The sequence below is a fragment of the Solanum dulcamara genome, chromosome 1 (genome assembly GCF_947179165.1).
Source record: "Solanum dulcamara chromosome 1, daSolDulc1.2, whole genome shotgun sequence".
Taxonomy (NCBI): Eukaryota; Viridiplantae; Streptophyta; class Magnoliopsida; order Solanales; family Solanaceae; genus Solanum; species Solanum dulcamara.
Genome location: NC_077237.1, coordinates 68409436 through 68481524, shown reverse-complemented (window position 1 = coordinate 68481524; position 72089 = coordinate 68409436). Strand labels below are relative to the sequence as shown.

Genomic DNA, 72089 nt, shown 5'->3' with positions numbered 1-72089 from the left:
ATGTTGCCCGCGTAGGTTTACATTTGCCAATATGGCAAAGATAGTGGATCCATATTGCACAGTTGAGATGAGTTACTATAGTATGCCTTGACAAGGTAGCCTCTCTTTTCTTGATGTAGGAGTCATCAGATTCTATGTATTATAGCCCGCATGGTCTTATATGTCGGTTAAAGGTCCTATCCCATACCAATTTTAGTTGAGTTTTGATTTTTTATGATCGTTATGAGATTTGATACATTAAACAATGAGATAAATGTTTTAATGTTTTCATGACTCTATTCATATTTTAAAGATATTTGTATTGCATCTCATGAATCAATGTGGTTAGCCTGAAATGTTAAGTTTGGTCTAGAATGACCTTTCATGCGCTTCTCGAGGCTTTTGGTCGAATCTCGAGGCCCTTGTGGAAATATCTAAAAAAGACACTTGAGTATGGGACCCAGTTTTAATTGAAATGACCTCGATTTGAAATTTTGACTGATCACTTGAGTTCGAAACATCGAATTTCATGGGGTAGTATATTTCATTTGTGCACAGGGTTCTTAACAAATCCCTAGCTCCTCAGCGGATAATTTTGGGACTTCGGTAAAAGTTTTGGTGCTTGGTGCTAGTACCTATTGTTTTAGTACTCATACTACACTCTACACTTAATTTCATGATGCAAGTCTGAGCACCAGGTACCAGTGTTGATTCGAGCCAGTCACAGTCTACATTGGAGGCGAGGGTAAGCACAAGGCGTCCAAGATTTACCTGTCTCCATCTTCTTTTTTTAACAAAATTGTTTGTGGACGCATAGGTATTTTTATTAATAAATGTCAAGAATTCAACCTTTTCAGTCCAACCAAAATAAGCCCAATAACATTAAGCCAAACCTATCTATCCTTCTATCTCTATTTAGGAATCTTGACCTAAACAATTCTGCATCTTCCTCAGTTTCCATTTCCAGCTCTTGCTTCCTAAGGCTTCCTACCTGTAGCCGCCAGAACTTGACCTTCCACCACTTCCTCCTCTAGGTTTGTTTCCATCTAGCTCCTTTTTTTCTTGTTGAGATACATCTCACACAAGTGCATTCACTACTGAAAGGTATTTCTTTGTCCTCTATCTCTTTCTTTTTATTTTTTATATGTTAAACTCACATATAGTATGATTATGAGGTAATGTGTTGTCCACCAATATGTGGAGTTCATGGTGGTATCCATTCGCATTTCAACCCCTAGTTCCTTTCTTTCTTTCTTGTCTTCTCCATTCCTTCTATTTTATTCTAACCATCTTATTATTTTCATCAGTTGGTTTTGTGCATATTTCTTATTTCTATCTTGGTTCCAAGATGACCTCCATGACTAAAAGCTAAAGATGACATTGTACCCCTAACTTTTTGGTGAAAGTTTTTGTGTGCTAACGTCTATTAGCAAAAACTTTATTAGAGCAGTTGCAATGATCCCTATATGAGGGCATAGTCTTTTGTAAATATGTTTGATGCTAATCCCCTCCCCTTCAAGTTTATATATCTAAATCTGAATTTGCATAGTGCTAAATCTGCTTAGTCTTTATTCTGATGGTAGGGATTTATGCTTTGTCTATATTAATGATGTGTTTCCCAGCTGTTGGTTGCTCTACAAAACTTTCATATTCATGTACCTCGTCCTGATTGATAGCTAGATTTGCTAGGTAATATGCCATTTAATTGTCTTCCCTGTATATGTGTTTGATTGTGACTTGTTGTTGCTGCACCTCTCTAATAATATCTTCTAATATCTCTGCTATCTCCTAAGTTATCCTCCATGTTCTTAAGATAATCTTTTGTAGGCTCGTTGAATCTGTTTCTATCACTAGATTTTGAAACCCTTTTTTAGCAGTCATAGTTAAAGCTGTTTGTATTGGTCTATCCTCTACTTCAATATTTGTAGGAATCCAAATTCCTTTAGCTTGTGAATAAATGGGATTCTCATATCTACCTCTGATGCAAAAATCATATGCACTTTTCCCTAGATTTCCTTTACTAGCACCATTAGTATTGCATTTCAATTAGCCGTCACTTGGGAAGTTTCACTGAACAATGTGATGATATAATCTAGTTTTATGATTATCTAGTTTCTTTACAATGTCAGGCCATGAATTTCCAATTGATATGCCAAAAAACCTTACTATTATTGGCATTTGAATATTCTATGTCACCTATTGGACTAGGACTTCAAAAGTGATTTGTGCTCCAAGCTTTATATGATTTCTTATTTTCCATAAACTCCATAGTATCAAGGCAGGAACTACATTGTATATTTTTTGAAGTTCATTAGGTGCATCATCGTACCACCACCTTTTTATCATCTGCATTATATTTCTACTATCAGCATTTAGACCTGCATATGAAGTAAAGAACTTCCATAACTTTGGGCTATGGAAGAGGTTAGAAAGAAATGTGCCATAGTTTGAATTTGTTGTCTATCACAACACCAACATCTGGAAACTATATTAATTCTCATCTTTTTCAAATTGTCATCAGTGGTAATTGTTTCTTTCCAATCCCTCCAAAAGAATAAGTTAATTTTTGAAAGGTAGTACTTTTTCCCCACATCAACTCATACTTATCCTCCTTCCTTTTTTTCTTCCTCATCAATTCCTAGGCTGATTTAATTGAGAAGGGTCCATTAGAACTGCCCATCCACCATGGCCTATCCAGTGAGCCAGAGCTTATTTTGGGGATTTAGTACTCATAATATGATAAGTCATCTCCTCATAGATGTACGAGAGTAGTTTATCTCTATCCCATTATTCTCCCACTACAAAACTTTTAACCTCTATCTCATGTTCCCTTATTTTGTCTTCTTTAATGTGATATAGAGATCCTTGTTTAGTCTAATTATCAAACCAGAAACTTACTTCTCCAAACTTTATTTGCTACCATTTATTATGCTCCACCTCTTCCCAAATTTTAATTATTTTCCTCCACACATGAGATATACTATAGCCTTGAATTATGAATGGATTTAGCTTTTTACAGTACTTATTCTACATAAACTAACTCCATAAAGAATTTGTAGAGGTCCTAAAGTTTTACCAAAGTTTTTCAAATAAGGCATCTGATACATCATGTCATCATCTAAAACCTATGCCACCCTCTGATTTGGGTAAGCACAGAGTATCCCAAGCAATCCAGTGTTTTCCTGTAACTCCTTCTATGTGTCCCAGAAAAACTTAGCAAGAATTCTATGAATCTGATCTATAACCCCTTTAGGTGGATTCATAGTAAACATAAGATATACTAGCATTGATTTCAACACATATGCTACTAGAACATACCTCCCTCAATATGTCAGCATCTTGTTTTTCTATCGCATCACTCTTTTTGCCACTTTCTTTATCAATTCTTTAAAATATAGCTTCTTTTTTCTCCTATAGAAAATAGGGCATCCCAGGTAAGTGAAAGGAAAAGTACCTTGTATGATTCCTGTGATTCTTTTAACTCTTTGACATTCAATATTAGGAACTTTATCATGAATATACACATAGCTTTTAGAGAGATTAATAAGATAACCTAACACAAATTCATACCTCCTTAATGCATTCATCATACTATTCATAGACCTCTTATATCCTGAGAAAAACAATATTGTATCATCAGCATATGCTAGATGGTTGATCACTTTGTTCCATTTTAGCATCCAAAAACTTTTAAAATCAGGGTCTTCATTTAACTTATTGAGACTTTTGGATAAGACCTCTGCAGCAATATTGAATAGAGTGGGGGATAAGGTATCCCCTTGTTTTTATCCTCTTGAAGACTCAAAGAAGACAAACGACTAGCCATTAACTAGTATTGAACACCAATTATTTGTAATTAGTCTCCATACCATGTGAATCACTCATTCTATAAAATCCTAAAGTTCTCTTACATTTGTCAAAAAAATATCCAGGAGACTATATCATAGGCTTTATTCATATATAACATCACCACCACATTATGAAAATTATTCCTTTTGTTGATGTCCCTGACTATCTCTTGCACTAATAAGACATTCTCCGCAATATTTTAATTCTTCATGAAGCCTGACTGATTTTGGAAATTATACCAGGTAAAACTTGAACAATTCTTTCATGCAAAACCTTTGACAAGATCTTATTAGCAAAAGAACTAAGATTGATGGGTCTTACATTTGAGAACTTGCTAACTTTCTCCTTTTTTGGAATTAGAACTACATTTGTGTGAGAAACATATTTTGGAATTTCACTGCCATAAAATAAAGCAATCACCATTTTACAAATATCTTACTTTATGATATCCCAACATGCTTGAAAGAATTCCCCTGATAAACCATCTGGGCCACACATACTATCTTTGTTCAAACTAAACTCAAATTCCTTTACCTCCTCCACTGTGGGTGGTCTTGTCATTTCTTTGCTCTGATCTAAAGTTATGATTCTATGAATAACTTCAATTAATCAATAATTTTATTTCCTCTAGCCTTCTTCAAATTGCTCCTTAAAACATTAACTGCCTCTTCCCCGATGTTTTGTATGGTGCAACTAGTGTTACCTTGCTCCATTTGAATCTCATATATCATCAATTTTCTCCATTTGACTTTTACATAAGAGTTAAAAAAATTATTTCTATCCCCTTCTTTAAACCATCGCATCCTAGCCTTTTTCTTCCAATATTCCTCCTCTATTTGATAATATTTTCTCAAAGACTTCACAGCTTTAGCTAATTCTTCCTGGTTGTTCTCTATTGAATTTACCCCTATTTGTTCTTACTTTATTATAGCAATATCTTTCAATGTGGCAACCTTAACAAATATATTCCCATTGGCTTTTTTGCTCTTAGTGGATAATGCCCTTTTTAATATTTTTCATTTCTGCTGAAGTGGCTCTGTTGTTTTGCACGCCTACAGAGAGAGACTCCCATATAAAAATGACTTTCTATCACCTTTTCTTACCTCTGATGCTGTACCACCTCTTTAAACTGTGTTTTGTCTAAAAAATTAAAAATCTAAAAGGCTTTACAATTTCCTCCTGATCTGTTTTACACATCACATGCAAAGGGGTATGGTCAGACCCTTGTCTGATGAAGTGGTGAACTTCACTTGTTGGAAATTCTTGCATAAATTCTTAATTACCAAATACCCTATCTAATCTCTTGAAAATGCATTCCCCTTCAATTTTTCCATTCTACCATGTGTATAGACTCCCCTTAAAACTGATTTCTATCAAACTACATAAATTGATACACTGTGCAAAATTTGTAGTTTCATAAGTAGTGACTGGTAGACCTCCCCATTTTTCTAATTCATCAAGAATTAAATTTAAATCTCCCCCCACTATCCATGGATGGTTGATCTCCTCAATAATATATTCTAAGTTCTTCCATAATTCTAATCTCTCCAACGCACAGCACCTAGCATATACTGATGAGATAACAATGTCTCTCTATAATCTTTCATGCTTGAATTTGATTAATAGTTGTTGATACGTATCACTAATCACTTCTTCCTCCCGATCAGCATTCTAGAATACCCATATTTTTAATGATTAATAAGCCACTACTTTATCCATCCCAGTTTCCTCCTGTATTTGTCTAATTCTTGAGGCCCTTGAAAAGGCTCCATAAGGGCTATGTATGAATAATGATGTATGCTCCTAAGATACATAAGATGCTCAAAATATTCTTGAGTGTTTACATATCTTATATTCCAAAAAGAATTTTTTCAATCATTTGGAAGGTGAGGATCTTGCTGAACTACATCTTGTAGTAATCTGACTTGTCTTTGATTTTAATGCTTTTTCTTTCTTTGTTGTGTTCTTCACATCTTTGGTATGTCTTAGGGATAAATCACCTTTAAATCTTACCTCCTGAACTGATATTTTTAAGTCTTCATCCTCCTCCTCCGGTCTTCCATCTTATGATGCATTAATAATAAAGAATCCCTTTCATCTTGTTGCTTCAAATCAGTCTCCCTGTTAAGGTCTAGACTTATTGATTCTGAGATCTCTTTCTCAGTCTCCTGTGGATGTTGTTCCTTTGTTTCATTTGTGGCTTCCATTTACTTAGGATCAATTTCTTCTTAATCCCCCTCCCCCTCTTTTTCTTAACTTTTCTTTTCTATAACACTCAAAGCTTCATCCCATTCTCTCAATATTTCTTCATGGTTGCAATTACTCTCTGTCTCTTTGGAACTATATCCTTCATACACTTGATCCTTCTAATCATTAACTTTTTCAATTTCCATCACCTTAGCTTTGCTACCACTTTCTTTGTTGTTTGGTGATTTATGTGCACCAAAAGAACCCTCGATCCATTTCTTTATTGATTTTCTTGGAATATCTTTCATCCAAGCATCTTCTTTATTATTTGTTGTTGCTTCCTTCACTTCCTCATTGTTCTCCAAAGCACTGTATATTTTCTCATTAATAACGTCCTCCACCTCTTTCCTTTCCTCCTTTTGACTCTATCTCTGTATTATACCTCCTTTATTATAGAATCTACCTCTTCCTCCTCCTCATTTCTTCCTTTGCTCCTAGAAATTCTCAGTTTTCTCCTTGACCTTGGCATGTGTCTCAATTTGTTTTCCTATCCCCTCTATCATTGTTCTATCTTTCTCCTCCTTCTATTTTTTTGTTGTTTCATCCTCATCATCATCATTTGGATACAATTCTAGATGCAACACATAGCACTCCTTCTCGTTATGACCCTGAAACTTACAATTCTTGTAGTATTTTGGCATATAATCATAATTAATTTTGATCCACCTCTCCTTAATTTCCCTAGTGTTCTTGTTTCTCACCCCAATATTAATTTGCTTAGGAAAATCTCCTAATAAATCTACTTCCACATTTACCCTTGCATAGTGGACCTAGTTTTATTTCAGGTAGCCATGTCCACTTGTAAAGGTTTTCCAACTGTAGCAGCTACGAAGAATATAGTTTCTTTTCCGAAATAATATTGGAGGTAATGATGGAAAAGAGATCCAAGCGATAGCAATTGTTGTTTCTTCTTCTGGATAAAACAACAGAACCTACTTCAATGCACGCATTGGAGTATACCAATTCTTATGACCAATGTAGAAAATTGGTTTCGATAACAAATGCACATAACCCTCCATACTTGATGCCCTAATTAATACATATATGTTGCTTAGATACCCAATCTTACATTCATTCTTGAGTTTGCATTGTTTTTGTAATATCTTTCTCAGATCTTGTAGGTCCGTCCACCGATATTAGAACTTCCTAATAACAACATATTGTAAATCCTCATTCACAACCATCTGTGACACTTTTTCTTCTTCCCAAATTGCCTGTGGTTCCCCATGTAAACATGTTAAAGGTTTTCAGGCAAAGGTTGTTTTTTAGAGGTAGGGGGTTCTAAAACATCAATGTAGTTTGTTCTTCCTATAGATGGTATTGTGGTAAGGTCATATGTACCCTGAACAACCCCCACAAAAGGCTGCCTAGTGGTAGGTGTAGCCATGGATGATGGCGGTAGTGATAGGTTCGGGGTATAGGGTTTTTAGGTTTAGAGAGAAAAAATAACTAATTATTCACAATCTTACCCGTCTCCATCTGTGTATACTTTACTAGTCTTTTTTTATACAATTCTTTGTTTTCGTGGTCCATTTTTGGACTATTGTCTATTTTGCAATAGCTCTGTACTTATGACTTATATATATATATATATATGACTATTTTTGCTTATTCTCCTATGTTGCGTGTTTTCAGTTTAGTTTCTACCCTTAATCCTATTAGTTACAGTTCAGGCATATAAGTTGGCCAACCTACTTGTGGGTTATAGTAGATATCATCATAATTCAAAAAATTGGGTCATGACAAGTTGGTATCATAACTCAAGTTCACCGATCTCACTTGTATAGATATTGCATCTATTAAAGTCCTACAGATCGGTATCGGGATGTTCATAACCATCTTCGGGAGGCTATAACATGTCATTAGGAAGATTTTTTCTATTGTATCACTTTCATGTTATTTGTTTCTTATCAGTTTCATGGAATCTCACTTTCTTCACTATTTTATAGGATGGATCGCATGTATGGTACTCTTGTCATGGGTGAGGTACCTAGGCCCGCAGATAAAGCCTATCTAGGGGTAAAGATTGACCTTGAGGTCATGCGACGGATGCAACATCAACCTATATAGAAAGAGGACTCTTGAGCCAATGGAGAAGCCTTAGGTAGCTCCATATAATCCTTATTTGGTTGGGTCAAGGCCAACTCTGACCCCACTTATACCAGTTATGGCTCTTGAGCTACAAATAGCTATTACGCTACTTTTGATAGTGCTAAGGGGTATCCATTAAACACCAACTCTAGCACTAGCCAGGCCAGTTCTGCAAGGTCAGCTTACATCAAAGGCTCTAGAGGTTCAGTTGCCACCAGTCCCCATTGTCAATCAACCATATATAAAAATGAGGTCATGTCTTTACGGGAGAAGAAGATGCTCAAGGTGTTTCAGAGATTGTTACGGCTGATATTTTTTGGTCTAATCGGAGAGGACTTCTATGAGTTTCTTATGACATGATGAGAGAAGTTATAGTCCTTGGGTCTTATGGAGTTGAGAGGATGTGACTTCACTACTGATCAATTTAGCAAGCCAGCCAGAAAGTTGTGGCGCTCTTATCTATAGACTAGTCCAGTCAGGTCACCTTTGATATCTAGAGATGAGTTTTTAGAGGCTTTATTGTCCAGGTATATTCCATGTAGTGTGAGGTATAGACTCTATAACTAGTTTTTGAGGTTTGAGTAGGGCTCTATGACTATTTTAAAGCATGAGGAGAGTTCCATGAGCTCTCCTGCCATGCCACCATGATATTACCTACTAAAGAGGAGAGAGTTTATTATTTCATGCGTGGGTTGAGATTCTTATTGAGTATTAAGATGGAGACCATAGCTTCTACAAGCTACTCTTTTCTAGATATAGTTGATCATGACTAGACTATGGAGCATATTGTTATGAGGCCCAAGAAGGCAGCAAAAAAACGGCACAACATCAGGGCAGGCGGATCATATTCTAGAGGTAGGGACTCTTATGATAGGTTACACTCGCTATTTCAGTAGGGTCATTCCAATTGGCCTTTTTATGTGGCATTACATGCTTCAAAGTGTGGCTAGTAGTTTCAAGATGGTCCTAGCATGGGCCAGGGTTTGAGGGGATTAGATTCGGGTCCTATAAGCTATGGTGGATAATTTCAAGTGGGTTATTCCTCTCAAGGTTGTTATGATTATGGTGATTTAGATCACTGGTCTAGGGATTAGCCACTTTGTGGGATAGTCGCACTAGCACCTACTGTAGTTAGGCTAGTATCAGCGATACCCCCTCTAGTCAAAGGTAGTGGTTAGGATCAAGATCATTGGGGTGCCCGATAAGATGCTTGAGGTGGTTCTTGTAGAGGAAGGTCAGGCAGTAGATCATATGCACTAGGAAGAGGGACCAAGGTCCATTTCTATACAACTCAAGCGAGGGCGAAGGCTGAGTCATCAGATGATGTTATCACAATTCTCCTTTTATGCTATCAGTCTGCCAAAACTTTATTTGATATGGGATCTATATTTTCATAATTTTGGTTTATTATGATTTCCAGTTGGATATGAGTTTGGAGACTTTGGAAAAGCCTTTGCATGTTTTGACCTCAATGAGTGAGTCTTTAGAAGTGGATTAGCTATTTTAATCTTTCTTAGTGACTATCCAAGGGTGTGACACTCAAGATGATCTTATCTTCCTTGACATGTTAGACTTTGATATTATTTTAGGCATGGGCTGGTTATCCCCCTACCATGCATTCTTAGATTGTTATGCTAAGATCATAACCTTAGCCATGCCTGGCATTTCTCCAGTGTTTTGGCAGGGTGCTTATAGTCACACATCAATGGGGATTATCTCTTTTAGTTGGGCCCAGCGATTAGTTTCTACCTATGTGAGAGACGAGAGTAAGAAGATCCCTTCAGTTGCTTGAGTTCCTGTAGTTCAGGTTTGTGGATGTGTTTCCTACTAACCTACTTGACCTACCTCTAGAGCATACTATTGAGTATTCCATAGACTTAGAGCCGGGTACCTCATTTTATTTCTATTGTACCTTATTTGATGGCCTTTATAGAGCTCAGTGTTCAGCTTGAGAACCTTTTCGGTAATGGGTTCATTCGACCATATGTTTTTCCTTGGGGTGCCCCAATATTGTTTGTGAAGAAGAAGGACAGTTCTATATAGATGTACGTTGAGTGCATCCAGCTGAACAAGGTGATGATGAAGAACCATTACCCCATGCCTCTTATTATTGACCTATTTTATAAGCTTCATGGTGCAGCAGTGTTTTCTAAGATTGAATTAAATTCCGGTTACTATCACCAGAAGATTAGGGCAGCGGATATCTCTAGTACTGCATTTAGGACTATTACAACCTTTATGAGTTCCTAGTGATGTATTTTGGGTTGATTAATGCCCTTTCCACTTTCACAAACTTGATGACTTATATGTTTAGGCCATATCTTAATTCCTTCATTATTGTTTGCATTGATGACATATCGGTATACTTACAATGCCAAAATGAGAATGAGCAACATTTGAGGATAGTACTCCAGACTTTGAGAGATCAACGGTTGTATGCCAAGTTCTCAAAGTGTGAGTTTTGGCTTAATTATATAGCATTATTGGGGCGCGTTGTGTCAAGGCTGGTATCATCGTAGATCTGGTAAAGATTGAGGATATTCGATATTAGGCGAGGCCTACATCTATCACTAAGGTTTGTAGCTTTATAGGATTAGCAATTACTACCAGTTTTTTATTGAGGGCTTCTCTACTATTGCAGCACCCTTGACTCGGTTGACTCGCCATAATGTTCTATTTTAGTGTTCTAAGGAGTGTGAGTTAAGCTTTCGAAGTATCAAGAAGTTGCTTACCACCTCTCCCATATTGACTCTTTTGGTTGAGGGCGAGAGCTTCATGGTATATTGTTATGCATCCGGTATTGGTTTAGGTTGTGTGTTGATGCAGCAAGGTTGGGTTATAGCTTACACATCAAGGAAGCTTAATTTGCATGAGTGCAACTATCCCACTCATGACTTGGAGTTGGCGGCGATTGTCTTTGTGCTTAAGATTTGGAGGCACTACTTGTATGGAGTTCATTATGAGATATATATTGATCATAGGAGCCTTTAGTATATTATGAGCTAGAGGGACCTTAATTCAAGGCAGCACTGTTGGATTCAACTCCTGAAGAACTATGACCTCTCTATTCTCTACCATCCAGATAAGGTGAATATAGTAGTGGATCCCTTGAGTTGGATAGTGATGAGCATGGATAGTCTAGCCTTCCTTTCGGCTGTGGAGCAACCTTTGTCTTTGGACATTCATTCCTTAGTCAATCAGATGATTCATCTTGATATTTTAGATTCCATGTGAGTATTAACCTATGTTGGATTTCAGTTATCTCAACTAGATTAGATTTTTCGTTATCAGTTTGAGGATGAGGACATGGTATCTATTCGAGATCAGTTCAAAAAGTGATGTCGGACAGGCTATCGTAGATTCAGATGGTTTTTTAAGGTTTGATGGTTGTATTTGTGTTTCAAGAGTTTGGGTTTGATTCAATTGATCCTAAGTGAGGCCCATGATTCCAAGTATTCTATCCATCCGAGCACCACTAAGATTTATCATGACTTGAGTCATCATTACTCGTTGAGCGTTATGAGGAGAGACATTATAGATTATGTGTCCTGTTGTTTGTGTTGTCAGTAGATAAAGGCCGAGCATTTATGTTCTGGTGGTGAGTTTCAAAGATAACCCATTCCGGAGTGGAATGGGATTGGATCACTATGGACTTTGTGGTAGTATTGCCTCGGATTCCTAGAGGTGTTGAAAATATTTGAGCCATTATTGATCAATTGACAAAGTCAGCACACTTTCATCCCTTTCAGTCTTCATTTAGTGTTGAGAGTGTCACAACTCCGACCTGTCGTGATTAGCACCCATACTAAGCGTCCAGTGGGAGAACCATTTTCAACAACCCACAATCAATAATTATGAAGTATACTAAGTTTAAAGAATTCAAAATAGGTTTAAATTAAGTATAAATGTTGAGTTCCCATAAACTCAAAAACCATCTAGTTATCAACCCAAAATATGCGAAAGTAAACAAACCCTAGGAACTAAAAGTCATCATACCAAAACTCTAAAAATGAACAATTCTAGAAAACGGAAATAAAACCCCAAAAGAATTCATAATGAAAATAACAATGTCTGAACATTTAAGTCCCAGACGAAGGACTAAGGTAATTGAGAAAGTCCACGACAGCATGACAGAATAGCTCACCCTTGTAATTGAACAAGATTTCTACTCCAATAAGCGAGGTCTCTCCACAGATGGTTGAATATTCCCTGTACACAACCAAAGGCAGAGCAAGTGTAGTATCAGTACAAACAGACATTAGTGTACTGGTAGGATCACATAGTTAGCCAGTAAGCGGATCATAGAGAAGTAAATTTAATATAACAAGCATATACATATACAAAATAATTCAACCAGTCTCATCTTCAACCATATTCAGCAAGATCACAATTCAATATCTTCAACATGCTATAACTTTATACAAGGGTCCTCTCAGGGGACCTACAAACAATCAACTTCATATCAGAATGTGACACCCGATACAAATATGTATCAAAACATGACACCCAATCCAAATATGTGTTGGAAATGACACCCAATCCAATTTATGTGTCAAAATGTGACACCCAATCCAAATATACCACAATCACAAATAGATTCAGTATTTACAACATTATATCACCAACAACAGGTTCATCACAAAAATAGGCCAGCAAGTGATCATTTCACATATAATATAGCATGTCTCCCTACTAATATACATATATGCATACCATAAAGTAATTTAATAAGTATATGACAAACATACGAGAAACAAGACCATCACCTATCTTAAATTCAAGTTTTAATAACTTTACAATGCATGAACTTTCCCTTTACGGGTTTGTTCCTCTCATTATTAGTTTAGAAAATAGTAAATACATAAAAAGGATCAATAATGGCCTAACTATCAAGAAATATAATACAATTCACATCCTAGGCAAAACTCATGATCCTAACCATATTTTCTAGGTTGTAGGAATCAAAAGATGAATTTAGACACTAAAATCCATATTTAAGCATGGAAATCTGTAGAAAATAGATGGAAATCATCCTAGGTCACCTCCTGAAGTCTTAGCAACTGTTTTTGTAGAAAAAACCATTCTAGGGTTTTTTCCCAACTTAAATCTCGCGACTGTCCCACTCTGAAGGGAACATCCCACTTTGGCGGTAGTAATCTCGCTCTGGCAGGATAGGCGGAGACAGAGAGCTCGTAAAGAGTCTCCAAGTCTCCCATTTTATAACATACCCTCTTTCCAAGATGTATTAAAGTATACCCTTCACACGAAGTTCAATTTCAAGAGTTTTACTCGTCCGAATTTTATTTTTCGAAGCCGTAAATGTTTCGTATCATCTTGGATCATCTTGTCCAATTAAATCAAATATTTGATCTCCCAATATTCACCAGGTCACCCTAGACTTCACTTGACTCAAAATTCATCCATGTCTAGCCTGGGCTAAATTTTTCCAAAGTTACTATCCAAAGTTTTCTGGCCTGAAATCCTTCCCCGTTGGCCTATTCCTAACGAAGAAAATAGGTCATTAGAATAGATACCAATTTACCCATCACTCATCCCCGAGTGACAAATTAGGGAAAACAGTGCTAAAGTAGAGATAGAGTAGTACCTATTTCGGTGAACAGTTGAAGATACTTGTCTCGCATATCCTTTTCAATCACCCAAGTAGATTTATCTACCAGACAATGTTTCCATTGTACTTTAACCATATTTATCTCTTTAGTCCTCAACTTCTGTACATTACGATCAAGGATTGTAACTAGCTCCTCCTCATACTGAGTTCCTTGTCTAACAACACCACATCATATTTAATGATGTATTCCCCATCCCCATGGTACTTTTTTGGCATCAATACATGGAACACCAAGTGTAGCCTAGATAAGCAAGGTCATATGGCCAATCTGTACGCCACTAGCCTTATATAGTTAAGAACTTCAAAAGGGCTAATATAGAGAGGACTGAGTTTGCCCTTCTTGAAAACCCTCATTAACCCTTTAATGGGACACTTTTAGAAGTATTTTCTCACCAGCCTCAAATGTCATATGACACTCTTAGAAGTACTTGCTCACCAGCCTCGAATTTTATATTCCTTACTTACGGTCCGCATACTCTTTTTGACAACTTTGAGCCACTAGAACCTTAGCTTAGATGCTTCTTACCTTATCTCAAGTGTCCCTTAATAAGTCTACCCATAATGTCTTTTCTTCTCCATCTTCAAACCACCCTATGGAAGACCTGCATCCCCTCCCATAAAATACTAAAAATGGTGTCATATCAATACTGTAGTGGTAGCTATTGTGGTAGAGAACTTATACAAGGATAAACTTGTTCTAATGTCCCTGAAAGTCAATCACAAATTCCTTCAACATGTCTTCCAGTACTTGGATAGTCCTCTCTTATTATCTATCTATCTGTGGATGGAAAGTGGTGCTAAAGTTAAGGTAAGTGCCCAACTTTTCATACAACGTTCCCTAAAATTTGGAAGTGAACTGCGTACCATGGTCTGAAATAATAAAAAGGGGCACCCCATGCAGCCTTACTATCTCTTTCACATAAATCCTGGCTAGTTGTTGTACGTTGTACTCCACTCTAACTGGGATAAAGTATGCTAACTTTTTTAACCTATCAACCACTACCCAAATGGAATCATACTTTCCCAATGTCTTGGGAAGTCTCACCACGAAGTCCATGTCTATTCTATCCTACTTCCATTCAGGAATGGGCATTCTTTGAAGCAAACCTACAGCTCTTTGGTGCTCATATTTCACCTGTTGGTAGTTTTAACGCTTGGCTACATATTCAGTGATGTCCTTCTTCATACTAGTCTACCAATATAATTGTTTCAAGTCTTGATACATCTTAGTCACTACTGAGTGAATAGGGTATCATGAACCCTGAGATTCAGATAGAATTTTCTGAATTAGCCATCTATACGGGGAATACAAATCCTTCCCCTAAAGTAAAGCACCCCACTTGCATCAAGTGTTGAGTCTTTAGCCTTGCCCATCAACACTTTTTCCCTAATTTCATTTAAGTTAACATCTTCAAACTGCTTGGTCTTGATTTCTTCTATAAAAGTAGGCCTTAGATCAACTCTAGCCATTATACCACCTTTCTCTAAGATGCCTAGCCTCATGAATCTGGCCTCCAAGGCCTGAATTTCTCTAGTCAAGGGTTGCTTAAGGGCTCCCAAATAAGCTAGACAGACCATGCTAATCGGCTTCCAGCTCAATGCGTCTACTACCATATTAGCCTTACCTGGATGATATTAGATAGTGACATCATAGTCCTTGAGAAACTCCATCCATCTTCGTTGTCTCAAATTCAAGTCTTTTTAGGTGAACACATGTTGTAAGTTGCGATGATCAATAAATACCTCACACTTGATGCCATATAAATAATGCCTCTAGATTTTTAGAGCAAACACTACCATTGCCAACTCCAAGTCATGAGTCTGGTAGTTCCTCTAATGAACCTTTAATTGTCGCAAAGGATACGCTACAACGTTTTTATCCTATATCAACACAGCACCCAAATCGGAATATGAAGTATCACAATAAATATGAAGTCTTTACCTTTAATCGGTAGGATCACAATTAGTGTTATGGTTAGAAGAGTCTTGATCTTTTGGAATCTCTCTTCACACTTGTCAGTCCACTCGAATGACTCTTTTTTTTAGTCAACCAGGTCAAGGAGTAGCAATAGAAGCAAAGTTATTCATGATCCAGCGATAATAATTGGCCAATCCCACAAAACTTTTAACCTCGGTCATGAAACTAGGCCGAACCTAGTTCTTAACTGCTTCAATCTTTTTGAATCTACCATTACCCCTTCTTTTGAAATAACGTGACCCAAAAAGTCAACTGAAGGTAGCCAGAACTCACACTTAGACAATTTTACAGACAACCCTAAGACAATTTGGAGATAGTTTGCATGATCTTGTTCACTCTTTGAATATACCAATATATCATACATAAATACTATTACAAATAAATCTAGGAATGGCTTGAACACCCCATTCATCAAACTCATGAAGGTTGCAGGTGCATTGGTCAACCCAAAGAACATCACCAAAAATTCATAGTGCCCCATACATGGTTCTAAAAGTTGTTTTTGGCACATCCCCAGGCCTAATTTTCAAGTGATGATACCCAGATCTGAGATCAATCTTGGAGAAGACTGAAGCACCTTGCAACTAATCAAAAAGCTCATTAATATGAGTCAAAGGTATTTATTTTTAATGGTAACCTTATTCAGTTGTCGGTAGTCAATGCACATTCTCATACTACCATCCTTTTCTTGACAAATAACATCGGAGCACCCCAAGGGGAAGTACTAGGATAGATTAACCCCTTATCAAGAAGCACCTGGATCTGAGCCTTGAGCTCTCTCAACTCTGCTAGAGCAATATGGTAGGGAGGAATAGAAATTGGATGAGTGCTCAAATCTAAGTCAATCCAGAAATCTATATCTCAGTCAGAAGGCATACCAGGCAAGTTTGAAGAGAATACTTCTAGAAATTCACACACTACAGGAATAGACTCAATCGATGGTGAATATATATCCACATTTCAAATATGGGCCAAATAGGCCAAACAACCCTGCCCTACTATTTTTCTATCCTGGAGAAAAGATATGACCTGAGTTGGCTTAGGCTTGTTCACCCCTTCCCACTCTAACCTTTCCCTTGTTGACATCTTTAGAGCCACAGTTTTTGCATTATAGTTAAGTACAACAAAATAAGAGGAAAACCAAGTCAAGCCTAAGATTACATCAAAATCTGTCATATCTAAAATCACTAAGTCAACCCAAGTTGTGTATCCCATAAACACAACAGAACAAACATGATACATATAGGTGATTATGATTGACTCTCTAACAGGGGTAGAAACATGAACAAGGGCATCTAATATGTCACACAATCATCAAAACCCAAGGTATATTTTACAGACACATAGGAATAAGTAGAATCCGGTTCAAATAAAATAGTAGTCATCCGATCAAAAACAAGAATAGTACTTGTGATCATTGCATCAGATGCCTCTGCCTTGACTTTGCCAAGAAATGCATAAAACTGAGCCTGATCATTCTGATAGGCTACCTCCCTGCCTGGATAGACTGTTCCTCATCCTACACTACCATTACCTCAGCCCTCATGGCATCTCGAATTTGTTCCTCGCCCACCCTGTGGATATCCTCTACCACTACTCCCCAAGATGCTGGTAATACTACTTAGGCTTATTAGGGTACTGAAACTGTCTCACGGGATTAAAGACACTCCTTCCATATATGGCCCGGCTCTCTATAATTAAAAAGTCGCAATCAAAAGATGGGTTTCTACCTAGGAATGATGCTCCTTGACCCTCATTAGCTGGATGCTGCGGTGGAGTACCTACAAAAATGCCAGTAAAAGAGGACAGCGCTGACTGAATTGGCTGTGCTGCAATCACCGGCCTGCCTGACCCTATGGAAGAGGATCCATAGAAGTTACCTGTACTCTTGGGCTTCTTAGCCAAATCTTTGGCTTTCCCATATCTTCTCACGCCTTCAACCTTTTTAACAAAGTTAGTGACTTTGTTGAAAAACCTACCAGATAAAGTCATATGGACGGATAGTACCTGTAACTCAGGGTTCAACCCCTTCACAAACAACCTGATCCTCTCCTTCTCTATGGTGATCAGCTAATTAGCATACCTTGACAACACATGAAACTTGGCCTCATAAGTAGCCGCTAATTACCCTTCTTGCTCCATGGACAAAAACTCATTTTTTTTCCTGTCCCTTAAAGTACGGGGCACATATTTTTATAGAAACAGGCATAAAACTGAACTCAAGTAAGTAGGGAAACACGAACAAGCGACACTCTACACAAGCCCTCCACCACTACTTGGCCTTACCCTACAGTTGAAAGGTCATAAATTTCACTCCATGTTGATGCACTATACCCAACTTGTGCAACCTCTCATAGCAATCAAGAATAAACTCATAAGCATCTTTATTTTTAGTTACATGGAAGACTAGAGGTTTGAGTTTTTGGAACTTAGTGAGTATGCCATGCTCTTTACCAGTCATCAATGGACCCATGAGTGGTCTGAAGAAGGTGTCAGTGACTACCATCTCATCTGCTAGCTGAGCTATAGTGCAGCAGGATGAGCAATAGGAGCTAGTAGTGAAGGCATGGTGGGAATGGCTCCCGTGCCAGCCAACCCACTCAAGAAGGCCGTGATTTGTTGGGATAGTATGGGGTCTAAAAGGGGAATACCAGTAGCCCTAGTCTGGTGTCCTCCTCTTATTCAATATACTCTTCTTCCTCTCCAACTACTACCTCTCCCTCTAACTCATCCTAGGGAGCAGGAAGGACCTCACCTACTAGCATCTCTTTAATAGGAACTTTCACTCTGGCAGGTGATACTCTCTCTCTCTCTTCCCCTCCCTCGCCTCCCTCTCTTGCCTTTTCCTCGGCCATTCCCTCGAATGGTTGGCTCGTCCTCTGGCTCTACCAAAGCTATAGGACTTATACTATTATAGCGAGTATTGACCATCTATATACAAGAGAGTGAAAGAGGTTATATACAAACTTAGATTGTCAAATACCAATTGAAATCAAGTTATAACACGAAGGAAAAAAGGCAAAGAAACTTTTCCTAAAATCTTGTAGCCTGAAGTATAGACGTCTCCGTACTGTTTCTCAACACTCTACTAGACTCATTTTGGTATGATAAGATCAATGAACCTAGGCTCTGATACCAACTTTGTCATAACTCTAACCTGTCGTAACTAGCACCCACACTAATCTTCTGATGGGAAAACTATTTTCAACAGCCCAAAATCAATAATCGTGAAGTATACTAAGTTTAAATCTTTCAAAACATGTTTAAATCAAGAACAAATGTTGAGTTCCCACAAACTCAAAAATCATCTAGTTATCAACCTAAAATATATGGAAGTAAACACACCCTAGGAACTGCAAGTCAGCATACTAAAAATCTAAAAATGAACAAGTCTAGAAAAGGGAAGTACAACCCCCAAAAGAATTCATAATGAAAATAACAATGTCTGAACATCTGAGTCCCTGACAATGGACTAACACAATTGAGAAAGTCCATGGCAGCATGATAGAATAGCTAACCTTTGCACTTGAACAATATTTTTACTCTCTAAGCGAGGTCTCTCTGCAGTCGGCTGAATAGCAAGCGTAGTAACAGTATACAAAAATAATAGTGTACTGGTAGGATCACATGATTAGCCAGTAAGCATATCATAGACAAGTAAATTCAACATAACAAGCATATACATATACAAAATAAGTCAACTAGTCTCATCTTTAACCATATTTAGCAAGATCACAATTCAATATCTTCAACATATTATAACTTCACACAAGGGTGATCTCAAGGGACCTACAAACAACTAACTATGTATCAGAATAAGACAGTTATTCCAAATATATATATCAAAATATGACAATCGATGCAAATATGTGTCAGAACTTGACACGTAATCTAATTTATGTGTCATAACATGACACCCAATCCAAATATACCACAGTTACAAAAACATTCAGTATTTACATTATTATATTACAAAGAATAGGTTCATCATAAATATAGGTCGGCAAGTGATTATTTCACACACAATCTAGCATGTCTCCCTATTCATATACATATATGCATATCATAAAGCAATTTAACAGGTATATCAAATATATATGGGAAACAAGACCATCACCTAACTCAAATTAAAGCTTCAACAACCTTATAATGCAAGAGATTTCCCTTTTCGGGTTCGTTCCTCTCTTTCTTGGTCTAGAAAAAGTAAATACATATAAAGGAATAACATAATGGCCTAACTATCATGAAATATAATACAATTCACAACCTAAGCCAAACCCATGATCTTAACCCACCCTGGGGATATTTTCCACCATTAATTTTTAGTTCAAACCTTTCCCCAATAATTCCTAACCATAATTTCTAGGTTTTAGGAATCAAAGGATGAATTCAGGGAGTAAAATCCTTACCTTAAGCATGGAAATCAGTGGAAAATAGATGGAAATATCCCTAGGTCACCTCCTGAAGTCTTAGGAACTGTTGTTGCAGAAAAAGACCATTCTAGGGTTTTTCCCAACTTAAGTCTAGCGATTATGCTGCTCTAGCGGGACCATTCCTCTCTAGCAGCCCCACTCTAGTAGTAGTAATCCTTCTCTGGCAGGATAGGTGGAGACAGAGAGCTCGTAAAGAGTGTCCAAGTCTCCCATTTTATAACATACCCTCCTCTCAAGATGTATTAAAGTATACCCTTCACGCTAAGTTCGATTCTAGGAGTTTTACTTGCGCGAATGCGATTCTGCGAAGCCGTAAATGTTTTGTATCATCTTGGCTATCAGCTTGTCCAAATAAATCAAAGATTTGATCTTCCACTATTCACAAGGTTACCCTAGACTTTACTTAACTCAAAATTCATCCAAGTCTAGCCTAGGCTAAATTTTTTTGAAGTTACTACTCGTAGTTTTCTTGCCCAAAATTCTTTCCTATTTGCCTATTCCTAACGACGAGAATAGGTCATTACAGAGACAATCTTGTATCTATATTTAGAAGGTGGTTCATTTTCATGGTGTTCTTGTATATATAATATATGAACGGGGATCACAGTTTACTTCCAGCTTTTAGAGGACTTTCCAGAAGAAGTTGGGCACCCGTATCCACTTTAGCATAGCTTTTCATAGATTGATGTCTAGTCAAAGAGCACTATTTAGGTCTTTGAGGATATGTTGCAGGCTTGTATTTTTTAGTTTGGAAATTAGTGGGACTAGTTTTTGCTATTAGTGAAGTTTGCATACAATAAATACCACTCTAGTATTAATATGGACCTATTCGATGCCTTATATGGCAGATGTTTCTCTCTCTGGTGGTTGGTTTGAGTTTACTGAGCCTAGGCCGTACGGTATAAACTTACTTCAGGATACCTTAGATCATGTGAGGATGATTCAGGATAGGCTCAGGATATCTCAGATTAGACACTAGAATTATGATGATCATAGGCGTCGGCTATTGAGGTTTGTATTTAGTGATTGAGTATCACCAATAAAGTGTTTGATGATATTTGGGAGGTAGGGTAAGCTTAGACTTAGGTATATAGTGCCTTTTGAGATTTTGAGGACAGTCATAGATGTTTCGTATGAGTTAGTCGTACCTACAACATTATTCATATGGCCCCGTTTGAGGCCTTATATGGCATACATTGTCGCTCTCTGGTTGGTTTGTCTGTGTCTACAAAGACTAGGTCGCATGATATTGACTTACTTTATGATACCTTATATCATATGAGGATGATTCAGGATAGGCTCAGGACATCTTAGAGTAGACACCAAAGTTATGATGACCGTAGGCATCGGCCTTTGAGGTTTGCAGTTGGTGATAGAGTATTCCTCTAAGTATCTCTTATGAAGGACGTGATGAGATATAGGAGCTGGGGAAAGCTTAGCCCAACGTATATAGGGCCTTTTGATATTTTGAGGATAGTCAAAGATGTTTCTTATGAGTTAGCCCTATCTACAATATTTTTAGCTATCCACCTAATTTTTGATGTTTCGATGTTACACCGGTATGTTCCAGATGAGTGTCATGTGCTTCAATTTTATTCAATTGAGTTGGATGATAGTTTGACCTTTGTTTAGGAGCCAATTTCCGTTTAGCTAAAGATTTTAGGTAGTTGCGATCTAGAGCCATTCATGTAGTTAAGGTCTGGTGGAGGCATCATCCCATTGGGGAGGCTACCTTGGAGACCAATTAAAATTTGTGGGAGCAATTCCCTGACTTATTTGATATTCTAGGACTTCTTGACTCTTACTTTTGCGGACGAAAGTCCTTTTAAGTTGTGGATGATGTAATGACCCTCTAGTCCATTTCAGTGTAAATGCCTTCTTTTTTATCTTTTAGGGTATTCCTATAGAGACCCCAAGTCAATTATGACTTGTTGGTACTAACTGTTCGGTCGCTTGGTCGTTCATTCGGCTTTTATGCATGTTTCTCTATTATTGGAGCTTTTGAAACTTCAGTAGTCGACTTTGGTTAAAACATCAAATAAATGACCTCATAATGGAATTCTGATGGTTACATCAGCTCCAAAATGGTCACTTGGGCTAATGGCATGGTTGGCTTGAGTCTGGAGGTGTTTAGTGCGAGTTTGAGCCATTAGGAATTTTAGCCTTTAAGTATTAGCCTAAGGTTGACCTTGGTCAACATTCTTGGAGAACGCACTCATATGAATAATATGTCAGCGCAAGTTTCGGAATGTTATGTTTGGCCTAGAATGACCTTTTGTGTGCTTCTCGAGGCTTTTTGTCGAATCACAAGGCCCCTTGTCGAATTACCTAAAATGACAATTGGGTGTGGGACCCACTTTTTGTCTACATGACCTTCATTGGAAATTTTGACTACGTAGTTGAGTTTGGAATATTAAATTTGGTGGGGTGCAATATTTTGTTTGCGCGCAAGGGGTTTTGAATGAATCACAAGCACCCCATCGAAAAAATTTGGGACTTAACTTAAAGTTATGGTGCCTAGTTCTGGTGTTGTCGCTTTTGTGGCCCGAGATTGGCTAAAGAGACAATCGCTTAAGTGGCTAGGGCATCGCTTAAGAGAGGCTGGCCAGCTCAGGTTCTGCCGCTAAAGCAGCCTTGGCCTTCACTTTAACGACCCTCTCTTTAGTATTCTGGACTCGCTTTAACGAGACCCGACTTTTGAGGCCCTATCCCTTCAGCAACATTAGTGGTCACTTTTGCGACACATGGGGTTCCTTTAAGACCCATCTTTTATCTCTGTTATTTAATTTTAAAGTGCAACATTTGTGTTCTAAAGCTCTAAATTGGGTGATTCAAAGTTAGGTTATGTGGAATTGTCGTGGGAAATGTTGGAATGTTCTGAAATTGTTGAGAACCTTCCTTTGAGGTAAAATCCGTGTTATAGCTGCTGCCATGTTCCCTTTCTTAGCTTCAATAGTGAGAAATTACATGTAGTTGATTCCCACTATTTCGAGCCTGCTCCATTTTGGGACACAAATTTAGAGAGCTGATCGAACTATTTTACGGAGTAAATTCTAAAAAAATTTGTGCGGATCCCACATTCTCATTTTAGACTCTAAAATTGGTTTGTCTTCGTTTTAAGTAATTTTAGTGTCTAAATGATTGTTTTAATGTTGTGGTTCTATTTTTTATAGTGTGGCAGTGTTTTGAGATCGTACAGAAGGAAAAAGCTCTAAAGACTTAAGTAGGAGCAACAATTCACTCTAAAGGTAGGCAATGGCTTCCCTCTCCTTAAATTGAGATTGAATATGTGTAAACATAATCATTAGTTGGAATTTGGGTTGGGAAGGTTCTTAGTCGTGCTTGATGGTGTAGAAATCATATTTTAGGCTATTTTTGGGTAATTTGGGAACTTGTGAGCATGCTAAACTTGTTTAGTGATCATACATACCTTGTGGGCTGGTATTTATTATTTTCTGATAATGTTGAGCATGTTTGGACTTAGTCTAGGCTTAAACTAGCGCTTCTACAAATATGCGATATTTGGAGCCTTTCGGTCTTGTTCTTACTCTAGTGTTGCTTTGGATGACTTAGCTCCTTATAGACTGGTATAACTTACTTGGGTCTGGTAGTTGAGCCTTAGATTAGGCGTTGCCTTAGATTTCATAACCTTCTACCCTTTTTCCCTCTTCTAACGACCCATACATTAATTATTTGAGATTTCTAGATTTGATTGGTGATTCGGTACTGGGTGTGGTTCGAGCTTGGTGTGCTTGATTTATTATCTGAGAATGGATGTTGTTCTACCGTGGTTTGATGATGACGAGTTGACATGATATCATTTGGTAGCCACTATCGACACAAATTCAAGGTTTGGTCATGCTGCTGTCTAATCCTCTACAGAGTTGATACACTTTGGTTGTTTCATATTGCCCCTTTGATGATAAATCTGTGTTTCGAGGTCCGAGCTCTGTAATTCTTAATTGGGATGCTATATTGACCACCTATAGATTATTATTGGCTACTTTGAGATTCATCCACGGTTCGAGTTCTTGCCTCTGTACTCCTTTGCTAGATGTCATTCATTAGTTCTTAGAGACTATTCGTGCTTCTAGGATTGGGTTATGCTCTCCCGACTCTAGACTTACCTTCATGTATTCCTAATAGTTTTAGCTATTTTGTGTGCCTATTAGGATTTGGGGGGTACGCTAGTGTTTTTATTTAAACTTGTGCAAGAGTGTACCTTCTGGACATATGGGAGCCCAGTTAGGTTTAGTTAGTTATACTTAGTTTCTTCTAATTCTTGTACACTCGTGTGCAACTCCTTTACATTCTGTTTGACCTCTATTATTTCCTAGATTCTATCTTTTCATATTGCTTTAACTTTTCAGGCACAGTCCACCTATGATGCCTAGTGAGTACCTATTATTTTGGTACTCATACTATATTCTGCATATGTTTTTATTATACTAGTCTGAGAACCAGCTACCAGTGCTACTTCGAGCCAATCATAGGCTACACCTGAGACGAATATGAGCACATGGCATCCTGGATTTACTTGTCTCCGTCTATATATATTTGACTAAACTTTTGATTTTTGAGACAAGTCATTATACTTATGATTTCTAGGTTCTCGGAGGATCTTATTTGTATATATATAATTTTGGTTGGTTTCCACTTATTCTTCTGTATTGCTTATTTTTGGTTTAGTTTATACCATTAATCCCATTACTTACAGTTCCCACATACGAGTCGACTTACCTACTGATGGGTTATACAAGGTGCCATCATGATTCAAAAAATTGGATCGTGACAATTTCGGAGCTGATGCAACCATCAGAATTTCATTTTGAAGTCATTTACATGATGTTTTGACAAAACTCATTTATTCAAGTTTTAAAATCTCCAAAACAGGAAAATGAGCATAAAACTCAGACAAATGACCAGTCAACCAAATAGTTAGTGTTAGCAAGTCGTAAATGACTTGAGGTCGCTATAGGAATGCTTTAAACAATAAAAAAAACATTTACACAAAAATGACCTGGAGGGCATTACAATCTGGGAGAAGGTCAATTCCAAAATCAATTTTTCCTTTTGGGAGGGTCCAGGAAACACTCCCTGGACCTCTTTAAACTATATCTAACAAATCTGTAACTTTTTCTTCATGTGTTTCAGACCAAATGAACTATTGATTGTAATTTGGAATTAATAGTGTTTTTTCAATCAATCGGGCAAGACCCATTTATTCATAAAAACAAAGAGAATATATGCAAATGACTGAGCTCAAAAGTTACCCGATCCAATAACAAAATCAAAAGAAAAAGGTACAAAATATCTGATGAAATAATAAAATTATAAGAAAATTCGGAAAGTGGGAAGATCGATAGTTGGAAACTTTTAGCTTCTTCCTTACACGCTCCTCATATAGCTCAATCTTCATACACTTCCAATATTGTGAATTCAAGCTACAACAAAGGTAAGATGTTTAATTCCTTCTCCTCCAACATTGAAAGATTTTCAATTCTTAGTCCTTTTATGGATTTCAGGTGATGACACAATGATGAAATAACCTTCATCTTCACTCCTCTGAACCAATCGAAGGTCTAAACTTAGTTCTTCAACTCGCCACACTATCTTTTTCATCTGCTAGGATCGGTCATCAAAGATCTTGTGAATCCCTTAGTTAGATCTACTATCATAAGTGTAGATCTTGATGAAAAAATATAATCCATCATGTGACACAAGTTCTACTATTGCTCCGAAGCTTACCTCTAGCCTTTAAGATGTGCAGATCAACTATCCACGGATCCTATAACCAAAGCTAAGGCTCTATGTCTCTTCTCTATTTCATCGCAATTTTATCTGTCCTACAATGTCTCAATGGATTCAACCTCATTTGATATTAATGCCAGTATTTAAGCCTTCGTTTGGATGATTCCACCATAATGAACTCATAGGGTTTTATGTTGCATCCTTTTGTAGGTTTTTGCAGATCCACCTTGCTAATGGTTATTTCCAACTGAAGCTAAAGTTTTGATTTGGTACTAATGGACACCCTAAGTTCTCACCAGGTGTAAGTACACAAATCTATTGAATTTACTTAAAACATTTAGCTTAACAATATAGAAATTTTACCTTAGCATAAAGAATTTGCATGTAACTAGTAAAGGATCATGGATTATGATAAACATACTATTATTTGCTTTATTTATTTTTAGATGCCTCCTTATGTATGGTGTACCATATTTGTCTTGATTGAGTATCTTCTTTCTTGCACTAGAATTTTTCTGAAAGTCATTAATTTTGAAAATCACCTACAAAAGAGAAAATTAGATTTGTAAAAAAATCAGCAAGTGTATTTCTTTCCCTAAGAAAATGCTTTATTCTTTCTGAGATATCTCTTCTAGATCTCCTAATGATACTAACTTCCATTGCCACGCTACATGGCACTTCCCACTCTTCCTCGAGAATATATGCCATAGCTAAAGAGTCAGTCTCAATAATAATATAAGCAATTGCATGATCAATATAGTAATTAAGATTCTCCCTTATAGCTCTAGCTTCAGCTACCATGTTGGTTGTATCATGAATTCTAAAAACTTTAACAACCATCAAATTACCACAACGATCCCTGATACAAAATATTGTTGAACTAGGACAAGAATATTCTTTAGATGCTTCATCAGTGTTGCACTTCAATAACAGGTTTTTAATTCTTTTGAAGTTTGTGTTTTTTATTAGCATAATACATAAATTTGTCCTTCAACTTTTAGTGCGCACAAGTAGACACTTAAACTTGTATAAAGTCAAACAAATAGACATATGCTTCCTATGTGGCAACTACATGGCAATTCACATCTATGTGGCATCCTGCGTGTATTACACCATGTAGGACGCATGTTTCTACTTGTTTAATTTTATACAGGTTTAAGTGTCTACTTATACACACCCAAAGTTGAAGAACATAAATGTCAGCTAAAACTAAGTTAAAGGGCACATTTATGTATTATGACTTTTTTTATTTGTGATGATATTTGTTAAGATGTTTATGCTTAAAATTAATAAATCAGAGTTTACCTTCTTTGTAAATTCATGTTTGGAAATAATTGGCTAAGTGCATGATTGAATAATTGATGAGTACTAAATTAATTTTTTTTTGGTGGACAAGCAACTTAGTTACTTTTTCACACCGATCAATGCTCTTAAGATGTTACAATTCATGCAAATAAGATTAATTTAATTAAATCTCTCAAAAAAAATTAAAAAAATATGTGAGTTGGTTATGCGGTGTGAGTCAGTGTGGATATGTAAGCAAAGAGGGGCAGATTAAAAATATCAAATAACACTACATGGGGCAGGGCAGGAAGGGGAAAATTTCAGACTTTGCAAATTTGAGCGGGTTTGGCCCGTAACTACATTGCCCACATCTCTTTTCATTTCTACAAGATAACTCTCTTTATTGATGTTGTTTCCTAGTAAAAATATCTTCTACTATAAGATTGTTATTTACTATTAATGTAATTATTATGACAATGCTAAATTTTAATATTGTTATTTTATGTGAAGACGTGACAAGTTACTTACTTGAATTGAATTTAAAAATACTTATGTTATTTGTTTAGTATACATAATATTGAAAGTCATGCTGACAGATTTTGACTTACATTAAATATATTAAGAATTATTTATGGATTATTATGTAATTTTAAAGTTTATAATGGCTAATTAACTGATATAATAGTACATAGAAGACACTGTCAATTAAAGAGATGTACGATCACCATGATTCATATTAATTGATTTATAGAATACATTAAATTATATTGAATTTAGCACACGTGCAGAATATGTTTGAGATATTTATTAAATTATTTAATGAGTGATGTTATATGACGAGAGAGAGAGTATTAGTCTTTTAATGACCCATATTTATTATTACTTAATTCAATAATATTATTATTTAGATGAATTATTGAATAATGAGGAAGTTATTTACTGGTTTAACGCCTACACCTATCGTTACTTTAGGATGATGAAACATAAAGGGTATCATTTTCAGAAATTGTTCATCCTCTCTGTGTCCTTAAAAGAGAAGAGTAATTAGATTGGAAATTATTCAAATTAAAAATAAAAGTTTGTGGTTGTTTTTATTTTCCTATAATTTAATTGGAGTTATAACCCTATTAATTTATTCATTGGCTCAACTGTATTTTGTGATGTTAAAACATTCTAACACAATTTTATACCCATCTAGAAATAATGAAATATTTTTAAAAAATTTCATTGACAACATGCTAATTTTATCATTTATTGTTCAAAGAATCAATCATTGTCTTCCACAAAAAATTGGCCTGAATAATAATACTATGAGTGATTCAGGTATGTCTTTTCTGACTAAATATTGTTATTATGTATGTTTATGTGACAGTCTTATTGGTTGACAATCTTGAATAATTAATATGATCTCACCTTAGATTATATACGTTTTACAATTGATTATTAAAAATAAATAATTCTAATATCAACTAAAAAGTATGAAGCAGCAAGAAAACGTGCAAAGAATATAGCTAGGGGGCAGTGCAAATGAACAATCGTAAACTTTTCTTGCACGATCCATGAGACTTTGGTAACTCCTTTTATTTTAGGGATGAAAAATGGTGCTGGGAAAATCTGCATATATCAACGAAGACTAATCCGTCCCCCAAAGAAAAAAGTTTTATTTTCAACCCGCTCCGGATGTATAACTTTTCTAATATATTTGTTTTTACTGAATTTAATAGTAACCCATCCGAATAATTATCTTAATCAACCTCATACGCAATATTTATTATTTCTCCTCTATTTTTTCGTTATTCTGCTTTGTTTTCTTTCCTTATTACAATACTAATATTTTTTTCATGTTTTTTATGTAGACTTCCAGTATATCTGTAACATATATTTTACTAATTTTACATTTAGAAACTAAAATTAATAATTTGTATATACAAGATATATTAAGTGTTTCAATTATGATGATTCTGAACATAGCAATTTTTCTCACTATTAAATTCGTCTATTCAAAGTAAACCTAAATATTAAGTTAGAAATTCTATCTTATGACTTTAGACTTATTTTTATTATTTTAATTTATAATTAAATAGTTATAAATACTTTTAAATTTACTCAAATACTTTAAAGAGTACTTAAACATCATTTTAACTTAAAAACTGAAAACACTAAAGATAAATCAATCTAAACATATTCTAAGATTCTTACACAACATAAAAAAAATAACATAAGGGGCTCAGACATGAACAAAAAAATAACTTGTTCTAACTTGTATAAATCATCAACTTAAAATTTACAAAAATTGCAAAATTTTATTTTTCTTCCTTCATCCCTGAAATTCATACCCACATTTAAACTTAAAAAAGAGACCAATTTTTAATATAGGTATGAATTTTAGGGATGAAGGAAGAAATATAAAATTTTGCAAAGTTCAACCATAAACCAAAACTGATAGCTGGGGTCTGCTTTGCCATTTGGCAATGATTTATAGGCTCTCATAAAATTGTTGTCGGCTAAATCACAACAATATTGTGAATAAAAAATAAATTAACTGACACCAGATAATAATTAAAAAACAAAAGTGAAACAAAAAATAAGCTGACATAAATAATGATGAAAAAGACTGCCACAAATAAAATAAAGCATCATCATAATTAGTGAAACAGATACTATTTTGTGTCAGTTAATAATGATGAAGTAATTTTGTTCTTTTTTGTTATTGTGGCTTAACCCACAATATTTTCGTGATCTAATACTGGAATAGTTTTTTAAAAATTTCATGTTTGGTACTTCATTAGTTAAGATTCATGCTTTGTAGATTCCTGTTTGGTACTTCATAAATTAAGATTTATGCTTTGTAGATTTCTATTTGGGAAAATTATTCTCTATCAAGTAGTTTTTTTAATAGCTAAGGCTCGAATTCGAGATTTATGATTAAGAAGAAAACAACCTCATCTAGTACACCACATTCTTTTATAGTAACACTGCAATGATTGTCGCTTCTTTATTGCATTAATCAGTTTAATCTTAACAGTTGAAAGTAAAAATTAAATTTAGATTTTTTTATATGTATATGAAAAATATTAGTTTTTGCACATAATTAATTTACTGTAAATATATCAAGCGAGATAAGTATTCTCTATTTTGGGTATAAATATTCAAAATATATTTTTATGAAACATATTTTCCTCATACCAAACACACTCTAAAATGACAAAATATAAAATTCAAAATTTTCATCAATTTTTTGAATTCTTAAACTTGTATTACTATTTCAGTGTTAGTCACAAATTCTCGATAATCTTGTGGTTTAGGAAACGGTAGTCCACTTTGCCATTTGGCAATGATTTAGAGGCTCTCATTAAATTATTGTCCGCTAAATCATGACAATACCATGAACAAAACACAAATTAACTGACACAAATAATAACCAGAAACAAAAGTGACACGAAAATAAGCTAACATAAATGATGATGAAAAAACTGATAAAAATAAAACAAATTATCATCATATTTATTGACACAAATATTGTTTTGTGTCAGTTAATAATGATGAAAGTATTTTTTTTCTTTGTTGTTGTGGTGGCTTGAACCCACAGTATTTTCGTGATCTAATACTGCAATATTTTTTTTTAATTCCATGTTTGGTACTTCATTAATTAAGATTTGTTCTTTGTAGATTCCTATTTCGAAAACATGTTCTCTATCAAGATTTTTTTTTTTTATATCTATAGCTCGAATCCGAGATCTATGATAAAGAAGAAAATAACCCTGTCTAGTACACCACATTCTTTGATAATATTACTGCAATGATTGTCACTTCTTTGTTGCATTAATCAATTTAATCTTAACAGTTGAAAGTTAAAATTAAATATATATATTTTAATATGTATGTGAAAAATACTAGTTTTTGCACTTAATTAATTTACTGTAAATATCGAGAGAGGTAATTATTTGTAAATTTTAGCTAAATCTCATAATGATTTTTCTCCATTACACTATATCCTTACTTTTTTTAAAATTACCCGAAATCCCTTTTTTTGGTGAAATCCAGATATCACGTACATCCTGATACATCACGTAAAGTGATGTATCCGACCGATTCATCGCGTAAAGTAATGTATCCGATGTTCTGATACATCACGTAAGTAATGTATCCGATCGATACATCGTTTAAAGTGATGTATCTGCAATCCTGATACATCACATAAAGTGATATATCTGACATAGGTGATGTATCAGAGAATAGGAAAGAGTAGAAATTTTTATAATTTTTTTAAATGATAGGAAATTTTAAAAAATATGATAAAATAAGTTGTGTATTTAAGTAATTTTTCCTAATTATTTACTGTTTTGGGGTATAAATATTCAAAAATATATTTTTATGAAAAATATTTTTCCTTCGTACTAAACACACTGTAAAATGAAAAGATATAAAATTCTAAATTTCGATCGAATTTTTGAATTCTTAAAACTTGTATTGCTATTTCACTATTAGACACAAATTCATGATAATCTTGTGATTTAGAAAACGGGAGTAGTATTTCATAATTAACTAAACAAAAACAAAACAAGTTAAATATTTTAAGATTCCATTCAAGCAAGTATCTTGTGATGTCTTCACAACAAACAATATTAAAATTTAAATTTATTTTAATAATAATTATGTTAAATAGAAAATGATAATTTTATATTACAAGATATTTTTATTAGAAAACAACATTAGTAAAGGGAGTTATCACTCACGTGAAATGAAAAGTGGTGTGATTGCTAAGTAAATAAATGTATATTGTTTAACTTTGAATGGTACTAAATGTATTTATTTATTTATTTATTATTATTAAATAGAACTTAAGCTTAAAAGATTGCCTTTATTATTATTTTTTTTTAAAAAAAAGCAAAATACTTTGTAATGTCATTTCATCAACCCTTATTGTACTTCGAATAAAACTAAAGTGTGCACGTCTGTTTTAGAAAGGTAGATATTTATTCATACTAAGTGTATACGTTGGATTAATAAATTAGCATAAACTGTCGAAAATAAAACTTAAAATATATATCTCTTGATCATATTAAACAAAAAATATGTATGTAAAATACTAGTTTAATTTGCACTTGATTAATTATGTGTAATTATCGAGAGGAATATAAGTATTTACCATTTTAAGTAATAGGATTTTCTACTTTAAGCTTTATGTGTTTAATTACCCATTTTGTCATATTATTTGAGTGTTACATAGTTTTATAGATTAGCCATTTCTTCTCCTCTTTTTCACACCTAATTTCTTTTTTTTTTTCAAGGAGATTTGTTTACTTATCTATATATAGTAGCTCCTATGAGTTTGTGTTTATTTTTCAGTTTGTGTTAACTCAGGTAGATATATTGCAAATGTATAGTATATATTTGATGTTGGATGAATAATTGTTATGTTATCATCCAACAAAAGATAGTAAAATATGAACATCTTTAGTTCTCTCTAGTAGTCAACTTCACCAAACTTTATTAATAGAAGACCTTGTTTCTTCTATTAAATTTATTGGTGTTGATGAACTTCTTAAATTTAACTTCTCTTTTTTGTAGTTAGTTCTTCCATTATATTTTACTTTTTAGTTTCTTCTTTGTTTACTTTTCAGGAGGAGTAGGAGATTGATAACACATCAAAAAGTTTTCACTATGTAAGGTTTACTTTAGTCTACATTTATTTGTTTCACTTTTTTGTTATTGTTATTTTTGGATAATTTAGGTGAACATAATCGTAGTGTTATTTTTTCTTTTTAAATGTTTTCCCCTTAATTATGTCATATATGGCTTATTTCCCTACCAATTATACACAGTGCTTGTGTGTGGATAATAAATGGAAAGAATCTCACACCAATCATAGAAAGGGTTTTGAATTTCCTTAATATTATTTGAACAATTCTATCTCTTTGAGTTGGGGTTGAGTTAGAACCAAAGTCCATTTAATATAATTCAACTAGTTTTTGTTGTTGTCACTTAGGGACCGTTCAGACATGCGAAATAAAATCAATTTGATATGAAGTTGATGTTTTGCAATTTGGATTTTTTAAATTCTATTATTTCATAAACAAGAAAACCCCAATTTTTTTTATAACTATAATTTTTTTTATCAATTCTTATACAATCTTACTATATCAAATCATAGTTCAAAAACAAGATATCAAAATATCTTAAGAAGCCACATTGATAAATCTCATGGCTTCATATTTTTTTATAAATAAATATTTACAATTTTTAAATTTTCAAATACACAAAATTTTATAAAAATACAAGGCAAAAGTAGTAATAACTAGTTATTCTTTAATATAATTATTTTACATGGTACAAATAATTTCTTCACACTGAGACAAAATTATTTTTGCATAATTTAAAATAATGAATCTTTTTTTACAAAGTATAAACTTATCAATCAAGTTTTACTTTAAAGAAATTGAAATTATGATTTGACATCCCAAATTATTCTTTTTGAAAAATTTGAAATTTGAAATGATAATCCCAAATGATATATCCAAACAGTGATTTGAAATCATTTCACATCACATGACCTCCCAACGCAAGCTTAATGTTTTTTGGACGAGACATACGTTTTCCTCGCCGGCCGGTTTTTCGACCAGATGCCCCTAAAAACCGTACGTGTGGGTCTCCCCGCAGCAATTGAACCAAAGAATGCGATTGATTGCATTATAAGGTCTCAATTGAAAAGTACTATAATTATCCCAATTAATGTTTAATTATTATATAAAATTCAATTATTTTAACTAATTTAATTTGCTCTTTAACTGCTAAATACTAAAATAAAACTAATTTTTATTTTCAAGTTTATTACTATATTTTTTTAGATCCTAATACTTTGCTCTATGTTGTATGACTTTAGGTCTCAAAATAATGATGTTTCCACAAATCAGAATGAGCAGGCTTTCCAAGCTCATGTTCATCACGATTTTGTGCAGCCCAGGTACTACTTTTGAATTTAAAGGATGTATTATTGTTGTTAATCTCAACCTTAAATATTTGTAACTAATTTAATTTTCTCTTTAACTGCTAAATACTAAAATAAAACTAATTTTTATTTTCAAGTTTATTACTACATTTTTTTAGATCCTAATACTTTGCTCTATGTTGTATGACTTTAGGTCTCAAAATAATGATGTTTCCACAAATCAGAATGAGCAGGCTTTCCAAGCTCCTGTTCATCACGATTTTGTGCAGCCCAGGTACTACTTTTGAATTTAAATGATGTATTATTGTTGTTAATCTCAACCTTAAATATTTTTAAAGCCTTTGAAAAAAAGACTCGAGTAAGAACATCTTGAAAATTATAGTATTTTATTTTTAAATTGACATCTCATATAGTATAAAAGGTGAAATAAAAAATTTCACAATGATGATATAATTTTCAAAATTGCCAATTTCAAAAAGTTAAAATTCAAATAAACATAGATAAATAATTTTGTATTTTATTTCAAAATTATTATTTTTTAGTTCATAAATAAAAAATAAACCCTGTTTAGGATGGAGTAGATTTAATCTCTACGAAGAATGAACAATAATTTATATCATGCTTTGTTGAAATTGAGAAAATTTAATTTCTGTATAAAATTTAACATTAAGTAACACAATATTTGTTTGTTATTTCTATTTTCTGGATAAATAACACTTGTATAGGTTATCAAGAATCTATATATGATTTTGTGTACAGTAAAATATGGAGTAAAAATAAGAATATTAGCAATACATGGTTTAAAAGATTCAAAATTACACCCTCGTAATAGTTTTTTAAAAATTACATTTTATTTAAAAATAAATGAACATAATCAAATTCAACAATCATATGTTCAAGTCCCATAAAATCAACATGTGTTGAATCAATATGACATGTATTCTGCCCCAAGGTATTTATTTCTCTCTCACACAGAGATATACTCTTTCAGTTTCAAAATAATTATCTTGTTTTACTTTTTAAATGTTATTGACCAATATTTTAAGATATATTCTATCACCATATTAATATGAGATGAATTATAAATTATAGCACTTTTCTATAGTTTATGGACATTTAAATTGTATTTTAAAAATATTAAATTAATTTGATCTAATTTAATTTTTAAAAATTAATAAAATTGACACTCGAAAAGTGAAAATGACAACTGAAAAGAATGAAGTGAGTAATAATCTACACTCAACTTCTATGAATAATAAATAATGCATATTTTCTCTCTTTTATTTGATTTTTTAATCTTTATATTTTTAAAATAGTCATTTTCTTGTCAGGCCTATGTTTAATCCTGTTCACGTATCCTCCTTTAATATGGGGCAAAACTTACCTCCACAGGTATTTTTCTTATGAAATCTTATCATTCTTCTGTTTAGAATTGTCTAAGTAGACTTTAGAAGAGACAATTAAGAAGGAAAAAAGAGTTTAATTTATTGATTTTGACATTTAAGTCACAAAGAAAAAGTTATAATTGCCTATATTTATTTCCTTTTAATTCGTAGTGCTAATTCAACATTTAAGTTACGTATATTTGTTGTTTTCATTGTTTTTCTATTAGCAGGGATACAATGTGGACTATAATAGGGTTGTCATTCCTTCCGCTAGAGCTCGTGGTTCGAGAGTATGATGATCAATTTTTTTTCTTTGTTTCTCTTTATTCATTATGTTAATTTATATGGCAGTATTTTATTATTAGTTCATCCAGAAAAAGGACGTATTAATTAACTTTAAATTTTTGATTTTATCCTTAATGAGAATCTTATATAATCACATAAATATAATTGCATATTTAAGGCTATAAGTTCAAAAATTAATACTAACAAATTAATATATTTAAAATCATATATTCTAAGTAGTTTTTGTTTTTTTTTAAAAAAGTTGTATTGAGTCAAATTATACCAAGCAAATTGAAATGACAAAAGCACCATAAAAGGTTTGTTAGCATTATTGGAAAACTTACATTTTCATGTTAAATAAATGCAGGCAAGCTACCCGCGAGGAAGAATGCCAAGATCATTTCTTGCAGGATCTTCGCATTCAGGAGTATATGTCGAATCCCTAATTTACATTAGTAGTTTTAAAAAATAATTTATGCAAATAATTTTTTTTTAAAAATAATTATCTTAATGTGAAATTTTAGTTTGCGTAATTGTTCCAAAATAAATAGCAACATATTTGTATTATTTTTATATTATTTTATGGAATGAATGTAGGGAGAAGCCATTGTGAATGGATGTATGGAGAACCATCAATATCCAAATCCTCCATTGAGTACTGACCCGGCGAGAAATCCACAGATAACGTAATCATATATTTTTTCTATTTCATTTTATATGTATATTTTTTATTAATCTGTTATATATGCAGGCGCTTGAATTATATTTTATTTTTAATGCATTAAACAACAAAATTGATGATGCAGATCAATTTATAATAATCCATATGATCCAAGATATGCTCAGAATGGTCTACCAGTGGACCCTTTCTTACGCCTTATAAAGTTGAACCCAAATTTTGGTAAGCAATATTAAATCATATTTCAGACACACACACAAATATATTTCTTTTTTATTGATGTTCATGTTTTGTTTATTTTTCAGACAATACTGGGGGCAGAGGCCCAAATTGAGTTGGCAAGAGGGATTTAAGAATTTATGTTGAATGTAAAATAAATATCGTCTTGTGATGCATTATGTTTTATTTTCTGTTTTGTTAATGTGAGTAAGGAGATTTGGGTAGACATAGTGTAATGAATATTGTCTTTTGGGATAGTTTCTTCTCTTGTAACTTATGGATTTTTAGATTTCAATCTAATGTGTAATAACCCTGATCCACCATGAGTGGAACCCACACTTACCCTATGGTCGGGTTACCATTTACCAATCCCAAACTAACCTAAGAATGCTATTTTCATAAAAAAGTCATGCAATTTGAAAGAGTAAAACAATTTAAATAGATAAAAGCTTTAGTTCATAAACTCAAGTAGTTATCAAATCTTTCACGAAAATAAATCCCGGCACCCTAGAACCACAAGGTCATTGCATCAAAACTCTAACAAAGTCTAGAATAGTGGGAATGCAACCCCATACGAGAAAATAGAAAACTAATAGCTAAAGAGTCTAAGATTGTATGAGTCCAAAAAGAAAGAACTAAAAACCAAGAGGATTCCATGGAAGCTTGAAAGGGCTGGCTCACCCTTAAGTTCAAACGATCAAGTATCTCTCAATTGAGGTATTTCAACAACCGTCTGAATATGCCTTGTACTCAACAAATAAAGAGTAAGTGAAGTATCAATACACAACCACAATGTACTTGTCGGATAACAGGACCAGTTCCAGTAAATGATTTATGAACAACAAACCACAACTTAGTAAAGCAAATAATACACAATCGCATTACAGTTATAACAACACCAGACTCCCGGTCTTTTTCATTTGAATCATTATACACAATGAGCATGATCAATCTTAATACTACAACCAAATGCAGTCCTCTCATGGAATCCATATCTAAACTGTTAGTTTACTGGCATGGTAACCATTTTCATAATTAGTGTACCGGCATGATACTTATTCTAAATATATTGGCATGGTACCCGATCCAAATATATCGGCGTGGTACCTATTCCAAATATACTGGTGTGGTACCCGATCCTGTAGAAAATCACATATCACAATTACAACCACAATGAATAGCAATCACATTTGTGCAACCAAGTAACATATTCATTGCATGTAGTTTGATCACAAATATTATTTCATATCATATTCTTTCCTTTTTCCTAATCATATACCATGCATGCATTACTAATTAAGTAGTTAACATGCACATATAACACAAATATGAAACACACAACCATCACCTAACTTGAATCAAGCCTGAATACTCTAAAGAACTTGAGCTTTCTCTTCTTGAAGTGACCGGATTCGTTCTTGGTCTAAAAAAATAAAGAATACAAACAATCAATGAATAATGGCCTAAATTACCCGAATTATACTCAAATCCTAAACCTTGGCCAATTTTATGATCTTACCACCCAACTAGGACTTTTCTACCATTAATTTTAGTTCAAAAACACTGCCCAAAGATGATTCCTATGGATTCTAAGGTCTAAGAATCAAAATACAAGGTAGGAGAATAATTAACTTACCTTTAGCTCAAGAATTGATGAAAAACTGAAGGAATTAGCCCTAAGTCATCTCTTTCTCTCCCAAGAATGAAATTGTATAAATAATATCATTTTGGAACTTTCCCTATTAAGTTCGCGATTAGCCCACTATAATGGCCACCATCCAGCTATACGACCCCACAATAGCGAGATTTCTCATGTTATGGCAGCATGCATGGAGACAGAAACTTAGAATTCATTCCCCAAGCCCCTATTTCACAACACAACATCAAACCTTGACATTCTAAAATAATCCTTTCACACCAAATTCGATTTCAAGAGTTTTACTCACCCAAATTTATTTTTGAATAGCCCTATGGATTCCCTAATGTCTTAGCCATCACAAAATCAAATCCCAACTTAGACATTAATGACAATCCATTTATGGATCGCCCTAGAGTTCACCTCACAAAGATTTCATCCGAGACTGGCCTAGCTTGAAATTTCTAAGGTACTACTCAAAAGTTTTTCTGGCCTGAATCTTTCACTATTTGCTTTCCCATAAAATCCAAAAATGGGTCATTAAAATAGATACCAATTTATCCATCGCTCATCCACAAGTGATCAAACAAGAAAATTAGACTAAGTCAAGAATAGAGTAGTACCTGAACCTCAAACAAGTGAGGGTACTTGTCCCACATGTCCTTCTCGATTTCCCAAGTGACTTCTTCAACCAGATGATGCTTTCATTTTATCTTTATCGACCTGATCTCTTTAGTTCTCAACTTTTGGACATCACGATCAAGAATTGCAGCTGGTTCCTTCTTGTACTGAAGATCCGTGTCTTTCCCACTTAATAGTGTAGTCTCTATCCCGATGGCACCTCTTCAACATAGATACATTAAACACGGGGATGAACCCAATACAAGCTAGGCGGTAGAACCAACCTATAAGCCGCCTTCCCCCCACAATCAAGAATCTTAAATAGGCAAATATAGTGAGGGATAAGCTTACCATTCTTGCCGAACCTCGTAACTCTTATGGGTGACACCTTCAAGAGGACTTTCTCACCAACCTGAATGCCATGTCTCTTACCTTGTAGACTTTATACTTCTTCTGTCTGCTCTGGGATGCCAAAAGCTTGACTTGAATACCCCTTGCAGGCCATTGATACTTATACTTTACTAGTTGACAACTTTAACAATTAGCCACAAACTCAACTATGTATTTCTTTATCCTATGCCACCAATAAAGTAGTCTCACATCACGATATATTTTGGTCACACTTGGTTAAATAGAATACCACAAACCATGAGACATTGTCAACATATTTTAGATCAAATCACCAACCCGGAGAAAAAAATCCCCCCCCTAAAAATAAGCACTCCGCCTACATAAAGAGTGGCATCCTAAGCCTCACTAGACACCACCTTAATTTTAAGCTTTTTAAATTCCTCATCTTGAAACTGCCTAGTTTTGATCTCCTCAATAAAAGCAAATATAACCTCAATATTGGTGAACACTCTACCCTTTGCTGATGTAATGACCCTTCAGGTCATTTTTGTGTAACTGCCCTTTGTTCATCGTTTAGAGCATTCCTGTAGAGAGATCCTAAGTTATGTATGACTTGTTAGCACTGACTTTTTTATCATTTGGTTATCCATTTGGGATTTATGTCCGTTTCTGTATTTTTGAGCTTTTGGAACTAGAATAGTTGACTTTGATCAAAAGATTAGGTAAATAGCATCAGAACAAAATTCTAATTATTCCATCTGCTCACGAAGAGTTATTTTAGGCTAACGGCATGGTCGGCTTGAGTCTTGGAGCCTTTTGTGTGCTTTCCAAGTGTCACGACCCAAAAATTGAGGTTATGATGGCATACATCCCGAACCCATCCTAATGTGTAAGCCTAAAAAATAAAATTCATGCGAGACTCCCAAGGGAAAGTCAGGCTACAACTTAAACAAAAAGAAAGATAAAGAAGAAAGTATCTCAAAACCTGGTGTCAAAATTAATAAGAGCATCTAATACAAAGTTTGAATCTAAAAATACTTAGTAGGTTTAGCTGACTGACCTATGAAATAAACTAAGAAACGCTTTCACCTATATACAAAAAGGGCCCATTTCAGCTTTGGTGCCACCAATTTATATAAAAGGCACGATTAAAGTAAACACATAGGTATAATTCATTCTCATAATTAATCAAATAAGTCAAGTATTACAAATATCAATGCAATGTAATGCAATATGATGATGCAATGATATGGTGGTACAGTGGAATCAAGGCTATCGCACAACCTATTGTATATACCTATTGAGCTAAGGCTTCCTAACAAGGACCCGTGTGGGACTTGTAATCCATATACTGAATCACAATCTCAAAATATCATCATCTTGCCACCTAACTCATGGTCAAGGATTTAAAAGGTGCCACATTTTCTTTCTCATAAAGACTTTCACAGTTCTCGATTCCCAAGATCGATGCTCTAATAAATGAGGATGAATGCATCACAATACATAAGGCATGAAGGTAATATTCTACTCAACATGTATATACAAGGTTCAAGTTTTCTAAACTCAACCTAAACATGATATTAACCCTCAATAGGTAGAAATAGGAAGGAACTTTATTAAAATAAGTATTCACTCTCTTTCAGATACATTTCAATACTCAATTATGCTCAAAATCCCTAACTCAACCCCTCAGGCAGACATTTTAAGTCAAATAGTCTTCTCCCACCTCTATCACAGATAAATAATGAATCAAATATTCTTAAAGTAGATAAGATAACAATTAAGACCCCCACATGGGCTACACAACACAGAGAAGCCCCCACATGGGCATCGTAAATAATTTAATAATCCCAATCTATACTACAACCCCATCCTAAAGTCTATAACATAAGAATGAATAATTACTCCATCCCTGTCTCAAGATGGATAGTCAAACCTACCTCAATTGTTGAAACCGCACTCGGACGCTCCTACCAAATGAACAACCCTCGAATTTAATGTCCAAATTGACAACCCACTATAAAGAATGAAATGTACACGTCACAAGGAATCCAATGACAATTGGGGGTGAAATAGTTTAAAAATTAATTAATTTCAAAAAGGTTGAATCTGAAACTTTATTTCAAAAACACGTTCTATACATCGAGGGGAGCTGTGGTTGAATAACCCATAATATTTTACCTAGAATCGAGTTCAAAACCAACATTTTGAGTTCATGAAAAATCAAGGGATTTGGAGTTCAAAAATAAGAAATTGGAAGTTAAAATCATAAGATATTAAAGGGAAATCAAGGGTTTAGTTAGAATATCAGTTACCTAATGTTATCCATAAAAATTCCCATTCCAATTGCCATCCCCGTGCTCCAACAAGTTAAAAATTAAAGAAATGACCCAAAATCTCGACTTTGGACCCCTAGGAGTCGTGATCGCGAACCCCAAGTCACTATTGCGATAATTACGAAATGACACTGGTTCATGAAAGTGACCACCAAAATTAACCTCCCCTTCACAAAAGAGAAGGCCTCCACTAAAGTGGAGTATCGCAAAGGCGACAGCCTATCGCGATCGCAAAGGCACAACAAAATTTTCACCGTCTTAAAGTCTCCAAAATGCCCCTCACGATTTGGTTGAATTCCCATATACACTAACCATATATGCACTCCTACTAAATTCGATGATACACACTCAACGGAAATAGAGAAATTAGAATTTGAGGTCTTCTTGACTCGAAACTCGATAAGTTACAACTAAACTAACTTTGTACCTCAAAAAGACCAGAAGGACCTCGGTACCTCCAAAAATTATAACAAAGTCGCTCCTAGGCCTAAAATCATAATCACCCATTGAAACCAACAAAATTATCAAAAATCTAATCCGAGTCTTCGAACTCAAATTGTTGACCAAAGTCAAACTTAACTCATTCAAAATCAAACTTTCCAACTCAGGACCTCAATTTCACAAAAAAACTTTGAATTCAAAAAAGAAGACACTCTCAGACTAAATTCTAAATTCCAAAGTTGATGGAACTGACATAATTTTGTTCCAAGACTTGTAGCTCTGGTTGGTCGTTAATGGAGTTCTTCTAGTTAATTTTTTGTATGAGGCTCGTTTGGGCTATTCCGATCCCAAAATTGTGTTCCTTTTTAGAACATGAGTTTAGAGAGCTAATTGGGTCCTTTTTATAAAGTCAATTCTAGAATTTCAGGTACGGGTCCAACATTTCCATTTTAGACTCCAAAATTTGTATGTCTCTATTTTATATGTTTTAGTGTCTAAATGAATATATAAACATTGTGATCCAATTTTTGATAGCGTGACAGTGTTCAGAGGCCATACAAAAGGGAAAAGCTCTGGAGAGGTGATTTGGAGAGAGCGTGATTAGGCTAATGGTAGGCTTCACCTTCCTGACTTGGAAATTGAGCTGGAATATGTAGATGTATGTTGATTTATGTGAATTTAGGGTAGGGACCTAGTTGATCATGTCTAGGATCTTAGAATCCATGTTTTAGGCCTATTTTGGAATATTTGGGACTATTGGCATACTGTCTTCTTTATTGTTGATCATCTATACCTTGTGGTGTGACTTGTTTTTGTTTGTTGTTGATGTTGGCGCATGCTTGGACTTATTCTATGTTTAGCCTTATGTTTGCCATAGACTTGCGTAGCTTGGAACTGATAGGCCTTAGACACAATATCAAACCTATATATTCTAAAATAATCCTTTCACACCAAATTCGATTTCAAGAGTTCTACTCACCCAAATTTATTTCCGAATAGCCCTATGGATTCCTTAATATCTTAGCCATCAAAAAAATCAAATCCCAACTTATACTTTGCTTCGGATGACTTAGCTCCCTATAGACTAAAATAGCAAACTTGGGTCTAATAGTCTGAGCCTTAGCTAGGAAATAACCCATATCTTGATACCTTTTATCCATTATTCCCTCATTTTGTTGGCCCGTGTGTTACTTCTCTCTTTTTTTTGGAGGCCGCTCATCAATTCTTATTGAGTTTGATTTTGGCTTGGAGTGATTTATTGATGACACTCAGTTTGGGGTTTCCCCTTTCAGGATAGTCTTGCCGCTGATCTTAAATCTAGCTGACTCATCTTTAGTCTTGGTTAAAGTCCTTGGTTCACTCCACCGAGTTACAGTTAAATACCTTGCTTGTATCTTTAGCCTTTGATATAGAATTTGGCATATCTTCAGCCTTGGTTAGAGTCCTTGTCATATCTTCAGCCTTGGTTAGATTTCTTGGCATATCTTCAGTCTTGGTTAGAGTCCTTAGCATATCTTCAAGCTTGGTTAGAGTCCTTAACATATCTTCAGCCTTAGTTAGAGTCCTTGGCATATCTTCATATTTGGTTAGAGTCCTAGACATATCTTCAGGCTTAATTAGAGTCTCAGATATATTCAACCTTTATTAGAATCTTTAGGATTTCTTCAGCCTTAGTTAGAGTCGTTGGCGTATCTTTAGATTTGGTAAGAGTCCTTAGTTATCTTCAATCTTGGTTAAATTCCTTGGCTCCTATTCTACCATAATTGAAGTCCTTGGCACTAAGTTGACTCAGTTCAAGTCCGTGAAAGATTATGGTAATCTTGGAAGCACCTTCAGTTTTCTTCATGGTTCTTAATTTTTTTGTGCACCATCAGGCTTATGGGGGGGTCAGTCTGGGTTTTTATTTAACTTTTATATAAGTGTGTCCTCTGGGCTTATGGGGGGACAGTTGGGTTTAGTTAGCTATTGTAATGACCTTTGTGGTTATTTCTGTATTTTTCATGCTTTTACTATTTTCTCCCTTCCTTGTACCATTTGTGAGGTGTTTGATGGGTTGCATGCTTCATGAGAAGGTCAGGTGAGTTTTGAGTAAGTTTGGCCATTTTGAGCCCTAAGGTTTGAAATAGTTGACTTTTATCAACATTCTGAGCTTCTGATGTTGGATGAAGATTTCATTAGTTCCATAAGTTCTGAAAGGGTTATTTTGGTCTACTATGATGAATGGTTCGGATTTTGGGGCTTTCATTTTAATTTGGTGCGAATAGGTATTTTAGTTTTAAAGTTTTGGCCAAAGTTTGACTTCAGTCAACATTCTTGGTAAATATGCTCGGATTAAAATTTCGTCAGCAGGGTTAGCTTTGAAATGCCATGTTTGGTGCAGAATGACCTTTGGTTTGACTTCTGAGGCCTTTAGGATGAGTTTGTAGCTTTTAGCATTTTGTTTAGATTTTATTTATAAATATTGATTTTGGTCAATATTTTGACAAAACAACCTCTCTTGCCGTTTTGTCAATTTTGTTGAGTCTAGAATGCTGTTTCAAATAGAGAGCATGGTTTGTTTGGGTCGATGAGGTTTCTAGCCCCGGACAGGGAATGTTTATCCTTTTGAGGTTGCTTATATTTAGATGTAGGCCACGTTCGTAGAGGTTTACTTAGTTGTTCTCCGCATTCGCAAGAGGACCTCTACATTCGTGGAGGGCAATGGGTCTATGCTCTGTGATCACAGAAGGAGCTCCATGTTCATGGAGGTTACTAGGTCAGTGCTCTGCATTATCTGGCAAACCTTCATATCGACAGAGGGTTAGTTGACTGACCTCCGCATTCGTTGAGCTATGCTCCGCATTAGCGAAGGCCAAAAGGCCTGACACTTAGTCTTTTAAAAGAACGATTTCAGCAAGGAATTCCTCACTACTAACTTAGTCTTTTGGTGATTTTGAAAGTGATTCTTGGTCGACTTTGGTGATTCTTGTTCGACTGCGTTGGAAATTTGTGTGGGTATGTTCCGAGGTCGTTGAATCTTTTGTCTCTCTTGGTAATTCCGATCAATTTCTCTTCGAATTTCAGTTTTGATCCTTTTGAGCTCTATTAATGGTAGCACAGTTTTGTGTCAACTTTAGTTCGGATTGTGAACACTTGGAGCAAAAGTTCCTTGATTTCATTAGGACATTATGATATATTCATTTTTGCAATTTCGTGCACGGGTCCCAAGGTCTGATTTTTTTCCATTTCCATTTCCAAATTTATTAAGTTGTAATATGGGTACCAAATATCTTGCTTGGATGTTCTCTCCACTAATTTGATAGTGTGGCACTATTTAAAGTCTCTACCAAAAGGAAAATCTCCGGAATAAAGGTTCGAGTGTAGTTTCAGCCTTGAGGTAGGTTACAGTCTCTTCTTTAGACTTCGCTCAAATAGTATTATGTATATATATCCAGGTAGTATCATCGTTAGGGAGAATTGTAGGTAATGACTTTAGGTTCGTATGATCTTTAGTACTAAAAGGGCTATATTCCTGAATTTTAGTTTAGTCTTTAGCCTTTAAGCCATAGTTTAGGTTGATTTTTGGATTCTTATGAATTAACCTCCTTAGTATGATTATAGGTGACATGAAACCTAGTTCTTATGCAATTTTGAGTATTTTTGAGTTGTTGGATGTCTTTGTGTTATTTTTGGCTTTATCACTTTATTTAATAATTATTGGGCCTGAGGCGTTGGGCTTAGACTAGCTGGAGTTGCAAGTTAGTACCGTCACTCTGTGATGGGTATGATGGGTATGTGGTGTGAATTTTTTGATTTTTTGGTGGGTTGCATTCATGTAAATTACTTGTGTTAGCGACATGACATGACTTTAATAATGGGAAGGGGGCTCAGGCATAAATCCCCATTCACTATATATATTCTACTTGTTGGGCTCTGTAGGGGTAAGAATCGTATTGTACTTTAGTGAAGGAATTTTTTTAAGGGAAAAATGCCATGTGTGAATTATGCAATAAAATGGAATTTATTTGGTTAACTTGAGAAATTCTTGAAACTTACATAACTTGAATGGCACAAAAAATATATATAGTTGCATGACATCACATTTTGGATATTACTGATAAGTCTAAGGCATAATTACGAGTGGCCCATTGACTTAGGACTGGGCTACATCTTATTATTTCACTTGTTGATAATTCGAGGTATCATAACGGGCAGCCTGTCGATACATATTCGGGTTATTGATTTACTGTTGATGAGTCAGAGGTTTCATTTTGGGCTGCTTGGAGGCTCCTCCAAGTTTTTACTTTTAAGCATAAGGCCACTAGATTGCATCGTCTTGTCTTATTATGCGATTATGTTTTCCGTGTAATTAGGTACCCTCTTCTTGGTATTTGTGTGAGTTTATCTATGTTCGGGCATATGTTGTGAGTTACTGAACTGTCAGCTTGTAGTTGTAGCTCTATCTTACTCTCTCTCTCTCTCTCTCTATATATATATATATATATATATATATGATCCTTGTGAGCTCAATCGGCCTATGATGCCTACTGAGTACCCCGTATTTTATTACTGATGCTGCACTTCTGCATCTTTTTCTGATGCAGCACCCAATATAAGACACCCTTCATAAGTATTCAATCTCCCTCAGCTGTCATAGACTTAGATCGTGGGGAGCTCCAGCATCCAGAGACTTGTTTTCTTCTTTTGTATTGACTTGACTTGTATATTTTGCATTTTGACAAGTCAGATCTCATGTATATATAGCTTTCAGTAGTTAGTAGCTCCTATAAAAGACACCAGGTCTGGAGTTTTGGTCTGTATCATTTTTTGCTTTCGATCACTTTCGGGCTTTTTGTCATTTTGTATCATATTACAGATTTATGATATCGTCCGCTTCTTGTATTCATTATTCATTTCTTCTGTCTTTTATTATTATTAAATTATTGTCTTTCGCAAGTATGTTTGTTGGGATTTTAGGCTTGCCTACTTGGAGGGGTGTAGTTGGCGCCATCACGACATAACTACGGGTCGTGACATAGTGGTATCAAAGCTTTAGGTTCATCGATATCAAAAGTACAGGAGCAAGTGTCTAGTAGAGTCTCATGGATCAGTATGATGACGTCCGTATCCTATCTGCAGGAGGCTTTATGACATTTTTAGAAAACTTCTCTTGTTTTCTCTTTTATCATTCAGTCTTGACTTTAGCAACTTTTGAGTATTTGCTTGTTTCATTCTTTCTCGGTTGCCTAGGATGAGATCATTTAGGGGAGGTCAAGAGCCTACTACACTAGCAAGTAGGGTTAGCTAGGGGTCAAGGACGAGATCGAACTAGAGGCCAAAGTAGAGTGCGATAAACAACATCGACTAGAGATAAGGAGCGGGCACCATAACCAAAGCCCAAGATAAAGGTTGAGCATGTTCAGCATCAATCGGATGGTGTGGGGACAACCCACCCTCCACCAGGTTTTGTTGCCATGCCAGTATTTCAAGATACACTAGCACAGATCCTCAGCTTCATGGAGGGTATGTCCTAGGCAGGGACTTTGCCTATCACTTTACCCAGACTTTAGGTCCCAGACGAGGCTCAAATTCTAGCCCAACTAGGGGCACAAGGTGTTCAAATTCCAGGGGCCCAACCTGCTGCTATGTCTCTTTTCTTAGTGGTCCACTCTGTTCCTACTTTTGCTCCAACTATGGCACCTAGACCATTTATGTCTTCTGAGGAGGAAAAGATGCTAGGACGATTTATCAGGTTTGTCCCTCCCTAGTTTTTAGGAATAGTGGGCAAGGATGTCTATAAGTTTTTTGATTAGTTTCTAGGAGAGGTTTCATAACCTGGTTTAGTGGAGTCTCACAGGGTTGATTATACCTCCTTCCTGCTAAATGGGTCAGTGAGGCAGTGATGGAGGTCTTATCTCTAGTATAGGCCAGTTGGGTCAGTTCCGATGACTTGGTCTCTGCTCTTCAAGGCTTTCTTAGAGAAGTATGTACCTTATTTCTTGAGGGAGAAATTATGGGACTAGTTCACCAACTTCTGAGGAATATTTATCAGTTGCTGAGTATGAGACATGATTTCATGAGTTAGCTAGTCATAGGGATAGACTTATGTCGACGGAGCATGAAAGGGGGCGTAGGTTCGTCAAAGGTTTCTTATTCCCACTTAGGATGGATACTGAGTAAATGGTGGCATCAGCCTATTCTTTTCAGCAAATAATTTATCATGTACACACCATTGAGTGGATCCATTGTGTAGCCTATGGAGGTAGCAACAAAAGGTCCCACCCTTAGGGTGGTTTCAGCAAGTCCCTATCCCATGGTAGGGTAGTTTCGGGCAGAGGGTACCCATAATAGTTTCTGCCTACCAGTCCTGTTAAAAGAGGTCTACAACTTATATATGGTGGCATTTCTACAGGTGTTATTGGGCAGATAGTTAAGGATCCTATTTAGTCTTCTTGGGGTGCAAATTTTAGGTCTTCAGGTAGTGGTGGCCATCAGGTTCAATCAGTCTGTCTTATATGGGTACATTAGGTGAGCCATGTTATGAGTGTGCCGTGATAGTATCACGACCTAAGATGGCCCCTATGCATGAAACAGTGATTAGAATTCCAAGGGACTCCAACCAAGACTCTTAGCATACATCGTATACATAAGGTAAGTAAAGACATCAATCAAAATCATAGCGTGGATGATAAGTCTCAAAAGTGAAATCTCAATATAATGGGATTACATTCTCATGACTGTCTAAACATGCCTCTACTTCAATTAGATGGGGCTTAGGACAAGTTTCTATCTCACCAAAGCATAAAGAATAAAATTTATGGAAACATAGAGAAAAGCATAAGTGTTGCATCCTCGAAATATGAGGACTCAACAATAATGAAATATTAATTAAATAGCTAGCCATGAGTGAGAGGATGAGCGTGATGATCGCCGAGCCTTACATTATGATACAATGTAGGCAAAAGTATGCATTAGTTCATGGAATTTACTAAGTATGTGAGAACTATGCATGATGTAGACATGACAGCATGATAAGCATAAAACATGTGATGTAAGATTAACAATCCTTTAAAAGCATGATATTTATAATCATAAGTCATAACATGTGGTCAATACATCATTTGAAATCATCATAAGGGCTCAAAAGAAGAAAACATAGTTCATTTGTGGGATATAACCTTTAACCGACATTTAGATTATGTGATTTATAACATGGAATCCAATTTTACTTCCACACCAAAAAGAGAGAGGCTACTCACCAAAGTAGACTCTGTGAGTAACATCATTAATATTGAGTTATTTGTGAATCCACTAGCTAGGGGAATTAAGGCAAACCTATGCGGGCACGTAGTTTGGGACTATATGTTTCTACTAAAGTTCCCTTAGGTTTCTACTTGAGCTTCCAAACTGAACCCTACCTCAAAGTCCTCTTGGTACTTAGTCAATATCAAAATGGAATTCATACATCATAGTAATTAACAATAGTTGGAAAGGCAATAATAAATATAAATTCATATCATAAAATAGTCATAAGAGTAGCTCATTAACATCATGATTCATACAAGTATGAGTAAACCTTTCATGTTTATGAATTTGTGCATAGGTGAGAAAACCTTTAACCCTTACATGAATGTGTGAGAATCCTTTCACAACCATTTATACTTTTTTGAAAAAATACTTGTAACCATAATTCATCATCATCATAAAAACTATTCATAAATTCTTTAACAACTCCATGTTCATAATTCCATAAATTCATACTTTAAAATAGCACAATGTATGGGTCCATATAAAATAAATTGAAAACATGCTCGGATGAAAATTCTAATAGTACGGTCAATTCTAAAATGTTGAGTTTGGTCTAAAATGACTCACCGTTTGCTTTCTAAGGCTTTCGGTCTAATCTAGAGGCCCATTGGGGAATTAGGCTCAAAATGGCACTTGGGTGTGGGACCCCCTTTCAATCGTAACAACATCATATGGAAATTTCGACTGATAGCTCGGTCGTTTGGTTGCTCATTTAGGTTTTAGACCTATTTTCCTGTTTTGGAGCTTTTATAACTTGAAAAGTTGACTTCAGTCATAACTTCAAGAAAACAATCTCAGAACGGATTTTTGATCTTTTCATCAACTATGGAATGGTCAAATTAGGCTATTAACATTATTGACATGAGTATCGAGGCAATCGATACGAGTTTGGGGCTATTTGGCACTTTCTCTTTTGAAATTTGGTCAATGGTTGACTTTGGTCAATATTCTTGGAAAACACGCTTGGATGAAAATTTTGATAGCACAATCAGTTCTGAAATGTTGAGTTTGATCTAAAATTACCCGTTGTTTGCTTTCTGAGGCTTTTGGTCTAATCTAGAGGCCCATTGGGTAATTAGGCTCAGAATGACACTTAGGTGTGGGACCTACGTTTAATCAAAATGACATTGTATGGAGATTTTGACTGCACCATTGAGTCCAAACATTAAATTTGGTGGGGTAGCATATCTCGTTTGCATGAATGGGATTTCAAATGAATTCTGAGCACCCCGTCGGAGTACTTAAACTTGGTCAAAATCAGCATTTCAGCTGATATCTGGTGCAGGTGAAATGTTCTCCGCGATTGCGCACCCTTTGCGGGGCCTGGGCCACATTCGCTAAGGTATGTTTCTTTTACCTCCACGTTCACTAACCTCTAGCCACATTCATGAGGTTAACTTTCCTTACCTCTGCGTTCGCGGGCCACTTAGGCTGCGTTCGCAAAGGTCAGATCCTCGATCTTTTAATGAAAGACTAAGGAAGAACTCAACCATACTTGCTATTTTAAAACATTGATTTCTTCTTTGATTCTCAGCCAAATATGGTGATCCAAGGGCCTAATCTCAAGGAAATTACGTGTGGAATCCATTGGTGAACTCAAAAAATTGATTAGAAGTTTTGTGTGAGGTAAATTTACTAATTTAGATGCTGCCTTTTAGAATTTTTGAGTTTGAATTATGATGAATTTTTGGGGATTATTTCTTGGTCATTTTAGCTCTGTTTTCTATGATTCTTGAAGCTAAATTGTGAATTTTTCTACAAGGAACATCTTGGTATGCTTTGGTTTGGTCCTGGGAGCTTTATTTTTGATAAATTACTATTCCAAGATGTTGCCTATCTTTGTTTTTAGCTTGAAATGTTGGGACTTTGATGCATTCTCATTTCGTGTTGTCTTCCAACCCCGAGATGTGTTTCAATTTGTTATTTGAGCTAAGGGTACTGTTTTGGACCAGTTTTTAGGGTCAATTCTGGAATTCTAAATGTCGGTCCTATATTTTCCTCTTTAGACCCTGAAATTGGTCCATCTCCAAAAATTGTGAATTTAGTATCTAAGCGACCATTATGATACTGTGATTCTATTTTTGATAGCATGGTAGCGTTCCAAGGTCATTCAGAAAGGGATAGTTCAGATTTCTAGAGTTGGAGTGCACGCGATCGGTCTATAGGTAGGCTACGACTTTTCTTTCTTTAAATTGAGCTGGAATGTGTGAAATCATGTTGAGATAGTTCAAATTTGGGTTGGGTAGCTTATTTACATATGTTAGGTGTTAGAAATCACGTTTTAGGCTTTTATTGGGCATTTCGGGTAATTGAAAACATATGATCTCTATGATGAATGTTAGTACTTTAAGTTGGCATTGTTGAGCATATTGGCCTTAGTACAGTCTATTGAAAGTTGCATTAAATGCCCTGACGTTGATCTGGCGAGCTTAGATCCTCGTAGAATGGCGTAGCAGGCTAGTGTCTGTTAGTTGGGCCTTAACTAGGTAGTAAATTTGCTCTAATGATCAACCTTATCCATAATTCCCTATGACTATGACTTTTGAGATGCATCGATGATACTAGACTTCGTGATCGATATGTTTTGGTTTCGGTTGAGGCCTTGGTGATATATTAGTTGATTCATTAGGGAGGAGATTCTTGGTAATTATTAGGATCCAGTTGGAAAGGAGAATATTCGGCATAATCGGTTAAATCATTTGTGAGCATTCGAGTCCAGTTCCGGCCTCCGCTCTTGAATCTCATCGAGAAGCATTCGGGTCCTAGTTCTGATCTATGCCGACTTGCTAGTATGGAAAACATCCGGGTCCTAGTCCCAGCCTCGATCTTACAAATGTATTATGGCGAGCATCCAAGTCCCAGTCCCAGCCTTGACCACTTTGAGAATTTGAGCGAGTATTTGGGCCCTAATCCCTGCCTCGATTGCTAGAGCATTCTTGGAGGTTGTTGGTTTGGGAATGATATGGTTCTTCAGTCCTATGTATCGCAGATTCTTTATTTCTAGCCTTGGTAGTTGTATATATTCAGTGTACTCGATGGGCTTATGGGAGTTCGTCTGGGTTTTATTTAAACTTATTGTCATAACCCAACCTAGGACCTAGTCGTAACATGGCGATCGAAACCCTGAAGGACTCCAACCAAGCCTCTTATACATATCATAAGCATACACAAGGTAAAATAAAAGAGAAAACATCATAAGAGAGTTTAAACCATTAATGGTAAATAGAGAATGTCAAATGACAACATAGACTCGAAACATTTGTCCAACTAGTTGCCTCTACTCATGAATATGGGAGGGGGCTAAGACATGTCCCTAGCTCACCCTCAAAATGAAACATAACGAAAGTTTTTGAAATAATAACTAACTCGATGACTAGTCCTCGATAAATGAGGACTCACCACAAACACAGCCTGATAAAAAAACTTAACTAGCCACGTGGACGAATATGATGTTCAACCTCAACCCCTACATTATAAGACAATATAGGTAAAAGTATACATTAGTACGTTGGAATGTACTAAGTATGAAGGTGTGACATACCACATAAATCATAGAGTGCAAAGGTCAAGTAAAACACATGATAAGATAGAGTACATAAAGTCATGAGAAAATCATATTGACCAAAGATTTTAAAAGCATAAATTCAAAATCATAACATACTTAAGAGATCATCCATATGTGGGATAGGAACCATAATCAACAATAAGACCATGCGAGCTATAACATGGAATCCCGTTGTCTCCCCATACAATGAAAAAAGGGGAATCTACTTGCCAATGTAGACTCTACCCCGCTAGGCGAGTCATACATACGCTATATATGAATCCAATAGCTAAGCCATGAAGGCAACCTACGGTGGCACGTAGTTTATGAGACATGAGGTTGCTACTAGGGATTTTGGTAGGGTCCCACCTCAAGTCCACTCGGTGCTAAGTCAAATCCCACGGAAAACATACATAACATAAAATCATAATTACATATATCATGGTCATGATCATAGATTTGAAATCATAGAGTAGCTCATTTTTATAACATTCTTATAATGTGAGAATTGCCCTTTCATCATTACAATCATATTTGCATAATTCATATTGTTAGGCCTTAAGTCACCACATAGGGGCCTAAGTCACCTTAATTCATAACTTACATGAAATTCATACCTTGAACTTAGAGTAAAACTCAATTTCATAAACAATTGACTTTGAAAATCATGTAATTCACTTGAAAACATGCATGATCATAAACTTTATATCAGCCCATACATAGCTCATATAGATAATATCCTTTGGAAGTATAATTCAAAATACTCATAATTTACATCATGAACCCTAGAGATCAAAATAGGAGAATTCATGGGAAAACTCTTCAATTTAATGCAATATCCATCAATTTATATCAAAATAAACTAACGATCATACTTTTTTTAATGGGAACAGACCCTACACGAGGCTCCCACCTCTCGTGCACAGCCAGGGGTTAAGCAACACCCCCAAGCCTTATTATACATAAAAAGGAAAAGTACAAAGAGGGGGGAATAAACCTTACCTCTGAACTTAAGTTGGTTCATTAGTTGGCTAACCTATTAAGGTCGGCTAACTCATCCCCGATACAAAAAGAGTGTTATCTAAGAACTATAAAAATGATAAACCTATGAGAGGACTCCTCATGATACACTGCGACATAGACAAATATAAATGAGGGAGAATCTTGCCTTCCATATGGATACAAGAAAGTAACCTAGACTAGTCATATTCAAATAAGCTATATATCATACATAGCTAAAATAAAGAAAAGCAAGTATACGAAGCTTCTATTTTACATGGATCAAGAGCGTCCTTTTCATCTTTGTCCTTCATAGTCTTGTCATACGAAGTATGTCTATTAAAAAAGATTGCAACATGCATAGGATATATAGATTACTACAACTCAGAGTGATGTGAGTTGATATAGTTCATGTAGGCTGCTGCAGGACTGCAGCTCTGGAAGCTGTTGGAAGCTATTGTTGTATGTTGTTGGAAGCTCAAGTGCAGCAACTTTGGTGGAGTTGTAGGTTTGAGGTGTGAAGGTGCACGTCTGCACTTTGCTGCAGCTCAGCAAATTGTTGGAAGGAAGATGCAGCTCAGCAACTGCAGGATGACCAACTGAGGATGCAGATCAGCCCTGTAGCTTGGAAAATTGGTGAGCTTGCACATCATGCCCTGTAGCATGTTAGAATCTGTATGAAATGGAAGAGTGTAGCAACTCTATCATACTTTAAATCATAATTCATGCAATAGGAATAGAGATCATAAAACTCATAAAATACCATACTTTAATGTCACGACCCAACCCCGTAGGCCGTGACTGGGGTCCGACCTGAACCCCCGTACATATATCTATTAACTGTGGTCACATTGAATCGTAAATAAGACAATATCATGTAACAGAGACCCACTAGGCGATAACATTATCATAAACCTATAGCCCTTTTCGTTTGTATCACAACATGAAAGGGCACGCAAGCCGATAAGGCTGCCATAACATAATCACATATATCATATATCAGATAGGCCCATCTGAATCAAATTGACACACACAACCCACATATACATGTCTACAGACCTCTAAAAATATAACTGACCACATATGGCGGGACAGGGCCCCTACTATACCCCCGAATGGACAATTTTTTTTACATCAGTGGACAATATCAAAAACTAGGCCCTGATACAATAGAGCCTTTTCCAGCTGAGCTACATGAAATCCTAAGCTGACAGACTCCCAAAACTTGTATTTGTACCTGCGGGCATGAACGCAGCCCCCCGAAGAAGGGGGGTCAGTACGACATATGTATTGAGTATGTAAAACATAACATAATACAATTGGAAGCATATCTGAAGTAGAGATACAGCGGATAAAATATCAAAATTGGAAACCTGTATCTATACTCTGTAAATCATGAAAGCATGGATGCTCAAATTATACAATATAGCCGGCCCTTTCAGGGGTTCAGTGTATCATATCTATAGGATCATCATAGGCCCGGTGCCATAACCACCTTATTGCAACACATCATCATCATCATATATATACATACGTACCCGACCCTCTAGTGAAGGGCTCGGTGGACAATGCAGTGAGTTGTGCATGAACGGACCCGGCTCGGGACTCAGTGAAAAAAGTATTACAGTATACACGAGTAGAGTAGTGAGTAACTATATGCAATTTAAATCATTATCAAAGACCCGATAGAATAAGAAAGTTAAGCTTTTATTTGAGGACCCGAGTAACAATGTAGTCATCTCGAGTATCCTTTAGATGCCATTATGGGCTGTCTCGATTGTAATCTCGGGGGCCCTGGACATGTATTAACATAGGGCCAAATCATTTATGGATTTAGAAACACTTATTACCTTATAGTCCTTAGGATGTAGAGCCTATACATTTGTTACCTCTTTAACGTATAAAAGTCTCCAGGGAAAGTAGTTCAACTGCTATAGGAGTTCAATATTCAGAAGTAATTAAGAGATGTTTAAGAATAGAGTTACCTCGGAGTTCATATCAGATTCAAATTACAACTAAAACAAGGACATGCCCAAAAAAAGAAAGAGAATAAGCTCTATATAGTATGTACTTTCCTTTAGGTGATCTTCATATACATATTTCGTACCCAGCCCTTTATGGGGATCGGTGAAACACTATGGCATCGTAATCTTATTTTTGTATTAAATACATCTCAATGGAAATGAGAGATAGCTTCCCATACATTACATTCTGACACATAGAAGCCCTACCAGGCAATACTTAATCTTCACAGGAACTCTAATACTGAACAGTAGATAGGGGTTATGAGGCGTACTCGGAATTCTGGGAATGGAATTATCCCCGTACTTCATATACAATTCACTTAAGGCTAAACATTGCCATAAGGAAAGAAAGATAGCTGTACGAACTTATACCAAAACATGCCAAGAGAAAGCTTTACATACCTTGTCTGAATTATTCCTTATCATGTTTGCCTCGCCATCCTTTGAACCTATCCAACATGAAAGTAATATGAATATCAACCCCTTTTAACTTTCCAGCACTCTAGGTTACACCTTAGTATTAATGGAATTTATTTCCGTAGTCGTTTCCCCGACTAGTTCTGTTATTTGCTAAGGCATCACCGAAAATTGGGCAGCACCTCCCCTATAATGTGCCCTATCCAAATTTCCAATTAGGTCCCTAATACCTACAGCCAACCAAAAACAACAACCTGCAACAATTCACACCAATAATATACAATATAAACTCCAAATGACTCATTCAAAAAGATGATATCAAATAGGGCGTCTAATCTTTATTCTATAACGCCTTTCATTATACGAAACGAGGGGTCGTGTGGATGCAACCAGCAGCATCCACACCCCTTTTGGAATGAATTTCGGCCCTGCAACAATTCATTACACCCCTGCAGCAACAACTCACTCAAAGCTATCAAAACGTGAATTCTGGACAGCTTACTGTTTTACCTTGTCGCTTCATTTCGAAGTGGTAATGGAGGGAAACAGGATTTACGTCCTTCATGAAAGTTATATACATGTGTCTTAGGGTCGCATAAAATTTTGAATCACCCCCACATCAATTATTTACAAAACGATATACCTAAAACACCAACATCAGTCCGTGTAAGATTTCAAAAACCAAAATCTGGGCAGTACCCCCTCTACACTTCATCACCCTTTTTCGAGAAGCTAAAGGCAAACCTGGATTTTAAAGTATAAATGAAAGTTATAGAAATATGAAATAAATTTCCAAAAAATATTGAATCACCCAAAACGAAGCTATACACAAGACGTTATACCAATATTACTAACAACTGTCCCCTCCAAAAATGGGTTTGTTAACTAGTTTTTAACGTTTTCCCTCTTTGTTCTTTCAACTTTCTCTCAAGTTCCAAGCTGAAGAATTAATTCCGTAGACATTGTAAGATACATATATACACATCCACGTGGTTGAGGAACACCGTAGATAATTAATTCACGGAGGAAAATTGAGAAACTTACCTTAATCTTCCAAAGCCATGGCTGCCATCTCTCTCACGTTTTCTCTCTATCTTTTGGGACTTGTTTCAGCTGCAAAATGACTTAATAGTCATCAAAACACATATATATACCTTTTAATAAGGTGCCACGTGGCATCCCCTTAGGGTGACATGTGGCAACCCCTAGAATGCCACCTAGGTTCATACGGCCTATCACATGCCACAACGTGGCAGCGGGGTCCACTCCCCCTAGCAGGCAGGTGAGTCACCTGCTTGCTTGAGGTGCTTGCTTGTCACTTGCTTGCTTGACTTTCGTAAGTTCGGAAACTAGTGTTTGCTCCCTCTCGTAGGTTCGTAATCTCACTTTATTTTAAGAGCCTATGTAATCCATGCTACGCAATCTTGGTACGTACTCCAATAGCTTAAGTATATAAGATTTCCAAGTTAGTAGCTTACGTAGGTAAATCGAGTCCTACGACTCATTACTTGGCCTCCAATTCCTTCTGGATTCTTATGACTCCATCTCCAACCTTCTCTACTATGAGGTATCATATTCTCCCTTCCTTAGAGTCGTTTGATAGTGTCGTAGCGTATCCGGCTTACATGATAATGTCCAAGGAACTTATGAGACATTCCGAGTTTGAAAAAAAGGTTGGGGCGTAAAATTTAATTTGATAAAAAACTTTAAGAAATTGATTGGGCTTCATGGTGAAAGGATCATGAATCAATACCCACGTACCTTAAGTGAGAACACCAATTAATTTAGAAGAACTTGAGAGTTTTGATGGAGAGCTTGAGTGAATTTACTTAAAGTCTTCAATGGAGTCCTTGAGAGTCTTTTGTAGAGAGAGAAATATTTGAGTAGGTAAATTGTAGAAGAATGAATAGAATTAGAGGTTAAGGTTAATTTATAGAGTTGAATTAGGTTATAAAAGCGCCTAGGTTCATTAGCTAACAATTTCGAAAAAGTCTAAAATGCCCTTAGTAAAAACTAATTTCGGCCATGAAAAATCATTGCCAGGTCCGAGATGCGAAGGCGAGCAAGTCTGCGATGTTGACTTGTCGCGGACCATACTTGTTCGCGCAGTTCCTTGAGAAATTTATCTTTCGATCTACGGGTCCTAAAAATTCACCAAGACTTTTTCCTACAGGTTTTGACCCCTGATCGAAATTCCAAACTTTGATTTTCCAAAAAGATTAAGGATAATGCATTATTTAAGTGGCCTATTCCCAAGGCATTCTTAAGGCATTTATGAGCATTTTGAGGGGTGTTACACTTGTGCACGAGTTTCCCTATTGGACTTATGGGGGCCCAGTTGGGTATAGTTACCTTTAGTTCTCTTAGATGGTATGAATATTTACCTTCTTTACTATAGATGCTTATTATAACTTCTATTTAGGCTTATTTCTCTTTTTCATATTGTTTTTACCTTTCCTGCTCAGTCGGCCCATGATGCCTACTGGGTACCTATTATCTTGGTACTCATACTGCACTTTGTATCTACTTTTGTGATACACGACCGAGCACTAGCTACCGTCGTGGATAGATCAAGCCTGTTGCAGTCAGTTCTGGAGACAAGAGTGAGCACTTGCCAATTTGAGATTATTTCTGTCTTTTTCAGCTTGGATGGCCCATCTTTTCATACTTTTGAGACTAGCCTATGTTGTATATATATTTTTGATCCACTTTTGGGACTTGTACTTATTTTATTTTGGTAGCATCTCTGTACTAGTGACTTTCAGGTTCTGGGAAGTATTCAGTAATTTGGTCTCCTATATATGGTTATCTAGTTTCCCATTATTTTCGCATTTCTTCGGGTTTTCTTATTTCTGTTTAGTATTTCACCCTTAAACCCATTACTTACAGTTCCAGGTTACGGGTCTGGCTTACCTACTGGGTGTTAAGGTGCCATCATGAACTGAGAAATTGGATCGTAAAAAAATCAAGCTTGAAATCTTGAATAGGAGAGTTGAAACTAGCTTTCACTTGAAGATTAATCTTTGGGAGAGTATTTTTAGAGAGAGAATTATTGCATTGAGTAATTGGAGGGAATAAGGGGAATTCAAAGGGATTGGATAGTTATAGGTTTAGAAATAGCTCTAAAATGTCGTAGTCTAGGGATTAAATGAGTTTGAAAGGATAAAATTACCCTTATTAAATGACTAACGGAGACTGGTTGACAAGATTATCCACGTTCGCCGACCTAGTCAGTGAGTCATCAATATCCCCCTCTCCTCGCCAACTCCTTTTGAACTATGAGGGAAAATTCTTTGAGCAATTCGGAGAGCTCGATTTGGCTTGTTGACATAATTGGTGAGTCGTTGACATAATTGGCGAGTCGTCGACATAATCGATGAGTCACCGAACATATTTTTCCCTCGCCCAGCCTCTCCCATTTCTTCCAAATTTTCTGATTCTTTTGGTGAGGTTTATAGCTCACTAAACCCAATTGGTGAGTTATCAATTCTTCCTCTTTCTCGCTAATTTTTCTTACTTCCTGAGAATTGTTTTTTAAAACCTTTTGGCGAAGATCCTAAGCTCATGAAACTTATTTGGCGAGTCTCCAAAACCAACTCTTCCTCGCCAAACTTCTCTCTTATGAGAATTTTTTCCAAAAACATTAGGAGAACTCATGTGTGCTTCTTGAGAGTCGCAAAAGCTATTTGGTGAGCTTCATTTTTTTTAAGTTTTCTTTTTAAATCTCAATATTTTGACCTTTAAACTTTTGGGGCCTCACAATATCTCCCTCATAAGAATATTCATTCTCGAATGAGACTTAACTCACATGAAAGGAGTAGAAAAAGAGATATAGCAACACAACATGAACGCAATAACATATTAAAATGCATAAAACATGGAATACTCAATCCAAAGCTAAAACACAATTCTTAAAACTCATTCTTATGAACATGCATGTAGAGGACATGGAAAAACTGAAACTTAGGAATTTCATAAGAGTGACCCATGAAGGAACTTGTCATCTCAACTTGGAACGAAAGAAAAAGGATAAGGATATCGTGACATCATATCAGCTTCGGCCTCCCATGTAGCACCCTCGACCTCTTGGTTTCTCCATAACACTTTAACGGATGTAACTTCTTCGTTTCTCAATTTTCAAACATGCCGGTCTAGGATCTCAATCGGAATTTCCTCATAGGATAAACTTTCCTTCACACCCATGCTATGCAAATGCATAATTAAGCGAGGATAACTAACACACTTCTTCAATAATGACAGATGAAACAGAATGCATCGATGCCAATTTTGAGGGCAAATCCAATTCATATGCAACCTCGCCAAACCACCTTAAAATTTAATATGGCCTTCGTACTGAGGACTAAGTTTTCCCTTCTTTCCAAAATACATTACACCCTTCATGAGTGAGATATTCAAGTAAACCTTTTCATTGATATCAAACTCAACTTCCCTTTATCTTACATCTGAATAACACTTTTGTAGGCTTTGGGCAGTCTTCAATCTTTCTCTATTTAGTTTAACCTTTTCTATAGCTTCATGTACCAACTGGATCTTATCAAGGCAACTTCACAAACTTCACTAACTTCATATTAATCAATAGGAGACCTACATCTCCTACCATATAAGGCCTCAAATAAAGCCATTTGAATACTTGAATTGTAGACATTATTACAAGCAAACTTGATCAGAGAAAAGTAGCCATCCTAATTACCCTTGAAGTCAATTACATAAGATCTCAACATATCTTCCAAGATATGAATAGTATGCTCATCTTGACCATTGGTTTGAGGATGAAAATCCGTACTAAGCTTAACTTGAGTACCAAGATCCTTTTAGAAAGACCTCCAAAACTAAGAAGTAAATTAGGTACCTCAATCCGAGATGATAGACAACGACACACCATGAAGCTTAACCAAGTCTCGAATGTCAAGTCTACCATAATCCTAGGTTGAATAGAAGTCTAAACGGAAAAGAAATGCGCCGAATTAGTCATTCAGTCAAAATAACCCAAATCAAATCATGTTGTCTACAGGTACGAGGCAATTTAGTAATAAAGTTCATATTCAAATCTACTTCCAAGTAGAAATCTCAATGTCTTAAGCTATACCTACCAGTTTTTGATGCTCCACCTTCACTTCTTGACAATTGGGACACTTCGCCACAAACTCCATAATATCCCTTTTCATGCCATTCCACCAATACACTTCCCTCAAATCTCGGTGCATATTTATGGAACTCGGATGAATAGAATATTATGAGCTATGACTTTCCGATAATATTGTTTCCCTCAAGCCATCAACATTGGAAACACATCTCCCCCTTGGGAGAATGCCTCATTGGCTTTTTTGACAACCTCTTTCTTAAACTCAACTAAGGTAGGATCATCATCTTGCTTTTCCTTAACATCCTCCACAGGAGATGATTCAAAATATTTTTGCACAACTACACTACCATCCTCGAAATCAACAAAGCAAATACCCAAATAAGCTAGTCTATGTATCATGAACTAACTCCTTTGTTGCATTCTGAATATGGGCAACACTAATCATGGACAATCAACTAAGAGCATTGGCAACCACATTAGCCTTACCCGAATGTATAACACACTTATATCATAGTCCTTTAATAACTCAATCTATCTCTTTTATTGAAGTTTCAAATCCTTTTGGATGAACATGAGTTGCAAACTCTTATGGTCGGTGAATACATCAATATGGATACCATAAAAATAGTGCCTCAAAATTTTCAAAGCAAAAGCAACCACTGCAAACTCCAAATCATGAGTCAAATAGTACTTTTCATGCACCTTAAGTTGCCTAGAAGCATAGGCTATCACCTTACCGTTCTGCATCAAAACACAACCAAGACCAACCCTTGAAACATCACAATAGAGAACAAACCTATCAGATCCTTATGGTAAGGTCAACACCAGAGTGAAAGTAAGTCTATCTTTCAAGTCTTGAAAACTTTTTTCACACGCCTCAGACCATTTGAATTTCACCTTTTTTTTAGCCAAAGTAGTCAAGGGCGATGGAATGGAAGAGAATCCCTCCACAAACCGTCTAAAATAACCGGCTAGGACCAAGAAACTTTGAATATTGGAAGGAGAAAACGTTCTTGGCCAATTATTTACCACTTCGGTTTTCTTAGGATCAACCATAATCCTTTCACCGAAGACAATATGTCTAAGGAAAGAAACCGACCTCAACCAAAACTCATACTTGCTAAATTTAGCAAACAATTGATGATCCTTAAGAATTTGCAAGACAATATTCAAATGGTCGGCATGCTCATTGTCACTCTGAAAGTAGATCAATATATCATCAATGAACACAATAATAACCATATCCAAATATTTCTTGAACACCCTATTCATAAAATCCATAAAAGATACAAGAGCATTCGTTAGTCCAAAAGGCATAACCAAGAATTCAAAGTGATTATACCGAGTTCTAAATGTCATCTTTAGAATGTCACATTCTCTTATTCGAAGTTGATGATAACTCAATCGAAGATCAATCTTTCAAAAGTAACTTGCACCTTGAAGTTGATCAAATAAGTCATCAATCATTGGAATGGGATATTTATTCTTAATCGTGACCTTTTTCAATTGCCGATAGTCAATACACATAAGAAGAGAACTATCTTTATTCCTAACAAAAGGAAAAGAGCACCCCACGGAGAGATACTCAATATAATAAAACCCTTATCCAAGAAGTCCTTCAACTAATCTTTTAACTCTTTAAGTTCCACCGGGGTTATTTGGCAAGGAGGAATAGAGTAGATTGTGTATCGAGGAGAAGATCATTGCCAAAGTCTATCTCCCTTTCGGGAGGGATACCAGAAAGGTCATGGGGAATCACTATAGGAAACTCATTAACAACCAAAACTGACTCAATAGTAGGAGCTTCAGAATTCATATACCTAACCTATACTAGGTGATACATGCAAACTTTGGAAATCATTTTTCGAGCTTTAAGGTAGTAGATAAATTAACATTTAAACGCAAAATTACTTCCCTTCCATTTTAGGACTGTCTCATTAGAAAATTAAACATAACCACATGAGTTCTACAACATATAAAAGCATACCATGCATGTAGCCAATTCATACCAAAGATAAAATCAAAATCAATCATATCAAGCTCTAAGAGATCACATGAAGTAACTTTGGGAAAAACTGAAACCGAATAATTTCTATAAGCCCTCTTAGCCAAAACTTACTCACCAATGAGAGTATAGACTTAGAAAGGATCTAACAAAACTTGGGGGCCAACATCAAATTTTATAGCAAGATAAAGAATAAAAAAAGACAAATTTTCTCCCAGATCAAGCAAGTACTAAACATCAAAGTGAAAGATCTGTAACTTACTTGTAACCACATTGGGAGACTCCTCTAAATTATGCCTAGTCTGAAGAGCATAGAATTGAATTTGGTGCTAACCACCATTGAAACCTGTAGTAGCTCCCTACTAAGCTAGTTGTCTTATGGTATGAGTCTATGGTTAGGGTCAACAACCACCCCTATACTCTCTCTCATGGTGACCCAGCTTGCCATACCTATAGTATCCATTCGATCCTACCAAGCATTTCCCTTTATGGTTCTTTCCACACTTTTTACATGTCAGGATAACTTGTCCACTTGGAGCTTCTCCTAGAATCTTAGGGTTAGATATTCTATCCTTGTCGAACTTTGGAGCAGGAGTTTTTGAAGAATTTTGACCAGAGTACTTTTAGAGAAATTGAGAATGACCATTATTTCCTGACCCAAAGTGCGAAACATCACCACTATCAGTCCTTGCCCTCTTAGAATCCCTTGCCTTCTCCCTAAGATTTTCCTCCTCAATTTTCTCGGCATGAGTCATGAGCCTCAAGATATCCATTTTACTAATTAGCATGAAAATTTTGCACTCTTTGGAGACCAAGTCTGAAACACCTTGTACGAACTTGCTCATGCGAGCTCTAGAGTCGGATACCATGAACGGGGCGTACTTTGACAATTGTGTGAAGTTGACGACATTCTATCTCACACTCATATTACCTTGCTTCAAGTTGATAAACTCTTGAATTTTAGCCTCCTTTAGCTCAAGGATAAAGAAATATTTAAGGAAAACCTCTTTAAACTATTCTGAAGAATGGGACCCTCTTTGCTAGCTCACTCAACTTTTCATTGATGAAACCAAATTCTAGAAACTCCCTTCAATTGGTAAGAGGCTAGCTCCACCATCTCTAATGGTCTTAATCCCATAATCTCCATGATCTTGTGAATTCTTTTGATAAATTCTTGTTGATCCTCATCCACTTTTGACGTATGAAACTCCGATGGACTCATCTTCATGAAATCATGAACCTTTGTTGCCACTGTACCCACATTTGGGTTCAGAGGAACAACCACCTCTCGGTTGTATTAGGCCACCCCGGCTTAAACAAATACTTGGAAAGTGGCTTAAAACTCTGAATGAGAGTCTTGCTCGACCAAAGGGTCATTTGGAGCGTGTTGCTCCTCTTTAACATTCCTTCTTTTGAGGACTCTTCGTGGAGGCATAGTTGTATAATCACAAAGAGAAAATGTTATAAGGGAAAGCCTTAGAGTTCAACTATATCACATGACATAAGGGTGATGAAAGAAGTAAAGATTCCTAAAATGCCTCATAACCTCTTCTTCATAGATGTGGAGCGCTTCACACCCATGAACAAGACTCTACTTAGTGAGGCATGTTAGACTCCCTAGGACACCTTAAACCTTGTTCTCTAATACCAAATTTGTCATGACCCAAGCTTGGTCCTAGGCGTGATGTAGCGATTAGAATTCTGAGGGATTCCACCAATCCTCTTAGCATACATCGTATACATAAGGTAAGTAAAGACATCATTCGATATCATAGTGCCGAAGATAAGGCTGAAAAGTGAAATCTCAAAATTAGGGGAGTGCATTCTCATGACCATCTAAACATGCCTCTACTTTAATTAGATGGGGCTTAGGACAAGTTCTAAGCTCACCAAAACATAAAGAATATGTCACACCCTGAGAGGGTACCCTAGGTGTGGCTCACACTCAGAAACCATTGCTGGGCTGAAGCGAACCACTTGGCTCATTCACTCATTCAAACTAATCAGCAAAAGACTTGACTAAAAAGGAAGTTCAACCCATACTGGGCATTTAACAATCTTCATCAATAATTAAATAATAAATTCAAATACTCAAAGTATGTAGTAACTCAACATCATAAACTCATTAGTAAAAACATAGTTTTAAAATAGACTCTGGAAAGAAACATCTAACTCGACTAATACTCTGTCCATAAAGCCTCTAACTCAATAATAGGGAAGGTGCTAAGACAAGTCCAGGTCTACCTCAATGACTTAAAAAAGAATGACAATGAAATAAAATGAAGTCCTCCTAATGCAATAAGGTCTCAACAAAAGTTGAACTGGATCTAGTCTTCACCATGCGCCTGTATCTACATCATAAGATGATGCAAGCCAAACGGGTGGAATGTACGAGTGTGTAAAATGGTTGGAAGGAACATAATCAACAATACTCAATCTCATGCAACTCAACCAAGGGACTCATTCTAAAATGACTTAGCTCATTAATACATAAAGTAAAATAATACCATGCTTTGAATGACATGCCTTAATATGTACAATTAAATGTGAAAGTGTAATGTTTTACTCTTGGGGAGTTTCTCTAATCGAAAACCATCACTTATGAGCTACTGATGCTACAACGCTTAAAACTATCATTTCTATAGACACCCAATACTTTGCTAGGGTAAAGGATGCTCAACCTCATAAATCCATTATAAAAGTCGTATTCTGGAACAAGAGAGGCTTGGCCTCTATCCTACGCTGGCTACGTAGTTTATGGGGTTTGAGTAAACTCTACTCTTACCCAAATTGGTACTCAATACTCCTCCCAAAATACTCTATTAAACTCATATACATTAGGTGAGAAAATTACTCAATTAGCTCATTTAGTCTCCTTTGGACTTAATTCAAAACTCAACTCATCTCAACGCAAGAATGCATTTAAAACATACTTTAACTCTTCAACTCAACTCTAAATAAATGTTGTTACATAATAATGTTCAATCTCAATTATTCTCAAAATACTCATGCTCAAATCAAAGAATTGGGAGGCTTCTCAACTCAACTCATACTCAACTCTTTCTAAGTTATAGATGATAAGTAGCTTTTCTAAAAATCAATTAGTACCTAATATGATTAGTACAATACATTGGTAAATCGTTCTTTGAAAACTCCACCCATGCATAAAAAAAGAAATGAAATCTCCAGTAGGGTTCATGAATGTAAACATGAATCCATACTCTCAACAAGACGAATTCAAGAAACTCCTCAACGGATATTGTAATATATAGAAGAACACAATGGAATTTATTTACAAAACTCAACAGGAATAATACTTAAGTCAAGAACTCAAGTCATGAAACCTCAAAATTCAATTCAACTCAATGAATTGAAGATGATGGGGCACGTGGATGAAATCAATCCATGTTATGAATAGCCTTACAAACCTAGAAATTAAAGGAATGATTGAAACTTGACTTCACTTGAAACCTTGAACCCTAGCTCTTTCTTCTCTCCAATCTTTGCTCTCAACTATTCTAAGTGTGTAGGGAATAAGAGTATAGGGTACTAATAAGGGACATAAATTAGTCCCAAAACATCAGGGTTTTGATTTGGGAAGTGTGGGAAAAGATCAATTTACCCTTAATTAAAATTAGCTCAGGTCGCCTAAGACTTGGTTCGGTGAGTCGTAGAAGGCCACTCGCAGAACTAGGTTGTAAAGAGGCTTGAGGTCTACAACTCAAGTATATGAGTCGTAGAAAGGGTTATGGGTCGTAGGACCCATTCTTACAGCAACTTCTCAGAAAATATGAAAGCATAAGTCTATGAAGTTTCTCTACGGGCTAATTCTATGACTCCTAATCAATCCTATGATTCATCCAGTTGAATTATAGACAAAGAACTGAGGACTAAAATGTTCAAGAATTGGAAAATAACTCTACGACTCATTTCTATGAGTCATCGAGATATTTACAGATTGTAAGGTTGAGTCGTAAGAATGGTTTTCAGGACTTGAAATTTCTCTAACTGTTAGAGAGACCTACGAGTTGTCCCTATGACTCATAGAACTCTGTATGACTCATAAATTACACTCGTGGTCTACTAGGTCAGTTCCTTTTCTCTTGGTCCTCGAACTTGGTCTAGGATAGATTAACATGGGGTGTTATAATATCTCCCCTTAAAAATCATTTGTCCTCGAATGAAGAACAAGCTAAGGATTTGCTCAAGGCAAGAATATAATCAAAACTCAAATACTCAATCAATCAAACAATCACTACACTGACTTAAGAATGCATATCAATTACTTAAACTTAGGATGAACATCAACTCAAAGATTAGAGAAAGAAACATTACCCTCAATATCATCATTAAGAGTCACAAATAAATGCTGGTATCTAGCTTTCATATCTTCTCCAGCTTCCCATGTAGCCTCTTCAACAAACTAAGTTTACCGTAGAACTTTGATAGATGCAACCTCCTTGGTACTTAACATGTAAACCCGACGGTCAACGATCGGGACTTGAATCTCTTCATAAGTCAAAATCTCTTTTACCCCAATGTTCTCAATTGGAACAACAAGCGAAGGATCTCCAAAACACTTCTTTAGCATAGATATATGAAACATGGAATGAATAGCTGCTAACTCTGATGGCAACTCCAACTCATAAGTTACATTACCAACCGTCTTCACAATCTGATAAGGACCAATGTAGTGGGGACTGAACTTCCCTTTCTTCCCAAATATCATTACACCCTTCATGGGTGAAACGTTTAAATATACCCAATCATGCACTTCAAACTCCAAATCTCTCATTATTCCATCAGTGTAGGATTTCTTGTGACTCTGAGCAGTCCTCCACCTCTCTTGGATGATTTTTACCTTCTCCGTGGCTTAGTGAACCATGTTTTTCCCAATCAACTCAGTCTCACCAACTTTGAACCAACCAATTGGTGATCTACATCTCCTTCCATCCAAAGCTTCATAGGGAGCCATTTGAATACTCATTTGGAAGCTATTATTACATGCAAACTCAATGAGAGGTAAATGATCATCCTAATTACCTTTGAAGTTGATGACACCGGCTTTTACCATATCCTCCAAGGTCTAAATAGTATGCTTTGCGTGGCCATCTGTATGCAGGTGGAAAGTGGTGATAACTCTTGAACCAAAACCATTCTAGGATGACTTCCAAAATTGAGCATTTGTACCATTCCTCAAAATTCTTATAAATTCCTAAAGAAAGCCTTGGGAATAAGCCGCTCACATAACACATTATTCTTATTATTTTTGGAAAATATGAGTTTGGAATGTTGATCAGGGGGTCAAAACCTGTGGAAAAATGGTCTTGGTAGATTTTGAGGACTCATGTACCGAAAGATAAATTTAGTCAAAAATTGCACAAAATAGTGAGGTGCACGACAACTCCGTGTCACCCACTCGTTCCCACTCAGTATAATTTTTCCCTGAGTCAAAATCTAGCCAAAATCTCATTCACTAAAAATTAGCCTATCTAGGAGCAACTCCGCATCGCGGGCCCGGGCAAGAAATTTTGTCCGAATTCAGTTTTTAAGTAAGGGCACTTTAGACTTTTCCCTAATTGTTAGTTAATGAATCTGGATAATTTTAGGGCCTAATTCTACTCTATAAACTACCCTAAACACTTAATTCCATTCATTCTTCTACAATTCACCAACTCAAACATTTCTCTCTACAAAAGACTCTCAAGGACTCCATTGAATACCTCCAAGAAATTCACTCAAGAACTCCATCAAAACTCTCGAATTCTTCAAAATTCTTTTGTCTTCTCACTCAAGGTATATGGGTATTGCTTCATGGATTCTTTCATCCATGAAGCCCAATCAATTTTCAAGTTTTCTATTAAAATCAAGTATGGATTTTATGAGTTTTATGATCTCTATTCCAGTTGCATGAATTATGATTCAAATTATGATTATGAGTCTATTTTAATATAAATTGATAGTTATTGCATTGAATTGAAGAGTTTTTCAATGAATTTTCCAATATTGATCTTTAGGTTTCATGTTATGAATTATAGGTACTTTCAATTATACTTCCAATGATCTTATATTTATAAATTATGCATGGGCTAATAGAAAGCATATGGTCATGCATGTTTTCAAGTCAATTTCATTATTTTTCAGTCAATTGATCATGTATTCATGTTTCAACAATTATAATAAATTATAAGTATGTTTTAAATTATAATTTTAATACAAATTAAGGAAGAGGTGACTTAGGGACCAATGTGGTCCCTTAAGGCCTAATGATATGAACTATGTATGTATGAATTGTAATTTGGAAGGACAATACCCGCATTGCACTTATGTTATGAAAATGAGCTAATCTTTGATTTCAAACCAATGATTATGAATATGATAGATGTTCATTACGGTTTCTATGCTATATATGGTTTTCCATGGGATTTGACTTAGGACCGAATGTGGACTTGAGGTGGGGGCTCAAAGTATGGGGTACTTATATAATGTCTCTTGTCCCATAAATACGTGTCACTGTAGGATTTCCCTTTTTGGCCTAGCTAGTAGATCCACATATAGCGTACGTTATGACCTGCCTAGCAGTGTAGAGTCTACCTTGGCAAGTAAATTCCCCTTTTTCGATGTAGGAGCAACATCAGAATTTTATATTATAGCTCGCATGGTCTTATTGTCATTTATTGTTCATATCCCGCATATGTATAGTCCTTTTTATGTTTTAAATGACTAATCCTATCATTTATTTCATATGATACTCTTATGGTTTATTATGCATTGATCATTCTTAAGAATACTTATGAATTTTTACTACTTATCCTATCATGCTACTTAATATGGTCATTTTTACAAACATGGTTTTTTATGCATTGCATTACCTACATACTTAGTACATTCAAATATCCTAACGCATACTTATACCACAATGTAGAGACAGCCGCTCTATCCTCTTTCCGTGGCTAGTTGGTGTTCCATTGAATATTAGTATGGTGAGTCCTTAGGCTTCGAGGATAACTCGAGTCATTCTTTCCTTTATCATTGTTTTATACTATAGTGATGGTTAAAGACTATTATATATTGTGTCATTACTTTCTTTGAGAGTGAGCTAGAAATATGTCCTAGTCCACGCCTATGTAGTCATGTAGAGGTATGTTGGGCATATATATAATGAGTCTATGTTATCTTGATTCTCTCTAGCTATGCTTTTTCTCCTTAGAATTTTATGAGTTTTCGCTTAGTGTTTACCTTATGTATTCTTATGATATGCTAAGAGGCTTGGTTGGGATTTCTTCGGGAATCCTAATCGCTGTGTCACATCTAGGCCCTAGTTTGGGTCGTGACAAACTTAGTATCAGAGCACAAGATTCAAGTGTCCTAAGGAGTCCAACATACCACGTCAAGTACAGTCTTTTTCATGGTTGTGAAGTGAGCCACATCTATGAGGCATTTTAGTAAATGTTTTACTTCTCTCATGATCCATGTCGTGCGATAGAGTGTAGTTTAGGTCTTTTCTCCCTAACGATTGCTCTTTGGGATTTTTAAAAGATGCCTCCAAGAAGAGATCCAAAGAAGGATTGATACTAATAAGGGTTTCATAAGGCCAAGTATTTCACCATAGGGTGCTCCTGTGTTGTTTGTTAGAAAGAAGGATGGGTCACTTGGCATGTGTATAGATTACTGGCAATTGAATAAGGTCACAATAAAGAGTAAGTATCTCAATCCAAGAATAAATGATTTATTTGATTAACTCTAAGGTGCAAGTCACTTCTTGAAGATTATCCTCCAGTCCGGTTATCACCAATTGAGGGTGAGGGAGTGTGACGTTCCCAAGATGGCTTTTCGAATGAGGTATGGACATTTAGAGCTTTTGGTTATGTTATTTGGGTTGACTAAGGCTCCCTCTATTTTTATGGACTTTATGAATTGAATTTTCAAACCGTACCTAGTTATGTTGTGGTGGTATTTACTTTGAAATTGAGGAGACACTATCTCTATGGTGTCCATGCGGATGTTTTCACTAATTACAAGTGTTTGCAATATGTGTTTAGCCAAAAAGATTTGAACCTTAGTCAAAGAAAGTGGCTTGAACCCTTAAAAGATTATAATATGAGGGTGTTATACTATTCGAGTAAAGCAAAATGTGTTGCCGATGCTCTTAGTCAGTTATCCATGAATAGTATTACTCATGTGGAAGATGATGAGAAGGAGTTAGTTAAAGATGTTCATCAATTAGCCCTTTTGGGATAAGATTGAGTGACTCTAATAAGGGTGGTATTCTTGTTTGAAATGGTTCAGAATTATGATTAGTAGTGTATGAGAAGATCGAGGTTCTCTCACAAGGGGGAGATGGAGTATTTTGTTACCAAGATTTCTTAGCAGTTTCGAATGTAAATGTCCTAAGAGAAATAGTATTGAGTGGAACTCATAGTATAGATGAGTTAGAAAAGATTAGGGGTAGAGTGGATGTTTAATATTGTGATGATTGAAGTATGTTTATTCCATTTAAGGTTATAGACATTGAAGAAGAGCTAGATGAGACCTTGTTGTGTGCAATAGATTGGTAAGAGTATAT

General features: G+C 35.7%; 1 long non-coding RNA gene across 1 annotated transcript; it reads left to right on the top strand.

Moving 5' to 3' along the window:
* Positions 1 to 32782: 32782 nt before the first annotated feature.
* LOC129888575 (uncharacterized) lies at positions 32783 to 35578 on the top strand. The gene is made up of 4 exons (XR_008766684.1): positions 32783 to 32907; positions 34125 to 34205; positions 34384 to 34464; positions 35522 to 35578. It is a non-coding gene; the product is annotated as an uncharacterized LOC129888575 (long non-coding RNA).
* The last annotated feature ends 36511 nt before the right edge of the window (positions 35579 to 72089 follow it).